At 39.8% G+C, this 66,073-nt stretch overlaps 1 protein-coding gene and 1 long non-coding RNA gene across 2 annotated transcripts; both read left to right on the forward strand.

Annotated features, from left to right (window-relative positions):
- Window positions 1-11,578: 11,578 nt before the first annotated feature.
- Window positions 11,579-57,195, forward strand: LOC121737598 (probable sodium/potassium/calcium exchanger CG1090). Its single transcript, XM_042129257.1, has 16 exons — window positions 11,579-11,809; window positions 24,761-24,923; window positions 27,483-27,610; window positions 29,910-30,020; window positions 31,138-31,279; window positions 31,431-31,541; window positions 31,803-31,980; window positions 32,530-32,676; window positions 34,776-34,870; window positions 42,078-42,190; window positions 43,575-43,661; window positions 53,591-53,678; window positions 53,945-54,109; window positions 55,036-55,138; window positions 56,273-56,403; window positions 56,826-57,195. The coding sequence occupies exons 1-16, from the start codon at window positions 11,795-11,797 to the stop codon at window positions 57,023-57,025; spliced, it is 1,977 nt and encodes a 658-aa protein (XP_041985191.1). The 5' UTR covers window positions 11,579-11,794; the 3' UTR covers window positions 57,026-57,195.
- LOC121737604 lies at window positions 47,135-50,550 on the forward strand. The gene is made up of 3 exons (XR_006037164.1): window positions 47,135-47,145; window positions 50,106-50,111; window positions 50,467-50,550. It is a non-coding gene; the product is annotated as an uncharacterized LOC121737604 (long non-coding RNA).
- Window positions 57,196-66,073: the final 8,878 nt, after the last annotated feature.

Below are 66,073 nucleotides of genomic sequence, written 5' to 3' on the forward strand. Positions count from 1 at the left end.
TGACAGGATGTCATTGACTGCTACCGCCATGTTTCGCCGAGTACAGTATAGTAGACTAGTCTACGCGTTGATGTGACATACGGATCCCGCGCCATAAACGAATTTTGACGCGTTTTAGTAAGTCTTATATGATAAAATTCTCGTGTCACAATGTTAGGCCGCGTACTCCTCCGAAACGGCTATACTGATTTTAACCAAATTTTATATGCATATTCAGTGGGTCCGAGAATCGGCTACTTTTTGTATTGATAAGTGCATTTGTTGAATAAATAATAGTAAATTATTACAACTCGAGACTGATGGCGACCATTGTTTGTGCGACGGGATAGCGATGGACGTTGCCATGGTGACATACCTATTTAGTTACTTCAATAAAATAATACGGGCGAAATACTTTATATGGCAAAGAAACGTTTGCCGGGACAGCTAGTAGTTATATAATATAAAGAAGATCTATGGACTATTATGAATACGATAGTGTACATCCTTAGTTATAGATGTGAAAGTGTGTCTGTCTGTCTGTTACCTCTTCACGCTTAAACCGCTAAACTAATTTTGAATGGTGTGCAGATACTTTGAGTCCCGGGAAAGAACATTTTTTTTTAATGAAATAAGGGAGCAAACGGGTCACCTGATGGAAAGCAACATGTTTCGCCGTCGCCCATGGATACTCGCAGCATCAGAAGAGCTGCTGGTGCGTTGCCGGCCTTTTAAGAGGGAATAGGGTAATAGGGGAGGGTAGGGATGGGAAGGGAAGGGAATAGGGGAGGGTAGGGAAGGGAATAGGGTAGGGAATTAGGCCTCCGGTAAACTCACTCACTCGGCGAAACACAGCGCAAGCGCTGTTTCACGCAGGTTTTCTGTGAGAACGTGGTATTTCTCCGGCCGAGCCGGCCCATTCGTGCCGAAGCATGGCTCTCCCACGTCTAAAATAGGATAGTTCCAATTCCATACATTTTTGATCGGCGATTCTATAATGAAGCGACAAAGAAAACGCGTTGGCTAAGCCCTCTGCTCACGCTTAAACCACTGATCAACCAATTGAGATGAATAAAGCGCATAGACGTAACATACAAGAGTAAAAATATTACACTCTTTCAACGCTGTTTGTTTTCACAGTGAACTGTATACCGTAATCCTTCGATCGTGGATTCTTGGAAATCTATTGTTGTTCTATTGTGTCTCGCTCACCGGTGAGCTTATGGGGCTTAATGGGTTTAAGTATTATCACTTTGTTTTGTTAAACCCAGTATAGATTATTCGTATGAAATATACAAGATTTTTTTTTCACCAGGGGCCCTATTATAAGCTCTTAAATCCATTCACTTTACGTCCTTATACAGTAAGTATAAGGATGTAAAGTGAATGGATTTAAGAGCTCATGATAGAGGCCCAGTACAAATAAATCAACATACGTAATAGTTGTCAAAAAAAAAATACTAGCGATTTTTGTAACTACCCCTTTGGAACGAAAAATCAAAAAGGCAACACCGCCGTTTTTACATACAAACGTTGTCCCCTGTTTCCTCCCTGGATAATGCCGGTAGAGTTATGATTTTTTAAATGTTTTCTTTTTTTTTCATAATTTTATTATTAAAAAAGATAAGAACGTCCAAAAAACCAAAAAATGGCCAGATTTTCCTCTGTGTTCAAACACCCCGAAAACAAAACTGGATAGAATATACAAAAAAAAACATAGGAACACAACTCAAGCCTTGCTTTAATTCTAAATGAAAAAAGTACTTAAATCGGTTAAGTTTTGGAGAAGGAATCGGCGGACAACGAATTGAAGATTTTGTTCTTTTATTAGAACTTTTGTCGTGTTGTCTCTATCGCGCTCTGCGGTGGGAGACTTGAGATTGGTTATACAGCAATACATTTCCAAATACCTATTTTCAATTTCTCTCGCTCTTGGTGTATCCTCTTAAGCCCCGGACCTATCCGCTAAACTACTAAAAATGTGGATGCATTACGCATTTGAGGCAACTCGTGCGCCGCCGCGCCCGCCCGCCCGATCGCTTACCTCACCCCGCCGCCCCCTACCTCATACCGCACCCGTTGTCGCCTTGTAGTTAGTGCGCCCAAGCGGTATTAGATTGGATAAAGGATAAATCTATATATATATAAAACTCAAAGGTGACTAACTGACTTGGTGATCTATCAACGCATAGCCTAAACCACTGGACCGATCGGGCTGAAATTTAGCATGCAGGTAGCTGTTATGACGTAGGCATCCGCTAAGATAGGATTTTGATCAATTCCATCCCCAAGGGGTTAAAATAGGGGATGAAAGTTTGTATATAATAATACTTCTTAACGCGAGCGTAGCCGCGGGCAATAGCTCGTTAATTGAAATAAAAATAAAAATATTTGTGAAATATCTCATACTCTTTTATCGATTTATTTATGATATCGATTACCAATGACGTGGTACAATTTATTGTACTGGTGAAAAAATAATCCTGTATTTGCTCATTCCAAGTATTTCAATTCACAATAAACGCTTGAAATGCGTAGAGAGTGCTCAATCCTGTCGTCGAACACTCGGATTGTCTCGTCTCAGGCCTTTGTCCACCACCGCCATCACCGGGACGTCACCGACATAATTTTGACGTGGGAGAGCAACGCTTCGGCACGAATGGGCTGGCTCGACCGGAGAAATACCACGTTCTCACAGAAAATCGGCGTGAAACAGCGCTTGCGCTGTGTTTCGCCGAGTGAGTGAGTTTACCGGAGGCCCAATCCTCTACCCTATTCCCTTCCCTTCCCATCCCTACCCTCCCCTATAACCCAATTCTCTCTTAAAAGGCCGGCAACGCACCTGCAGCTCTTCTGATGCTGCGAGTGTCCATAGGCAATGGAAGTTGCTTTCCATCAGGTGACCCGTTTGCTCGTTTGCCACCTTATTTTATTAAAAAAAAACCCTACTTGATATTATAAATGCGAAAGTGTGTCTGAAGAGGTAACCTTCACGCCCAAACCGCTGAACCGATTGTGCTAAAATTGGGTATGGAGATACTTTGAGTCCCAGGATAGGACATAAGCTACTTCTTATCCTGGAAAAATGTACGGTTCCCACGCGATAAACAAATTTTGGCGCAACAGAGTTGCGGGCGTCATCTTTTTTGAAATAAAATAATTCCACTATAAACTTTGCCATAGGTTTTATTTTCTACCGACATTGGTCTAGCGACATGCCACCACTGCTTTGTAGTGGGGTAGAGCGAAATGAAACCTATAGCCTAGGTCAGGGATGGCGAACCAATGGCCCGCGTGCCACCAGTGGCACGTGACAAAAAAGGAGCACGCTACTGGTCACAAAACTAGTGTCGAAATAATTATTTTACCAACAATGAAGGTTATAGATCTACCGCTGCATAGTTAGCACCAAGTTAGGCAAATATATGGCAATTTTATGACTCCTTAAAAAAATTATACAAAAAAGGGCACGTTGATAGTTGATACGAAAAGGTTCCTGGCATAGGTTATTTAAAGTGTTTTTTGACGTGTCTAACAACTCGATGGTACAGACTACGGGCTGCATCCACGAAAAAGATGACGTCATTGTCCCGTTACGCTCATTGTCGCATTCCGCAAGCGAGAGCTCGGCACGAACGAGAGAGAGGCATAATCGGCTCGAACGATCGGCTCAGTTCGTAGATGTCACGTCAAACTACCGTCCGTAAACCGACTTTACAGACAACCAATTGGAACGAAGTTCCTTATCGCGCGTTCGGCGTAAAGGCTAGATAGGCTAGACAGAAGTATATTTGACCTCGACACTTTTTTATTAGTGCCTGCATGGTAGGGGCAGAGGGCATTGATAGTATTCCTGTGCGTCAACTAGGTGGCATTTTTTGAGAATAAACTGACGCGTTGTTAGTATTCCTGACGTTTTTTATTAAATTTTTTGAGTGTATATGTATACAGGTTTTATGAACATAAGAAATATCTTCCTTCCATTCGGGTGTCCCTTGACACCTCTCAAGTTTTTTTTTAGTTTTCTGTCGGTGACGTCTCGGTGACGGTGGCAATGGAGAAACGGCCTAATACTACTCTGTCGTACTGAACAACTCGATTCGTCGAGTTAATTTATGTACATCTCTATCGCTTAGGAGAAAAATCTTTGGAAAATTCTTTATTCAAGATAAATAAAATAAAAAAATAAAATATAAATTGTTTTAGATCTGAGTACAATGCTTTCAGAATGTTGATACTACGGTGCCTACTATCCCGGTTCCCGGTCGTTTCGGTGAGAAGATTTCTTAGATTTGATGTTTTCTTTTTATTTATTTAAGGGGAGGTTCTTCCTAAATTAGCAGGTCGATGTCTGTCAGTGCGAATATCGACGTAAATGACATTAAAATAACATTCATATCAGCGCGCCCTGTACAGTGGCGGTTACGACGCTCGCCGCGTACATGGTAGGGCGATATAGGAGAAAAAACCTTTTTACTTAGATAAAAAATAGTATAACTAAACATGTATCCGTACATTTCCCTGTAAAATTTTAATAGTAATCGAACTATCCAAATTATTTTTTGATTGAGTCCCTGTAAGTCCTATAAAACTCAAAATGTTTTTAAAATCGAGGTTGTTTCGGATTTTTTTTATCGAGTAAAATTATCTGTATTGTGTTTCTAACCATAAAAGTCACTATTCAAAAGATGTATCTATACATGTATATATTTTTCAGTTTTTTTTAATGATGCTTTCTTTAAAAATTACTCATTCTAGAAACGTGAATTTGGAATAACCTAGCCTTAAGTTGATGTAAACCAACCGTTGTTATTATTTTGAAGCAGCCGTGTAATAAAACGGCTGGAGCTGCCACGATACAAAAATAGCCAATGTCCTTCCCTATAGGTCTTCACTACTCTCTCGGCTGTCCTAAAATCTGCTCCAAAACCTATTGAGAGCAAACAGATCAATCAGACCAAGGAAAATAAATCTATATATATAAAACTCAAAGGTGACTGACTGACTGATTGACATAGTGATCTATCAACGCACAGCCCAAACCACTGGACGGATCGGGCTGAAATTTGGCATGCAGGTAGTTGTTATGACGTAGGCATACGCTAAGAAAGGATTTTGATAAATTCCAACCCCAAGGGTTTCAAATAGGGGATGAAAGTTTGTATATAATAATACTTCTTTACGCGAGCGAAGCCGCGGGCAAAAGCTCGTTAAGTTTTTTTTTTTTATGAAATAAGGGGGCAAACGAGCAAACGGGTCACCTGATGGAAACCAACTTCCGTCGCCCATGGACACTCGCAGCATCAGAAGAGCTGCCGGTGCGTTGCCGGCCTTTTAAGAGGGAATAGGGTAATAGGGGAGGATAGGGATGGGAAGGGAAGGGAATAGGGGAGGGTAGGGAAGGGAATAGGTTAGGGGATTGGGCCTCCGGTAAACTCACTCAGTCGGCGAAACACAGCGCAAACGCCGGTTTTCTGCGAGAACGTGGTATTTCTCCGGTCGAGCCGGCCCATTCGTGCAGAAGCATGGCTCTCCCACTTATATACAAGGTGTAACAAAACTAAGTGATAATACTTTAGGCCTTAGGGTATGTGTTACTTATACAGAGTTCACTGTGAAAGTAGCAGCGCTGAAAGAACAAAAAGGCAAGCGGTCGCGCGGCATGAATTTTTTCAATACAAAGGTGAAAAAAGTTACTTTTTCAGAGCTGCTACTTTCACAGCGAACTCTATATACGGGATCCATAAACATCTTAAAAGAATATCACTTAGTTTTGTTACACCCTGTATCACTAGATGTTCCCCGCAACTCTGTTACTCATATGTTTTTTTCCCTGCATTTAAAGTGTATGCATACCAAATTTGATCAAAATCCGTTCAGCGGCTGAAGCGTGAAGAGGTTACAGACAGACAGACGGACAGGGCCGTAGCTAGGGGGGGGCATAGTGGGGCAATGCCCTACCTTAAAATCACAATGCCCTACCTTAAAAATACCAATAATCGGCCAAGTGGGAGTCGGACCCGCGCACGAAGGGTTATACCGCGCACGTACCGTTATAGAGCAAAAATGGTATGGGACCTACCTACCTACCTAACCCCTAATTTTTTTTGAACTTATATTATTATTTATTAAATTACATATATTATTAAGGCCTTTGTGAAAATTTCAAGTGCCTACCTGTTGTCATCATTGATAGTTAAGCAAAAAATGTTAGAAAAATCACGTTTGTTGTATGGGAGCCCCCCTTAAATATTTTATTTATTTTGTTTTTAGTATTTGTTGTTATAGCGGCAACAGAAATACATAATCTGTGAAAATTTCATTTCTCTAGCTATTACCGTTCTTGAATTACAGCCTGGAAACAGACGGACAGACGGACAGACATCGAAGTCTCAGTAATAGGGTCCCGTTTTTACCCTTTGGGTACGGAACCCTAAAAAGGAAGACCTAAAGGACTTGCATTAGGTACAGGTATTAGACAACAGAAATATACTATATTCTTATATAAACTATACATTATATACTTAGTTAAGATTTTTATTATACCTTTAAAAACTTTTTGTTCCGTTGGCAGGATTCGAACCCGCGTCCCCCGGATTAAGCTGCCAACCATTGAGCCACAGAGGTCGTCGATAATAATTCTTTGTTCTGTGTATAGATGGCATTTGAATCACGATTACATGAAGCGATGCGTCCATTTAATTATAATCTTAATGAAAAAAAAAGATGTAGTACTGCAGTGTGCGAGTCCACGTTTTCAACTTTAACTGCAATTAACAGGCCTCAAAGACTGTCAATGGGTCACGAAAGAATGGCTGGTATGGTATTTCTGGCCTTTGAAAAAAAAAGAACAAAAAAAGTTGATCTGAACGAAGTTCTTCGCACTTTTAATAATATGGCGAATCGTAGAATTCAGCTGTTTTAAATATTTTATGTTATTTTATTATTAATTATTGTTTTTATAAGTTTGCAGAAACAATAATAATCTAAATATATTTTTAGTCGTATCTATTGACTAGTATCACCCAACCCAACAATTAATTATTATTTCCTCACTCTCACTCACACGTGGATCGCTACATCCAGAAGTTTAATCATATTGTTCGCTTGTTCTTCGTAATTGAGGATTTAATAATATGTAGTTCTTAGATATAGTGCTCATGCTTTGTCACAGAATTTTTAAGTATCTAAGAATAACTATTGAATGAATTAAATACATCATTGACCTAGAGATAAATCAAAACAACAAATCCTAAAAACAAAATAAAATCAATATTTTAGGATTCGTGTTTTTTAGCATTTTTTGCTGCATATTGATATTAATGGCAACAGTAGGCACTGGACATTTTTGCGAAATCACTTAACTAATTAATAATATAATTAAAATAACATTTATATTTAAAGGGGGCTCAATTACAAAAAAAAACAATTTTGGCCTATTTTTTATCTATAACGGTACGAAACCCTTCGTGCACGAATCCGACTCGCACTTGACCGATTTTTTTTGCTTCCGCCCTACCTGTAACCGACGCTGCCCTACCTCAAATTTGACTCTAGCTACAGCCCTGCAGACGGATACAATTTCGCATTTATAACATTACTAAGGACATAAAAGTATGAAAAATAATGAGCCATATTTACTTATTCAAATATTTGTTTGTATATTATATTAACGCGTATTACGCCAACGCTGTATTTAGCTATCGACAATGCTAGTATTAGCACAGAATATATATTGTATTAGGGCCAACCACACGACAACCACAACCACACTACAACCACACCACGTGGTCGGGCGTATATTTCGTATTGTAAATGAACTGGACCATTCACACGTACCACATTTTGCACTCGTTGTCGACCACTTGTGTGATACCGACCACATCGCAACCACGGCCGACCACATCGCAACCACAACGGTGCGTCGATGCAACGACAGTGCGCGCACATCGCCCGCGCTCTTCCCCCCCTCCGTTTCATTGACTTTCGTGCGTAACCACATCGCAACCACTGGCGACAACGCAACCACGTCGGCATTTTGTCGGTACCACAACGCAACTACAAAAAGCTGCAGCGACACCATTCACACGTAACCACTGCTCGACGATATTTTGTCGTTGCGATATCGTGTGGTTGTGGTACCTGTGGGTTGGCCCTTAAGAGGATACACCAGGGGCGAGAGAAATTGAAAATAGGTATTTGAAAATGTATTGCTGTCTCACGAATCTCAAGTCTCCCACCGCAGAGCGCGATAGAGACAACACGACAAGAGTTCTAATAAAAGAACAGAAAATCTTCGATTCGTTGTCCGCTGATTCCTTCTCCAAAACTTAACCGATTTAAGTGCTTTTTTCATTAAGAATTAAAGCAAGGCTTGAGTTGTATTCCTATGTTTTACTTTTATTGTATATTTTATCCAGTTTTGTTTTCTGGGTGTTTAAACACAGAGGAAAATCTGGCCATTTTTTGGGTTTTTGGACGTTCTTATCTTATTTAATAACAAAATTATGAAAAAAAAAAGAAAACATAGGGACATGCTAATAGTGGCCATAGATACTCAGGAAAAAATCATAACTCTACCGGCGTTATCCAGGGAGGAAACAGGGGACAACGTTTGTATGGAAAATCAGCGGCGTGGACTCCTTTTTTGGGACAGAACGTGAAAATGAGGGATTTTAAATGTAAGTACGTGAGCGGCGTCCCGAACGGCGAACACAACGATTTGATGGATTTATTGTGAAGTATTGGCCTAATGCCGCAGCCGTGCGTAGCATTATCACGTAGCGACGATGTAGTAGTAGGGGAGCCCAAGAGGAGATTTCGCGATATTTACGAATGGGCCGGCTCGACCGGAGAAATACCACGTTCGCGTGAAACAGCGCTTGCGCTGTGTTTCGCCGAGTGAGTGAGTTTACCGGAGGCCCAATCCCCTAACCCCTACCCTATTCCCTTCCCTACCCTCCCCTATTCCCTTCCCTTCCTATCCCTATCCTCCCCTATTACCCTATTCCCTATTAAAAAGCTGGCAAAGTGGCAACGCACCTGCAGCTCTTCTGATGCTGCGAGTGTCCGTGGTCTAGTGCTATAGAGCGCGGCTCTTGACTCGGATGTCGTGGGTTCGATTCCCGCGTTGGAAACATATTATTTCCAAGTTTGGCTAGGACAATGCAGGCTGATCACATGTTTGTCTGACAAGTAAGATGATCCATGCGTCGGATGGGCGTGTAACAAGTCCGTCCTGCGCCTGATCTCTCGCCAGTCGTGTCGGTCTTCCATCCCACTGAGTTATGAGAGTAAAGGAATAGAGAGTGCTCTTGCGTACTGCGCACACACTTAAAATTACTCCTGCGTAGCTGGCCTGGTTCCAATGAAACCGGCCACCGTCACCGAAACCGGTTTAGGAGCTATTATTATTATTATTATTATATTTAACCAAATAAAATTCCTTTCTTTCTCTATGTTTTTCTTTCTTTCAAAAAGCGCTTAAACTACACGAATAGCAATCATGGCTCCCCTACTGCAGCGACGACATAGCTTCACTTCGCTTCGACGTAGCGACGATGTAGAACATGTAACGGAATTCGTAACGACCTCTACGAGGACTAACATTTTTATTTCATTACATTTTTGTTTGCTTAGGATTTGTTTTCGTGGTTATGATTCGTTCTTTGAATCAACATAATAATAATTGTAGATAGATTTTTTAGGTATTTCGTAGTGTTTCAATCTCTCTTTCAATTACATTTTTAAGTTTATAAATGTTTACTGTTTAAGGACGAAATCTTTAATTTGTTTTATATGAGTACTTTCTATACTTCCATACTAATATTACAATTTATAATAACGCCTCCGTGGTCTAGTGGTTAGAGCGTCGCTCTCGACTCCGGAGGTCGTGGGTTCGAATCCCGCGTTGGAAACATGTTATTTTGGTTAGGACAATGCAGGCTGATCACCTGATTGTCTGACAAGTAAGATGATCCATGCGTCGGATGGGCATGTAAAAAGTCGGTCCTGCGCCTGATCTCTCGCCGGTCGTGTCGGTCTTCCGTCCCACTGGGTTATGAGAGTAAAAGGAATAGAGAGTGCTCTTGTGTACTGCGCACACACTTGGGCACTATAAAATTACTCCTGCGTAGCTGACCTGGTTTCAATGAAACCGGCCACCGTCACCGAAACCGGTGTGGGGAGTATTATTATTATTATTACAATTTATAAATGCGAAATTGCGTCTATTTATCCGTCTGTCTGTCGGTCTGTCTGTTACTTCTCTGCTTAAGAGCAATATTTTGTATGTCAATTTATCACGGAATGTCGCAGGCAACATCTAGTTTATTATATTATGCACTATAGATGACGCTTACATTTCCGTTGCCCCAGAAATCGTTTATCGCGTGGGAACCGTAAATTTTTCAGGGGTTAAAACTATCCTCTGTCCTTTCCCGGGACACCAAGTATCTGCACACCAAACTTCAAAATTGGTTCAATGGTTTAAGCTTGAAGACATGATGGACAGACACACTTTCGCATTTATAATATTAGTATGTATGTAGGAAAAATATCGGAAATTATGTACCCTTTCTCTGAATAATTGGTTTTCGCCTTTAATTAATTTAACTTTGTTTTCTTTTTCATGGAAATTAGATCGCTGGGGAAACTACTAATTATACTGCAGGAAAACAAAAGTAAATTAATAAATATGCTTAAATATTTAAACAGCAGAAATAGTTACAATATGTTTTTAAATACTCTCTATTTCTAAATGTTTAGATAGATTGACAGAGATAGATATAGAAAAACAGATAATATTATTATTTAGCACGTAGCATCGAAAGCGAAAGTATGTCTGTCAGTTTGTTTGTCTATACTTAACTAAATATGTGTTATACCCGGGTAAAATTAAGGTTAAGCATTGAAAGTCGCTAAAAACTATTAGAAATATTATGGTTTTTTATGTTTGTTCTACCGTAACGCATTAAATATTGATCGTCACAACTGAATAGTCGGCTGATTTGCAGTACAGCCTGGGACATATAAGTTTTTTATCAAAGCAAACAGTGTTTTTATAATATCTTCAATTTCATGTTTCTCACACAACTTGTCAATCAAAAAACTTGACAATCAGTGAAATCTTTCACGCCATTTTTCTCCAAGAAAATACTTTTTTTTTTCAATCGCGTACTACACCATCTACTATATCGTAATCCGCTCATGACTTTTCAGTGACAATTCTTATTGAATCCAAAGTGAAAATCCCAATAAAGGACATGTCTAGTCACGGTATTTGTAGGTCAAAGGTGACGCGATAGTCACGTCAGTTAATATCACGTAAATATGCGAATTATAGCGTGACGCCGACGTGTCTGTATCTCGCTGATTCTGGGACACTGCTAAAATGTCACGCGCATTAGAAAAACACGCGAAAATCAACTCTAATTCGTCGTGATACAGGTGAATGGAGCTGCAATTATAAATTGCTACGCAAAATTCACCTGCAAGCTGAAATATGTCTTGTATTATTGTGTTAAGGTTGTATCTGTTTTGGGGGGTAGTTTTCAGGCTGTAGCCGCGCGCAGTCGCCCGTCAGTCGTATAGTGGGCGCCACTGTGTTCAGACGTGTTCCTCCGCTCCCCGCACCCCGTGATAGTCAATTCCATATTATCCATCCATTAAAATATAGCATTCTACCCGGCGAGTCCGTCAAAATGTGCCCATGAATGAGTCAGCGGCGCTCAACCTTTGGCGCGTGTTACGTAACAAAATCGATATCCCGGGCGTATAAATAGCGAGTTTGAGAACAGCTGGCTGTGGGCCAGCCATGATGCAACCTTCGGTGAGTACAATCGTATTACTGAAGACCTTTGAAGCCTTTTTTACGATAATTATTACGATTACAACATTTTGTCGCCGTGAAATTTCGTAAATAAATTATTTTATATATTTATTATATTTACCTATTACAATATTATAGTACGGTATGCTTCAGCTATATCGCACTGACTATTAACATATAGTTTAAAATATATTACATAAAACTTCTACTAAATAAATACCCATAAATAAAATCTACGTACCGCTTAGCAACGAAATAGTTTTATATTTTGTAACTTACGACAATGTGATTCGATTCCTATCTTTGCCTCTACAAAGTAACATTAGCGGGTCGGTAGTATAAGCCAATCAATACTAGACTATTAATGATATTGTAACCCATTTATTTAATTTAACCGACTTACATAAACAAGGGTATTCTATTTTCATGTATCTATATTTTTCTATATTTAAGATCTGAGATTGTCCACAAACCAAATTTTGATTTCACGCTCGATTATTAAAGTTGAGATGTCAGGCAGATAAATCATTATAAAATTGTAAAGAAAACCACTCTCTATCTTCCTTCTCATGTTCTAAGAAAAAGGAAGCGAATTACAAAATAACCCGTAACGCCACTACAATTCCGTAATAAAGGTATTACAATAATTAATTACCCGAAAAGGTTGAGTACCTCTTAATAAACGACGAAAATAGCCCGTTGTGAAAATTGCACGATGCTGTTAAAGGGGGATTAATGAGGGAGGGGGAGAGAATGATTAATTTGTTGATGAGAGAGTGAGAAAACAATATTTCACCTTGGCTTCAAAAAGAAAAATTGTAGCTAGGTATAATTTTGTTACGGGAATTTCAACGCACAAGGTTAAACACAAGTAAGTAGAAATCTCTATTCGATTCTATTTAATTATTAATTTCATGTACGATATTTGTACAAACATGCGACTGTTTAATCGCTTTTAAAATCAAATTTTATAAGGAAAACTAGCTGTCCCAGCAAACGTTGTTTTGCCATAAAATGGTTTTCCCTGTTTTTCTGCTTTTCTCTTGAAGTTTTTTTCTGAATTTTTTTTCTAGACCTCACAGAGCCCGAGACCAATTCCAACGAATGCAAAACGAGTGGAAATCGGTTCGTACGGTCTGAAGTTATAGCGTCAGGAAGGAAAACCCGACTTATTTTTATATATTAGATAATAATAACTTGTTAAATACAAATACAGTTAAATGTTAATTACTTAGAGTACACTCAGTTAAATTGTAATCATTAAAAAAGGCCAATAAAACATAATATTTTTCAATATTAGTCAAATCAAACTTTGATAATAAAGGCAAAAACATTATTATCAAAGTTTGATTTGACTAATATTGTCAACTTAAAAAAGAAGAAGGAGAATGACAGCGAGCGACTTATCGCATTTTTTCCTCGCAAAAAGGATTCCAAAAGAATTCTGAAGAGCGAAGCGAAGATATGAAAATGCTCTTAATCGACTAGCTGTCACTCGAATAACCGCACAATAACTCGAAGCGAGAGGAAAAATATGATTTATGAGGAATAAGTGCTTATTGGTTGGCTTTTAGCGGCGGTTTATGATGAGCGGCTTTTGGATTTTAAAGGTATTATAAAGTTGTAAATACCTGTAGCGTCTTAGGCCTTTTTCTTTTCTTTTACGAGTATTTTTGTCACTTCCACTAAATAGTTGAATCGTTGTCGAACACTGACCTCCATTAAACAGCACTTGTTTAATGGGGGTCAGTGTTGTCGAACTATTGTCACACATTTGACAGGTATTTAGGACATGTTCATTGTTCACACGTAAAAATAAAATAAGGCTTTCGCACAAGTCTGATCCGAAGGCAAGATTTACGGATGTCGAGAGAAGTGGATGACGGATGTTATCTGAAGCCAGACTTAGTGCGTAATCTACAGTCGCGGCCTTAGGGTGTGGCGAAGAGGGTAATCGCCCGGGGCCTTGCTCTTGCAAAAGTTTATAAGGTGTCGGCGGCGGTGGATAGACTACCAAAGGGCCTCGCAAAGACCTGCTGACCGGGGCCTCGCATAAAGCTGCCGCCTGGGGCCTCTCAAAGGGTAAAGCCGCCACTGGTAAGCTATTATAAAAATATTTGAACGTCTCTTTCGGAGTTTATTTTAACAGGTTCGGATAAGGTTCAGGATCGGATTTAGTACAAGGGGGTGTCCACAAATTACGTGAGCTATTTAAGGGGGAGGGGTTCCCACCGAACCTCACTGATATAAGGGGACAATATAAAATATATTATAATTATACATACTTATGATATTATCACAGCAGTGAGTGTACAATAATAAAACATTCATATTTATTACATTGTACAATAATTTATATTCTAACAACAGCAACGAAGTTATGATAGTTGAAATGTCAAAAATGGATGAATGAACGTATAGCCACGTATACTAAGTGTACACACCATGCCGGATGCCGGAATTCCGCGGCGGAAGTTCGGCATGATTACGTTAGCAATGTCAGATGCATACAATATAACGCGACGGAACTTCGGCATGGTGTGTCATCAGTAATTTAAAATACATTGCAGGCGAAATCACGCCGAACTTCCGCCGCGCGACTCTGGCATGGTGTGTTTAGACACTTATTCGATGTCTGCTTAGTGACAGTTTTTACATCCACACCTTCATGGCAACATAGAAAATATCCTTGGGTCTCTATAAATAACAACCGCTTAAGCCTTTTAGGTAATCTCACCTGCTTTGCCGTACTTAGGTAATGGTTGCTCCAAACTGACACATTAACTCACTGACGTCACAGCTTAGGCTGAGTGTACATAACCTACGATTTTATCTATACCTTATAAAGCTGAATAATTTGTTTGTTTGGACGCACTAATAAGCCGTTCTCGAAACAGCTCAACAGATACGCAAATGTTGTTAATGTCAAACTTATAAATGAAAAAATATGCTTTAAACAAAATAAAAGCGGCCTCAAACATTTAGCGCTTTTTTTTATGAAAGAAGGGGGCAAACGAGCAAACGGGTCACCTGATGGAAAGCAACTTCCGTCGCCCATGGACACTCGCAGCGTCAGAAGAGCTGCAGGTGCGATGCCGGCCTTTCAAGAGGGAATAGGGTAATAGGGGAGGGTAGGGATGGGAAGGGAAGGAAATAGGGGAGGATAGGGAAGGGAATTGGGCCTCCGGTAAACTCACTCACTCGGCGAAACGCAGCGCAAGCGCTGTTTCACGCCGGTTTCCTGTGAGAACTTGGTATTTCTCCGGTCAAGCCGGCCCATTCGTGCTGAAGCATGGCTCTCCCACGTGTAAATTTTTTAGAATTAAACTAGCTTGATTTAATGTTTCAAAATATGATTTATTATTTTTAGTGTCTCAAATCACAGACATCACTTTTGTATATTTTCTAGTTCGTTTGCGTAGTTTTAATGGTTTAAAGAAAAACATGTTCACCTGTTGATCAACACTTTAAAACTCTAAATTCTCAACACTACTATCGCGTCAACATGTATGATATCTGCGGAAATACAAGGTTTTGGGCAACATTTTGGTTATTTTTAACCGAGTTACAAAAAGGAGGATATATTTCTGTGATTTTGGAACGAAGTTCCTTATCGCGCGTTCGGCGTAAAGAAAGCTAGACAGAACGATATTTGACCTCGACACTTTTTTATTAGTACCTGAATGGTAGGGGCAGAGGACGTTAATAGTATTCCTGTGCGTCAACTAGATGGCGTTTTTTGAGAATAATTAGTGACGCGTTGTTAGTATTCCTGGGCGTCAATGGCGTTTTTTAAATATTTTTTGAGGGTACAAAATCATATATACAGGTTTTTTGAACATAAGAAATAACTTCGTTCCATTCGAGTATCCCTTGACACCTCTCAAGTTTTATTTTTAATTTTTGGTCAATGTAAACTCAGCTTTACCGTAAACGCGGCCACGGTCTGAAACATGAAGAGGCTCGGAATGATGGCTTATAAAGCCTACCTTCGTGGTAAAATGTTATGAGCGGTAAATGTTATTTAAGTATAGAGTTCCGTACAAAAATTGGGATTTTTCTCTCCGTTTGTCCATATAGAAAGTTGCCTATCCTAGACCATCACTTTTGTATTGACCAGAATTGAGCAATATTCATGAAAAAAACCCTTTCTATAATAGACTTAGTGAAAAATTGACAAAGAAATTGCCAGCCGTAGAAAGTCACCTTATGTACGCATATAGCCTTTATTAGCAGCGTAAATGTAACCTTTATTTATACTTAGCTTATCTCATTTTTTAAATCTAATAATAATAATAGCTCCCACACCGGTTTCGGTGACGGTGATCGGTTTCATTGAAACCGCTACGTAGGAGTAATTTTATAGTGCCCAAGTATGTGCGCAGTACACAAGAGCACTCTCTATTCCTTTACTCTCATAACCCAGTGGGATGGAAGACCGACACGACCGGCGAATGGACCGACTTTTTCATGCCCATCCGACGCATGGATCATCTTACTTGTCAGACAATCAGGTGATCAGCCTGCATTGTCCTATCCAAACTTGGAAATAACATGTATCCGACGCGGGAATCGAACCCATGACCTCCAAGTCAAGAGCCACGCAAATCTACAGATTAGTTGTTTAGAAGAAAGAACGCACATGCTTATTACTTACTGGCCCGGATCCACCTGCGTAAAAACGGTAACCCGCGCTAGTCAAGTATATTTTCATACAATAAAAAATAAATATGACCACTATGTCCTTTGCAGTCTATTCTATGTGTACGTGCTAATTTCAGTTATCAGCACTGCAGTTTCGAAGTCTATTCGATGCAAACAAATATACTCTCTTTCGAATTAATAAGTATGGATGACAAAAACCCTTCTATATCTGGCCGCGGTCGGTAAAAAACAAACACAATCATATCAAACAGAAAAACTATTCGGAAATATTTTTACAGAAAAAACTTTTTACACCGACCATGTTTCTGTAACGATATATTCGCTATTGTTCAAATATTATCGCTGTGGGATTGTTTTTCGTGGAAACAAATTGGTTTCTGATTGGTGTACGCTTTGTGAGCAGTTTTCAGACTTTTTACGGAATCGCTTATGACGTTTTTGTACGCTCAATTTACTCCGCGGAATGGAACGGAATGGAAGCGTCAATTTTGCCCCATGACGAGGGAATTGGCACCGGAGAATTCTCGAGAATCCCTCTGAAGACGCGCGTTAAAATTGGCTCATATTTAATTTGTGAGTTATACTGTTGGCATAAAGTTCATTGCGCTATGTACAGTTACGTTGCAAAAAGTCGCTTCCATTTCATTCCGCGGCGGTGTAAACTGAGCCTTCAAATTGTAAATTAAGTTTTTGAGTTTTCTGTGAACTTGGAGACTGCTCATCATTATTTTTAGCAAGGCAGCTATCAGGTTTTAAATATTACTTACTAAGTGTTCCCCGCGTCAAAATTCGCTTATGGCGCGGGAACCGTAAGTTTTCCGGCGTAAAGTATTAAATATCCTATATCCTTTTCGGGGACTCAAAGTCCGTTTAGGCGTGAAGAGGTAACAGACAGAGAGACACACTTTTGCATTTAAAATATTAGTATGGATTTATGGCCGGTTTATGAAATTTTTGCCGATGTTCATTCTATTTAGTATATTATATTTGGCTGATGTCAAAAAATAACATAATATTGACAGAAACGTTGTCAAACGTCGAACAAAAAGTGTAGTTTTTTGGTTATTTATTTTGTGTTGGTTATTTTTTGACGTGACGTGACGTGAAAGATGACGTGTGCAACATGTTTGGTTTTGGTCGGATTATTTACTGTGTGCTGCATGTACTGTAAACTAAGTACTTTAGGATGTGTATGTGTCCTTTTTACAGAGTTGACTGTGAAAGAAGTAGCGTTGAAAGAGCAACTTTTTTAAACTTTCGTGCATCGTCTAACGTAATTTCAGTTTGGCAGACTTCGGCAAAGTGTTTGTGTGTAGACTAGTTGTTAAATGCAATAGATTTATTGTGGCACTCCCTGAGTGCCATACTTATTTTTAACCGACGTCAAAAAAAGGAGGTTATCAATTCGACGCGTATGTATGTAATGTTTCCAGAACTGCCCAGTTTTTGTATATGTTAATCTATTGCAGCTTCTGAACAAATGTGCCAAATTTCAAAAGTGTATGTATGTATGTTTGTGCACGCATAGCTCCGGAACTGCAAGTCCGATTTAGGTTATTCTTTTTTTATTGTACCAGGTATTGTTCAACTTAGGGAATACTGCAACTGTTTCATCAAAATCGGTTCAGTAGTTTTTGAGATAGGGAATTTTAATTCTAAATTACATACAATTTTAAGTCGGTTTTATCTTATTATATTACTACTAGCTGTCCCAGTGAACTTCGTGTCACTTTAAAACCTTCCCTGGACTTCTACGAATATTTTAAGACTAAAATTAGCCCAACCCGTTCAGCCGTTTTCGAGTTTTAGCGTTACTAACATAATTAAAAATCATTTTTATATATTTGACTTTTAAGTATTATCACAAATCTTTTGTATGGGAGTATAGAAAAGTGTTATTTTTAGACTTTTTCAGGAAATAAAAAATTTTTTTAGAATTTTTCTCTCCGTAAGAACCATCCTCGTACTTCAAGGAATATTTAAAAAAATGAATTAGCGAAATCGGTCCAACCGTTCTCGAGTTTTGCGCTTAGCAACACATTCAGCGACTCATTTTTATATTATAGATTATTAGTGCTCAATTCAAAGATGTCTCGGTTTGCTAAGAAAGATTAAATCACGACAGCACATTGCTATGGACTATCATCCATAACGACTGAGCAATCGCGAAATTCATCTGATAACCTCCTTGACATCGTATTCTCAACCTAACGACATTAGCATTGAGTTTACTTTCCTTTAACAAGTGCACGATGACCCTTAACACCAACAAAGTATTTTCAACCTTATCGCCATAGTTGCTGAACTCAAAATCCCAAAGCAGTGATATGATAACCCTTGACGGACGTAGCATTTTCAGCTTTAGAGCTATTGAAATTAGATTTATAATCGCGTGACGGTGATATGACGCCGGCTCGATCGATACGATGCCGTGTCAGCGCATTTACTATAGAGTTCCGCGTTTTTACAAACAAACAGAACAAACAGGGACCATTAATGGCTACGTATCTGTAGCAATATGAATGGTGTTGTTCTGATGAGTCTAAATTCTTTGCATTTTTTTCGTGGGGTTAAGCAGGAATTTTTAACACCTGCGTAGTCGTAACATCTCAAATATTAATTGTATGGATGCTGTGCTACTGCTTGTATGTTATAATGCTACCAAATTACATATCGCAGGAGGTTATGGTGAGTCTACGACGTGCTACGTCTTTTTGTAGCACAGTCTACATCTCTTCGTAGCACGGTCTAAGGCCCGCATAAATAGTCAGTACTCAAGATGCATCTCGGTCTCAAGACATGGTTCAGGCTCTGTGATTGGTTGGCTGTCAAAATTTGGACCAATCACAGAGCCGAACCGCGTCTTAAGACCGGGTCGCATCTTAAGTACTGACTATTTATACGGGCCTAAGTCTTCGTAGCTACGTCTCCTCGTAGCACAGTCTACGTCTCTTCGTAGCACAGTCTACGTCTCTTCGTAGCACAGCCTACGTCTCTTCGGAACACAGCCTACGTCTCTTCGTAGCACGGTCTACGTCTCTTCGTAGCACGGTCTACGTCTCTTCGTAGCACGGTCTACGTCTCTTCGTAGCACGGCCTACGTCTCTTCGTAGCACGGTCTACGTTTCTTCGTAGCACGGTCTACGTCTCTTCGTAGCACAGTCTACGTCTCTTCGTAGCACAGTCTACGTCTCTTCGTAGCACAGCCTACGTCTCTTCGTAGCACAGCCTACGTCTCTTCGTAGCATGGTCTACGTCTCTTCGTAGCACGGTCTACGTCTCTTTGTAGCACGGTCTACGTCTCTTCGTAGCACAGTCTACGTCTCTTCGTAGCATGGTCTACGTCTCTTCGTAGCACGGTCTACGTCTCTTTGTAGCACGGTCTACGTCTCTTCGTAGCACAGTCTACGTAGCCGTAGCCGTAGGGGATTTTGCCTCCGGTAAACTCACTCACTCGGCGGAACACAGCGCGAGCGCTGTTTTACGCCGGTTTTCTGTGAGCCCATGGTATTTCTCCTGTCGAGCCGGCCCATTCGTGCCGAAGCATGGCTCTCCCACGGTATATATATATATATATATATATATATATATATATATATATCTTAAAATTTTATTGGTGTGTTGTATTTTAATGGTGTCAACATTAAATATAAAATAAGATTCAGCAGTTTTTAAAGAAAAATAAATCATTAAAACATCAAACGATTTCAAACTGTTTTTGAAGTTTGCGAAAACATAATATCCCTAAGCATACATAACATGAAAGACAAAATATATAAGATTAAATCCCTGTCGAATGCAAAGATCTTAAAACTCAGGATATGGCACGACGTATATTTATTTTACAGACTTACAGCTGGGTATCTCGAATTCCGAGGTTCCTACCTAATTTAAGCCCAATTTGACTGGACCATACCTACCACATTAGTTTCAGTGACGGTGGTCGGTTTCAGTGAAGCTAGGCCAGTAATAAAAGAAGTTATTTTATAGTCCCTAAATGTGTGCGCAATACAATAGAGCAATCTCTCTTTAAACCAGTTTTAAATATACCTAGCGGAATAGAGAAACAAAGGCCTGAGCAAGAGAGATGTCACTATCAGTAACACTGCGTTGTAAAAAGAGACGTGTGATACATGACAGCAGCACTCTTTTACTGTCGTCCAGTCGGCACGTGCCGCACGTTGACAATTTAATCTCATAGAATTCATGTTCAATCATGCTTGTGTAAGTATATTACGTAGGTACACATATTTTTCACACAGATGAAAACCAATTTTGGTTTTGTTTGACAGCTCGAGATTGTTTCTCTATTCCGCTAGGTATATACCTTTTAAAATAACATTTTACAATATGGTGGCGTAGGTTTTAAGCATAAAGTTAATATTAACTTTATGCTTAAAACCTACGCCGTCATATTGTAAAATGTTATTTTAAAAGGCAGCGGTTTTACATTCATTGTCTATGTCATGTACGTATCATCTTTAATACGGCCGAATTATTATGGGTGTACCACACAGAAGGTCTACCACAACAGGATCTGATGGCAAATTTTGATGGCAGATTTTCAAAAAAATATCCTTGATCATTGGATAAATTTTTATATTTGCATGTTTCACACACATAATCAGCCTCTGTAAGAAAAAAAAAATCAAAATGTTTTATTCCAATCACCCCGGTATTGCTAGAGTCAATTTCTTTTCTCACTTTTTGCCATCAGATCCTTGTAGACCTATATATTAAAAAAAAAAAAAAAAAAAAAAAAAAAAGACCTATATATTGCTTGATATTGGCTGCTATCTATCACGCCTCCGTGGTCTAGTGGTATAGAGCGCGGCTCTTGACTCGGGGATCGTGAGTTTGATTCCCACGTTGGAAACATGTTATTTCCAGGTTTGGTTAGGACAATGCCGGGTGAACACCTGATTGTCTGACAAGTAAGATGATCCATGCGTTGGATGGGCATGTAAAAAGTCGGTCCTGCGCCTGATCTCTCACCGGTCGTGTCGGTCTTCCGTCCCACTGGGTTATGAGAGTAAAGGAATAGAGAGTGCTCTTGTGTACTGCGCACACACTTGGTCACTATAAAATTACTCCTGCGTAGCTGGCCTGGTTTCAATTAAGCCGGCCACCGTCACCGAAACCGGTGTGGGAGCTATTATTATTATTATCTATCATTTCGAGTACCAGCTGTTTTAGCATTCGTGACATTTTCAAGTACGGGTCATCCGGTATCCCGAAATAATATTATAAGTATTACAAAAAAATTAGTGAATAATGTACTCATATATCATATAATATTTTGTATCGTATTTTGAATGTTTCCCTGCAAATTTGGACAGTGCATGCACATGGTAAAACTTGTATATAAGCTTATATATTTCGCCGAATAACATTGTTACATTTCTATTTTTTATTGATTAAATAAAGGATTAAAAAAATCAAAGTGAGGCTTATTTTATTAAAGGCACGGTCGTCCGCGTTAATAATGTCAAAATGGCCAAAAAATGCCAAAATGTCCCCCAAAAAATACTTAAATGACCCAAGTTATGCCGTAATAGCCTAAAATAATGCCAAAATGTCCCCAAATAACTTAAATGGCCCCTCTCAATCCAGAATGTGGCCTTTGCCATGTCTCTACATCTATACTCTATGGTCGTACGCAAATGTTGGTCCAGGGAGGTTCTCCCTTGAAGACTCAATCCGATTATAGAACGCGTTTATTGGAATTTTTAAATCCCGAACAAAATGTTATTGTTTGGAGAGAACAATTAATGGCTTAAGGCCTTTGATGATAGCTTATTGGTTGTTTTAATTGAATTGTTGTTTAGGTATTTATTATATATTATACACAACTTCATGTAGGAATTCGTTGCATCCAATATTTTGAGTAAGTTGTCAACTGTTTATTGTTAATACAAAAATTATGATTACTAACAATAATTATTTATTATTTCCGTATAAATAAACTTTCCGGAATTCGTCGGCCTTCTAATGAGTAATGCCATAGTAGTGAATAGCTACACAAAATCTGCCTGACACATTCGCTACATGAATACAAAATAGTTACCATGATTAAATATTCATGTTTCTTTCTTGTTAAATTAAAACATGCAGTAAAAAATAAAATAAGAAGATGAAAAAGTTGAAAGTAGAAAAATGTTTGTCAACAACCATTACGTAGGGACAATTTTCAGCTAAAAGGTTTTAAATCCATTTCACATAACATTTAGTTTAAACAGAGAGTTACACTCAACTCAAGCACAGATTAGTAGAGATGGACAGATAAATACATAGAAGCTTTTCATTTGTTTTATTGTTACAAGTATACAGGATGTCAGGGCTCGGAAACCTGGTTAATCTTCGCGATCCTGTTCGTTAAAACCGCCGTACATTTCTAAAAAAGCGTTTTCATCTCGATTCCGCTCCGAACGGACAGAAATTATTACTGGTTTTGATCAAAGAGCAAAATAAAACTGCTCCTGTTCAAAATACCGGTTCAATTATAATGTTTAAAAAGTTACTATTTTCATTGTTATTTAGAGGACCCAATCAGACCCTAAATTGATATCACTTACTTTTGTTATAGTGTTTATAAATAAATAATAACGCCTAATAGTAAATACAATAATTATTTCATTACAAACTATGTTAGTACTCAGGAATTATATAATTAGTTAAAATATGTACGTGGCCTACCAGCAGCACTGGGCACGTAAACATTAATGTGCACCCAATGACGCATGATTGGACACTCAACTTTATCACTTATCACCCTAAGAATGGTGTTGGTGCTTGCGCGAACTCTGCTCATCAAAGCAGCTACTCGCTTTCTTATGACGGCTTGAAAGCCATCAGTGTGAGTTTGAGCAAACATATTTGATGCGCTGCAGAATCGCGGAAGCCCCAACATAACTCTTAGTGCATTATTATATTGGACTCGGAGAGCGTTGTAAGCCCGCTGCGTGTAGTCAACCCACAGATTGCACGTATAAATAGATTGACAAAAAGCTCTGAAGAGAGTTAATTTAACTTCTTTACTACATCGTGCAAATCTGCGGGCCAACATGTTACATCAGACTGCCATTTTCCCTTTCAATGTCACAGTCGTCTTTCAAGTCCTCAGTCACCATATGGCCAAGATACTTGAAAGACGACTATATAATATTAATCAGCGTTTTGTCTGTCTGGTGACTTTCCGATATAGCAGACAAAGACAAGACCTTGTGTAATAATTATTCAGTATGTATATATTTTTAAGGGTAAGGGAGTTAATATGGATTCTCATATTTTAATTAAAATATAGGGAATTTATTTTCTTACAGGAAAGTTGTATATTTAATATCATGAAACCTGTGCAACGATAAAACTTTACGATCAAAAGTTCCTTAAGTTTGAGAAGCAGCGGTTGTAATATCAGATATTTATTGTTCGAAAGTTTGAAACACACTTTGATATTAGCCATTATATAGATAAGATATAAAATAATGGTTTGACATACGAACATACTGTATTTGCGTGAGTTCTGAAATTCAACCCAGTATACTGCTCACGACATCTTAAATCCTTTGCTATATTGTACTGGTGTGCCACTGGTGAGATAGAGCCCGACAAGGCTTTAAATGAACGTGGGCGGGAGCGCTGGAGGTAAAGGAGAACTGTCAAAAATGACGTTTTTGTATGATGACAGCGTTAGTTTTTCGCCACGTTCATTTAAAGCCTTGTCGAGCTATAAGTATGACGCTTTATATCTTACAAAATGACACCCACAACTCTGTTGTGCCAAAATTCGTTTATCGCACGGGAATTGTACATTTTTCCAGGATGAAAATTTTCTATGTTCTTTCCCGGGACTCAAAATATCTTCATACCAAACAGCAAAATTGCTTCAGCGGCTTCACAGATAGACACACTTTCGCATATTTTTAATTTTATAATATTAGTATGGACCACTAATGGAAATTAGAATGTAGTGAAATCTCAAGAATTTCCATTGAATGGCAAATGGGATTTTTTGAACAAGTCATAAGTATGGTGTCGATTTTAGACGTCAAAAGCACTGGCTAATACACCAGATACTGTTTTTCTTTAAAATCAGGCGTTCTATCACTTTTAAAACAGGCAGTTTTTAAAACAACCTTAACAAATTATTACGTTCCCGTGCTTTGTCCAATGACCGGCACAGTCCAATCACTAGTCATTTAGCCTTTTTTTTTTGTTTTGTGTATTTTGTTTTTATTTGTTACGATTTATAAATTATGAATAAGTATATTTTTCTCTTTCCCGCAGAGAATGCGTCGCCCCCGGCGGCACCGTTGGCTGACGGTATCCGTCTTCTTCATCGCGTACACCGTCTTCCACGCGGTGCTGGGCAAGGCTTCCGAACCTGCTGATCCTATAGTTGAGGTGACAGCGGGACCGGCGGTCAAGAGCACGGGGGCTGATGTTAAAGGTATGCTTTATCTTAGGTTCACTTGCACAAATATGAGATGAGACGACAATAAGGGCCGCGCCACACCGGAATGGCAGCGGCGTGGCGAACACTTTTAGTGTCATATGATCTTAAACTTTATCTTCATTATTGTAAGTACCTGGATGACCGAGCTTTGCTCGATATAGCAAACACTCATCGACTTCGTGTTACTTAATAACGCCATCTGCTGGAATAGCTTTAGCTGTTGTTGTGTCGTTAAAGCAATTAACTCACAAAATAGTATTATTATTCGCCAGTCCGTCAGGAAGAGTCATATTTTTCAGTTTATCGATTATCGATAAAGCACGAATAAAAAGACTTTTTCTAAAAATGATTCCTAGCTAGATCGATTTATCGCCCCCGAAACCCCCTATATACTAAATTTCATGAAAATCGTTGGAGCCGATTCCGAGATTCCAATTATATATATAAAGATATAAGATACATAGTATCGCTTGAGAAATCGCGGCCGCTGGCGCCCACGAGCGGCCACGAGCGGCCACGGGCGACCGTAGACTTCTCAAGCAATACTATACATTACAATAATAAAGATAAAGTTTAAAATCATATGAACCTGAAAGTGCTCGCCGCGCCGCTGCCATTCCGGCATGGCGCGGCTCTAAGCGACCCTACGCTACAGTGGAGCGACACTTCATGTTCCATATCACGTTTTGTGTCGCGATTCGCGTAGCATCGCTGCCGCGTAGTGCGGTTAGACCCTAATATTATTTCATACAAAAAATGTGGTTCACGTAACGCGTCGCTTTTGTCTTCTCTTGTAGTGTAGTTTACGTAGTAACTATTATAGTTATGTCCACACTGTGCACTTTCATCTTCAATTTTCGTCATCAACTTTCATATTGGCGCTTTCAATAATTGAATGCGTCAAGGAACACAACGCCAATATTGTCATTTTTTTAATTTTGGACATGGTCAGAGGGCATGCGTCGGGGGCATGCCTCACGTTCGCTGTTGACTGCGCTATAACGCATGCCCTTGACGAACAGAAAAAATGCACAGTGTGGACAAAGCTAAATTCAGTAATCTGTAGTGTAGTTAGGCCTAGTGCCTACGAGTGAATGTCTTGGTTAAAGTTAAGACTGTGTTATGAAAATATATTTAGAAATAGAAGTCACAAGTGGGCCTGAGGATTTTGCTTTAAATTTTATTCCTAAACGACTAAATAATATGCAGTCATTTACCCAAAAATTATAAAGTTTTTCGTGCTAAACACGATTTCTTGTAAATTAATGGTTGGAAACAGACAGTGAAGACACTCAAGGACCCTTAAGGTACATCCTAAACTACCTCAGGTTTGACAGTTCATTCCTGGCTTCGAATAAGGAAATCCCTCAAGTCAAGGAAGTTTTATTGAACTAATGATACAATTTTTTGGATTGAGGTTAAGTCGAATGGAGAAAATAGTAAGGAAACGATTAAGAATATGGGTGTAAGTTTTGGATTATGTCCATGAAAATTCACATAATTTTCCTTAGCGCAGATATTTGCGTGACGCTCAAAACTCATTAGGGCGGTATAGTGATGAGGACTTCAAGAAACAATTTAGGTTTAGGAACTTTACAAAACAAGCATTAATATGCAACACGTTAAACTAAAGTTGAAAAAACAACACGAGTTTGCAAACAATTAAATCGCAACAACAGCTGATCACATAAACACATATTCTTCTTCTTCTTCTTTTTTTTCTTAATATGGCGCTCGGCTTTTTAACCATGGCCAGTGTCGAGTAAAATATGGCGAGAAAAATTTAAAGTGGTTTTTCCAGATTATCGTCAAGTCGAAAGTCTAGTAAAAGACTAAAAAAGTAGTCAGTAAAGTCAACGAGTCAAGTCAGTTGTTTTAGTAAAGTGGTATGGGTACCTGGGTACCCATGGGCGTACCCAGGTTCTGGGCCAGGGGGGGGCAAAATACCCAGGTTCTGGGACAGGGGGGGGCAAATTACCCAGGTTCTGGGCCAGGGGGGGTTAATCAGATTTTTTTATAAGCTAGGTGTTTATAAAGAATAAAAATGTATAATTAGTTGTAAAAATATTGTATTTCAAACAAATGACAAAAATTCGTTTTCTTAATTTTAGATTTTTATAGAGTAAAGTACTAGATAATATACTTAGTAGGGACGTCAACATGATCCAGTGGGGGGTCCAGATCTGTCAAATTGGGGTCGATTTCCGTCGGTGTTGATAGTAAAAAAATAGCTTCTGTGACGTCATACCTCCACCTCCAGCTCCACTCAATCTTACTCAAGGAGTAATTCGTTGAGGTAGAAGTTACGTTTAAGAATACCGAATTTGAGGAGTTTTTTAAGGTCACCTTCGTTGAGATTGAGTCAAGGCGGGCTTGACGAAACAATTAAGAATACGGGTGTAAAATCTAAATTGATTTTTATCACAAATCATAATATATTTAATATTTTTCATTCTCTATTTTTCCAAACTTACTAAAATTAAAAAAGCGCTTAAAAGCTATTAAACAAAAGTTTCCACTAAGATTTTTCTATAAAAATAACTTTGTTAACAGAAGCAGAATTACCTGAAGAAGAAAAAGAAGTAGCGAACGGCGGAGAGAGAAAGAAAGCGCTAAAAGGTTTCGATGAAGAAGAAGATGAAGGGGAAAAGAAGAAACAGAAGGACGCTGGCTATGAAGACGTAAGTAAAATACACGTGTGGCACTCGGGAACTGCCGCGGTTCCCGAGTGCCACACGGAACTAAAGCATATCATAACATTTTTTATCAACTAACACCGTGCCGAAGTCTGGCAACGCCGCGACGCTGTGCCGCTCGGAGTGGATATGTTAGGTTTTGTTCGTTACTGAATTTCTTGATTCGGTAATAGCATAAAAATTAGTTTCTAGTACATTAACCTAAAAAAATGTAGAGCACAATCGCTTTATAAAATAAGTTAACTTTTAAGACTTAAGTTTTTCGTATCAATGTATTTTCCCGAGACACCCATCCAAATCAGTTTAGCGATTTACAACATTAAGGGTTGCACCAGAGGCGTGGTTAAAGTTAAAGTTATGGTCGAAGTTATGGTTATAGTTAAGGCTAACTTTAACCTTAACTTTGACAGATGACAGCTGGTCCGACAAGGCTTGAAATGAAAGTGGGCGGGGCGCTGCTGGTAAAGGAGAACCACGAAGCTAAAACTCTGTATTAGCTTTATGAGGAGAACTGTCAAAAATTGCGTTTTTTTTATGATGACAGCGTTGTTCATTTTTTCGATAAAGCCTTGTCGAGCTCTATGGTTATGGTTAAATATGGCGTCTTGATGGCGGCCATTTTTAACTTTAACCAAAGATTTGTCATTTTGCATTGTAGTTATAGTTATAGTTAAAGTAAGTTGGTGCAACCCACCCTTATTGCTTAATGTTGCCGACTTACGTTTTTCGTATCAGTGTATTTTCCCGAGACACCAAATTTCATCCAAATCAGTTCAGCGATTTACAACATTAAGAAGTAACAGACAGACAGGTCTGCATACCTTAGCATTTAAATATTATGGATCAAAATGACCGACAGACATACTGCAGACAGACAACGAACCATTATATTTAGAATATGAATAACGAAGCTATTATACTATGTATAATGGAACAGTGACAATTTGACTGAAAATTAATTCGTCCTCGACCGTAACATGCCAGTAATTGAATACAATCATATTAATAATTAACCATTTCCTAAATGCTTTCAAACTTCAAGGTCATTACGTCAGAACTACCGCATTAATAATAAAACCGGCCAAGTGCGTGTCGGGCCACACGCAATATAGGGTTCCGTAGTACCGCTTTTTGAATGGTCAATGAATGTACATTTATAACAAGTAACAACATCATCTCAGTTATGTTAAAAAAAATTGAAAAAAAAATCCCCGCTTGATGTGTAGAGGAGGTGCCATAAAAAAATATTTTTTTAAGATTTTACGTACCATTTTGTAATATCATTAATATCTGCATTCGTGCCGAATTACAGCTTTGTAGTTCTTATAGTTTCTGAGTAAAACCGCGGACAGACAGACGGACGGACAGACCGAATGCACTATATATGTTTTAAATTGTAATTTTCCATCTTTTTACTAAAAGATGGCCCCGTGCGAGTTTCTTACGCCGGTTCTTCTCGCCGGGTTAGTTCCCGAACCGGTGGTAGGCACCTTAGTTACGACGTACGGAAATGTTTTTGTAAAAAAAATACTCTGAATAAAAAATATTTTCATTATGATTTTGAAACTATAAGAGTTCCTTAATGTTGACTACGGAACCCTAAAAAGGAAATCAAGGAAATGACACATCTAATTTACTAAAAATATAGGCCGCGCATAACTTTATGATAAGCTCAGCAAAAATGAATAGGGGAGACACAATGTTCGGTTTTAGCATAAACAATTGTATGTTATTATAATAGGTTAGTTTTAAGGTTTCCAGGCTAGAATGCTTTGAAATCAACACAGACAAAAGCTTATCCTATATGAACTTTGTAAGTGGGACATACTAGTCGGGGTTCCCTAGAACAATTTTTTTTGTTACTATCAAGCTAATTTTTCATGAGTAGCTTCATTTTGATAAGACACACAACAATTTTCTATGCGAAAATTCTCGAAAGTGGTAGCTAACAGAGATAGAAAGGATTTTTAATGTTTCGATTTGATGGTCCTGAAATATGGATTGTTATTTGTTCTATTTGTAGGACAATGTTACTCTTAAATTATATAACTATTAACTTGTCAATATACAAAAATCTGCTCGTTAGGGTTCCATTTTAGGGTTCTGTAAGCAACAAAACTTGGTTGGCTATGGAACTCCAAAATGCAACCCTCATCAGCTGATGTTTTCTATATTGATAGGTTAGTAGCTATATAATTTAAGAGTAACATTGCCCTACAAATAGAACAATCCATATAGGGACCATCAAATCGAAATCAATTCAATATTCTTTAAATGTTTCCAGAGTAAAGAAACGGTGGAAATACGTAATGAAGAAGAAAGGGAAGAAGAGGAAGAAGACGCCATACCCACTGTCCACCCGCTGAGGAACTGCACACCACCAGCTATTGAACAGGTGAGATATAAAATGAGAATAGAATTTTCGGCATACATAAGACGAAGACCACCGCGTAACCATCCACAGTCTGACGGAATGGTTGAAAGATTTAACCAGACTCTTGAGAGGCATTTGGCGAAATTGGTAGATGACAAACAAAAGGATTGGGACAAGTATATACCGCTCTTCCTTCTGTCGTGCCTTACCGCCGAGCATGAGAGCATAAAGGCTACAGAAATGTTGTTTGCAGACACGTAGATAGGCACACTCAAAATTTAAAAAATCGACAAAATTCTACAAGTTGCTTTGAATTTCAGAATTCTTTATAGATTTTTGTCAAAGCAAAGATTTCGTTTAAATAATACTTAGACGACTCAAGAGGTTTAACAAACATTTTACAATAAAGTTTGATGTTCTAGTACTTAAACTAGGCCTAGCCTGTATTTTAAGTACTATAGTTACTTCCAGTGTAACAACAACAACAACTATAATGCATCGACACCTCAGTCTAAAAATTAATTATTGTCAAACATCATTTGAAACATTTCAATTATTTCACATAACTAAGGACCACTGTGTGTCAAACTGTCTATTTCAATCTTAAGGTACATTATACGTGGGAGAGCCATGCTTCGGCACGGTTGGGCCGGCTCGACCGGAGAAATACCACGTTCTCACAGAAAACCGACGTGAAACAGCGCTTGCGCTGTGTTTCGCCGAGTGAGTGAGTTTACCGGAGGCCCAATCCGCTACCCTATTCCCTTCCCTTCCCTACCTTCCCCTATTCCCTTCCCTTCCCTACCCTATTACCCTATTCCCTCTTAAAAGGTCGGCAACGCACTTGCATCTCTTCTGATGCTGCGAGTGTCCATGGGCGACGGATGTTGCTTTCCATCAAGTGACCCGTTTGCTCGTTTGCCCCCTATATAAAACAAGTTGGAAGCCGGCTACATAAAGCGGCAGCAGACGACGTGTCGTCGCGACACTACTGGTTTCTATGTATTTCTATGAAATACCCTCCGCAGCTAGCGACACGAAGCTAGCGACAGTTTTCATACGTCTGCGTCGTCTGCCACCGATTCATGTCGCCCGCTGCCAACCAGCACCTTCAGACCATCATATTTTTTCTGTCCAGTTCCCTCGCCCCCTGATGGGTCAGACTGCTCGGAAGCACGGTGGGCTGATCATCCACGTGTTAGTTGCTGTATTCACCTTCATCGGCCTCGCCATCGTCTGTGATGAGTACTTCGTCTCCAGCCTCGACAGGATCTGCGAAGGTAGGATCATCAATCGACAATCACCTTCATTTTATTACGATTTTTGTCATTTTCATCAGCGACGATTTTTTCGACAGTAAGTTTGATACGATCTCCAAAAAATTACATGTTATAGCAACCGCAAAATTGAGTATACTTTGTTTAATTTCAGAACTTCAGCTGGCTCCAGACGTAGCTGGTGCAACTTTCATGGCCGCCGGCAGTTCCGCACCGGAGTTGGCTACCGTTGTTATTGGAGTGTTCTGTGCTCAGGATGATATTGGTAAGTTATCTATAAGAAATCTTATATCAATCAAAAGAATTTTGAGATGCTTAAGATAAACTTCATCAAAAAAGATGTTTTGCAAAGTATGTGATGTGATCATTTTACGTTTCGTCTCTGAGATTCATTTTATCAGTGCTCTTGATTGGCTAACGTCAAAACATTAGACAACTAAAATGTTGGAACGTAAACTCCTGTCAAAAACAGTCAGGAGTCAGGACTAATTTTTCTTTCCTCTACGTACTTAATTTCATCTTTCAGGTGTATCCGGCGTCATTGGCTCAGCCGTCTTCAACATCATGTTCGTGATCTCCGTCTGCGCGCTCTGCGCCGGCACCGTTTCGCATCTCAACTGGTGGCCTCTCTGCCGCGACTGCTTCTTCTACGCCATATCCATTCTGGTCATGCTGTGTACCATCGCCAATGGCTATGTGTCCTGGTAAGTCCTTGGTAATCAAAAGAGGGTTTATAGGGACTTTATCATCAATTATGTGGAAGAAAGGAAATTAATTTATTTGGTGTAACATTTTACAAACGAAATTACAATAAGTTATTTGTGATCCATCCATCTGGCTCTACCAAAAATGTGGTGGTTTTATCTCTCACCTCAACTGGTATCTAGTTTGTAAATACTTCTTCTCCGCCATTCCCATTTTTGTGCTGTTAACCGTTGCCAAAAGATATAATATTATAAAGTGGCAAGCATCAAATATAAAACATTATGTGCCTTAGTGTTGAAACTTTACCAACAGCTATAGGCTCTTTTATGACATTTGCTATTTAGACTTACTGTTCTCTTTTTATTTATTGTCTTTTTTTCATTTTGTCCCTCCCTATTTCCCAGATATTATAATTCTTGTTTATCAGTCATTTCGGTAGCTTCGTACTTTTCCTTTTAATCTTTTTTTCTCTCTATTAAGTTGTAGGTTCTCTCTTATATTTATAATCTTTGCTTTTTCTGCCTCTATTCTCTCCCTCTCTTTTGCAGGCCGGAAGCCCTGTTCATGCTTATCATGTACGGGGTATACTGCGTGGCTCTGCGGTTCAACGTGGCGTTGGAGCGCTGGGCTCTGACGCTGCCGCTGCCTTTCAAGTTGCCTACGCGAGAGGAGCAGGCCGCATTGGTCACTTACAAGTGAGTTTGTCCTTGACCTGAATACTAGTTCTAGGCTCGATGTATACCGGCGCGGAATGGGATGGAAACGAATTTTTGCAACGAAACTGTACTATCAGAGAAGTTGATTCATAGGCAGTTGACGGACCTACGTCGTTTGGTCGGCTTATTTAACGTTGACTGTGATCGGTCCGATGGGTTTGACTTAACGCGACCAAATTACTTGCAAATTAATTAGCACTATGAACTTTATGTCAACAGTATAACACACAAATTGAATACGTGCCAAAAAATTGAAGAATTCTCCGGTGTCTATTTCTTCGCATGAAACGAAATTAACGCTTCCATTCCATTCCATTAAGCGACGGTGTAAGCTAAGCCTTACTGTATGGTCGTATTAAGCCTAATATTCTCAGACGTTTATAATCAAAACAAGATGACGCTACCAAAAGTTGCTAATGAATTCATATACCGCACGGGAACTGTACATTTTATCGCAACAAAAACTATTCTAGTGCACGTTACGAGTACGTTTATCGTCTCTCAAAGAATCTCCATACCAAACGCCTCCGTGGTCTAGTGGTATAGAGCGCGGCTCTTGACTCGGAGGTCGTGGGTTCGATTCCCGCGTTGGAAACATGTTATTTCCAAGTTTGGTTAGGACAATGCAGGCTGATCGGTCCTGCGCCTGATCTCTCGCCGGTCGTGTCGGTCTTCCGTCACACTGGGTTATGAGAGTAAAGGAGTAGAGAGTGCTCTTGTGTACTGCGCACACACTTGGGCACTATAAAATTACTCCTGCGTACCTGGCATGGTCTTCAATGAAACCGGCCACCGTCACCGAAACCGCTGTGGGAGCTATTATACCAAACAGCGAAATCGGTTCAGTGGTTTAGGCGTGAAGAGTTAACAGGCAGATCATACACTCGCATTTGTACTAGTATGGAAGTATGGATGGATGGATGTTAAACCGTTAACAGGTTTCGTTTTTTCACGTTTGATATAAAACAGCTCCGTTTTCACTAAGTGGGTCAAACGCAGGTCAGAGTGTACCGCTTAAGCGGATTAACTTGACCTCCTGCCTGTATGTCATTCTTTACACCTACATGTTTAAATACAATAGACTCGGCAGAGTATGTTTTGCCATATACAATAGTGTATAAACACTAAGCGATAATACTTTAGGGTATATGACCCCCCCCCCCAAAATAAGGTCAAATTAAAAAATCTCAAAATCCTGCCACATAATAAAAGATAATTTCTAATTATCCTACAGCGATAAAATTTTAGTGTAGTGACTAGTGAGTGACCCCCTCCAAAACTTCAGGCTGCGACCGCGCTTGTGTATGTGTCCCTTGTATAGAGTTTATTGTGAAAGTAGCAAAGCTGAAAGGGTAACCTTTTTTTTTATTTTTGTATGGGAAACTCATGACGCTAGGGCGCTTCACTGCGCTTGCCCATAAAAAAAATCTCTTTCAGTGGTGATACTTTTACAGTGAATTCTCTACATAAAACACGTGCACACCCTAAAGTATAATCACTTTCTTTTGTTGCACCCTGTATATCTGCCATTTGTACCATCGAGCAAATTGATTCCTAGGCAGTTGACAGACCAACGTCATTTGGTCGGCGTATGTCAATTCAATGCTAAGGCTGCGTTTCCACTGAAGCGGAGCGGAGCTTAGCGGTGCCGAATTGACCAATCACCATGCTCGAAATCTTCGCTGTCATTCCGCTGGAATAGCACGATTGGTCAATTCGGGCACCGCTAAGCTCCGCGCCGTTTCAGTGGAAACGCAGCCTAATTGTGAACTGTCGGCTGGGTTTGACACAACGCGACCAAAGTACGTAGGTCCCCCATCTGCATGTGAATCAACCTCTCTGATAGTACATTTATTTTAGCAAATAAAGTTTTTTTATTTCTTCCTAATTAGAAATAATAAATATTCCTCTATAAATTGCCTATTAGATACTTCTTGTATTTTAAAGATGTAAATGAATAATTTATAAGAGAATATGTCTATAAATTGGCCATTTTCAATGTACTACTTTTTCAGGGGAGATAAAAGAACATCTCTATAATATAAATTGGCCATTTACTCAACGTGGTATGTTTTCAGGGGCGGAGTGCCCGCGCCGGTGGTGCCCAACCCGCCCACCGCCGAGACCGAGTACTCCCAGATGGACGGCAGCACCGACCAGCCGCAGCAGACACGTGAGTTGGGATTATTTTGGAGTAAAATTTCTTTACGCACGCTTGACTTGGGGAGTAAGCTGGCAAATGCGTGGCAAACGCTGTGTTACGAACAGTGTTATCGGGTGAGGCGACCGGACAGTGCGTGCGCACATTTTCTTTTTTTTTCTCTCATAGCCTAGCCATAGTAGACAAGTGGCAAGCGATTATCGTAAACGCTAACAAAATGTATGCGATTTGACATAAGTCATCGCTTCGCTAGCGAATACTAATGTCAAATCCAATACATTTTGTGGCGTTAGCGTTGGCGTTTACAATAATCGCTTGCCGCTTGTCTAGGCCCTCGGCATGCTCAAGAAGTTTTACTTCAGTTGTATGGTTGACGGTTTGTAAATACGGTGCGGGGTGACTGGAATTAAAGTACGGTGGAGTGCATGAGACGTTTATTGCAATCAATTGTTAGTACGTGACTGACTAGCCAACCGCACAAAATATAACATTTAAAATATAACATAGTATAATAATATATAGACAATATAAGGTAACATACAGTAGGACAATGTCGATAGACAGTGTCGCTACAATATTCCCCCCTTTAAAAAAAATGACAATTTAAAATTAACCCCATAAAATTACAACATAACAACTACATCGTGCGGTAGGTCTCAATGCGACCACCGGGTAAGCTACTTACAACTAATACAACTCATATCATAGATAACAATATTATAATGTTTACACTCAGATGCATTACACATTACAATGCAATGAACACGGTATGCAATTACATGTAAGCCGTTTGCGAGGGTTGCTGACAAGATTTATCAGCTGGAACAACGGACACAACCGACAACATCTCTTTCCTAGCCCACTTTTTAACACTTTTATTGCACTTATTCATCACAAAATATGCACCAATCAACAACAGGATAACCACAACACTAGTAATGACGATGCCGTAAACTTCCATTTTCCTTTCCATGGAAGATGTACTGGCGCCGTTAGCACCATTTTGGGCTATTACAATTTCCTCCTGTTTACTATAGCTTTTGCCCATCTTGTCGAACTCAAAAGTATATAGTTAAATTTGCGAAAGTATATTCAAAAATGTAAAATTTAATTTCAAACGTCGATATTTAATACTTAAAATTGTAAACTTGCAACCTACTTTACAACTTCCTAAAACTGGTTACATATTCAAAGCTATGTCAAGCGTTACTATAACTCGCTGCTAGCTTAATAAGTTACAATACCACAAGCATACAATTAATATGTCGCCATATACATTAATCTATCGCCTCGCAAACGCTTCGCTAACTGTATGTTACTACTTAATAAAATCTTACAGGGCGTTTAATCGAACGTCCGTAACTCGACGTACGCGCCGTAAGCATTTTTGCGGGTTCGACGACCGGCTCATTCTTAGGCTCTGCATACACTTTATCGCGCGACTCCGACTGTTGCTCTGTACAAGAGTCAGAAGTCGCTTCACGTAAAACATATGCAGGCTTAAGACGATCTATGGAAATCGTTGCTTTTCTCCCAGGCAACTGTACGACGTAAACCTTTGGACGCCTTTGAATAACACGATACGGACCATCGTAAGGCGTCTTCAAAGGTTTACGTACCGTATCATCACGAACAAAAACATAATCTACCTTATCTAAATCTGGGTGCACAAAAAGTGTGCGTGCGTCCTTATGTGTCGCTGGCTTGGGCTTCAAATTACTTATTATACTACGTAATCTCTCTACATATTGACTATAATCTGAAATTTTAAAACTATTTTCGGCATAAAAATCTCCGGGTAAGCGCAACGTAGTGCCGTACGTCATCTGCGCTGCGCTTACGCCGGTATCCGACCTAGTAGCCGTACGTAAACCTAACATCACAATTGGCAATTCCTCTACCCAAGAATTAGAGCTCAACCTAGCCATAAGGGCTGCTTTCAGGGAACGGTGAAATCGCTCTACCATACCGTTAGCCTGAGCATGATAAGGCGTAGTGCGAATTTTGTCTATACCTAAAAGTCGCATAAGTTCTTTAAAAAGGGAACTCTCGAATTGTCTGCCCTGGTCACTCGTAAGCTTAGCAGGACAACCAAAACGTGATATCCACCCCTCGACAAAAACTCTAGCCACCGTTTCTGCACTAATATCTTTAACTGGATACGCCTCCGGCCAGCCAGTTTGCCTATCTACGATGGTGACTAGATACCTATAGTCATTAGAGGTAATGTTAAGAGGACCGACTATGTCCAAATGTACATGAGTGAAACGTTCAGCAAACGGGAAATTACCTAATTCTGACTTATTATGCCTTCCGACTTTTGCACGCTGACAATTCACACATTCCTTTGCCCATTTACCAATATCCGAATTCATACCTTCCCAAAAAAATCTATCCTTAATTAACTTTTTGGAAGTTCTAATTCCCGGATGACTCAAATTATGTACCGAATCAAAAGCTTGTTTTCTAAATGGCCCTGGAATGTACGGTCTAATTTTATCTGTAGACGTTTCACACACTACAGGTACATCGCTTCCAGTTAACATTATCTCCTTAAATATCAAATTACATTCATTATTACGAATAGAACGTTCGCGAAACCGCGCTAACTGCTCATCGTCACGTTGCGCTTTCGCAATCGCAACGTAATCTAAAACCATGAGACCTGTAATTGTATCAACGTGAACGCGCGATAATGCATCGGCAACAATATTCATGTCGCCCTCGATGTGGCGTATTTCTGTGGAATATTCACTAATGTAAAGTAATTGTCTAATTCTACGGGGTAATTCATTGCTACTATTAACTTTTTTAAAAGCAAATGTCAACGGCTTATGATCGGTATAAATAATAAGGTGACGACCTTCAATTAAATTTCTGAAATATTTAATAGCCAAATAAATGCCTAACAGTTCTCTATCGTACGTACTATATTTAGTCTGAGCCGATGACATTTTCTTTGAAAAATACGCTAGCGGAACCCATTTCTTATCAATGCACTGCTGCAACACTGCTCCCACACACGTGCTCGACGCGTCGGTCATAAGCGCTAAAGGAGTATCGTGTTTCGGGTACGTTAGGGTTGCCGCGTTCTGCAAACTAGATTTACATCGTAAAAATGCCTCACTCGATTTTTCTGTCCAGACTATTTTAGTTTTATCGCGCTTTCTAGAGTTCTTTAAATACTGATTTAAATGTTCCTGATATTCAACGGCCTTAGGCAGATGCAACCTATAAAAATTAATCATTCCCAAAAAACGTCGGAGTTGCTCAACCGTTTCAGGTTTGGGATAACTATTTATTGCTTCCACTTTCTCCGGTAGAGGCCGAATACCTTCTACAGAAACTTCAAAACCTAAAAAGTCAATTTTCGATTTTCCGAAAATGCATTTGTCTAAATTTATAGTTATTCCAAACTCGTTTAAACGTTTGAACACCTCCCTTAAATGTTGTTTATGCTGCATATCATCATCACTAAATATCAAAATATCATCAATATAGCAATAAATAAAATCTAACCCTGCCAACACTGAGTGATTCATAAACCTTTGGAATGTTTGAGCTGCGTTTCTTAACCCAAAAGTCATGCGCGGGAACTCAAACAATCCAAACGGCGTTATGATCGCGGTCTTCTCTACATCGCTAGGGTTGACACTAATGAAATGGTATGCTCGGCAAATATCGAGGCGAGTGAACACTTTCTTATCGGCTAACAAATAAGTGAAATCGTGCAAACGGGGTATAGGGTATCGGTCTGCTTTTGTTATGGCATTAAGAGCCCTATAATCCCCACATAATCGCATGTTGCCATTTTTCTTTAAAACTACATGGAGCGGGCTCGCCCACGCGCTCTTGGACGGCCTACAAATACCTAACTCTTGCATACACATAAGTTCATCTCTTACCTTAGTGTAGCGATGCGGAGGTAGAGGCCTGGCTCGAGCGTGGACCGGCGGGCCGCTGGTCTCGATGTGATGGAATACGCTATGTTTGGGCGGTTCCTTAAATGAAACCGGCTTCGTAATATCTGAGAACTCACTTAAAATGCTAGCATACGGACAATTTATATCTACGGTCTTAATAGATAAATCCTTACTACTAATTACATTCGCCGACACTTTTAAACTAGTAATTTCATCGATTAAACGACGAGCACTTAAATCAACTAGTAACTTAAAGTTCGATAAAAAATCAGCGCCTAAAATAGGCTGTCGCACATTTGCGATAACGAATGTCCACCTGAAAGCACGACGTAATCCTAAGTCTAATATTAAACTTTTTGTACCGAAAGTTTTAATTTTAGTCCCGTTAGCCGCATACAAAGTATAGTCAGTACACTCAGCATTACTAAAGTTTTTAATCACCTTGTCGGCGGGAAGCACCGAAATATTTGCTCCAGTGTCCACAAGAAAACGTAAACCACTGGTACGATCTGTCACACATAATCGATGGCACGGGCTAATACTTAACTCACAGACTTCGGATGTCGATGCAGTGCTCTCCAGTCAATTGTTGTCTGCTCGAGGTTTCCACGCACATGGCTCGACGCACTTGTGAGCCCTCGAACGGAAACGATGATGGTAGAAGCACAACCAGTCGGGGCTCTCTGGATTCCGGCGAGATGTCGACGGTGTCGGGTCACGAGTCCTCTTCCTCGACGCAGAGCGCGACCGATTGCCGCCAAAACGCTGCTGACGCCGATACCTCTGCTGAGATCCTGCCATGCCTGCCAGCGTCATGCTTATTTTGGCTATCTCGGCCATCAGCAGATCGGTATCCCTCGAACTAGTTGACAACGGCTGCGAAGCGACTTCACTTACGTGCACTGCTCTCGTCGTCTCGAAGACCTTGTCCGCCACAGCTGCCAGGTTATCCAGATCCTTGGTGTCGGAAACGGCCAGCACAGCACGCACCTGCGGCGGCAGATGGCCCTGCCAGAGGATCTTCAGGGTGTCATCCGGAACCTTTCCTTTAGCCAGCTCCCTCATACGTCGTAGGAGCTGCGACGGCTTCTGGTCCCCTAGGTCCATTTCGCTGATGAGCTTCTGCAGCTGCCTGCTCTCGGACTCTTCATAGATAGCCAGGAGACGCTGCTTCAACGAGTCAAACTTCTTCGTGGCGGGCGGATTAGTCAACAAATCCGAGACCTGCTGTATGGCGTCTTTAGAAAGCTTGGAGACCACGATATCGAACCTATAGTCGTCTGCTAATTTTTGTGGTGCCAACATCGCCTCCACTCTAATAAACCAGACGCGAGGAGCATCTGTCCAGAATTCAGGGATCTTGCTTGTCAATGTGATTGCTGCTAAATCACCGGACGGCGCCTGCACGGTAGATGCGGCGTTCGGCGGAGGAGGTACGGCACCCGGTAACCCTGCGCCTTGCTGAGCCATCTTTGCGGTTCCACAAAAGTCCACGAAAACCGTTAGTCACTCCCGAGTTCTACGCGCGTATACCAAAAACGACACGCGGCACTCCACCACCACGTTTTTTGTCGGGATAACGAATGTCGGGGTCACCACTGTAAATACGGTGCGGGGTGACTGGAATTAAAGTACGGTGGAGTGCATGAGACGTTTATTGCAATCAATTGTTAGTACGTGACTGACTAGCCAACCGCACAAAATATAACATTTAAAATATAACATAGTATAATAATATATAGACAATATAAGGTAACATACAGTAGGACAATGTCGATAGACAGTGTCGCTACAGGTTGTATGGTCTAAAACACACTCGTTTAAACAATTTTCTACTTTTTGCTAAAAAAATACGTGTATCACTAGGGGACTGCCGCGGTAAAGCTATCGCATAGCATTTTTTATCAACTTATACAATTATGATTCGCATACGTCTAGTCGCACGCACACAAACACCGTGCCGCTGGCAACACCGCACTGCTGTGCCAGTCGGAGGTGTTAGGGTTTTTCGTTACGGAATTTCTTGATTCGGTCACCGCGATTAAAACCCGCGATAAAAGCTAACCATATAGCTAACCCTTGGCCCCGTGCTAGATTCTCACGCCGGTTCTTCTCGCTGGGCTATTTTCGGGGCTAGTAGTAGGAATCGTAGACTTTCTAGAAAGAGTTAATTACAATGTAACCTATTCGTAAATAAAACAATATTTCATATTTTACTAGCTGTCCCGGCAAACGTTGTTTAGCACATTTGCCATATAAAGTTTTTTGCCCATATTATTTTATTGAAGTGACTAAATAACTATATCACCATGGCAACGTCCATCGCTATCCCATCGCACAAACAATGGTCGCCGTCAGTCTCGAGTTGTAATAATATATTTGTTGTACAACAAATGAACTTATCAATATAAAAAGTAGCCAGTAGCCGATTGTCAGACCCACTGAATATGCATATAAAATTTGGTGACAATCACTAAAGCCGTTTCGGAGGAGTACGGTAACTAACATTGTGACACGAGAATTTTATATAATTATTAGAAGATTACATTTATCACTTATAAAATTGAAGACGCAAGTGGATGAAGCAGGTAATAAACAAATTGAGGCTTTTGAGCCTTTTGTAGTAAGACCGATATAGATAATGTAACAAAGCTGAGTGATCATACTTTAGGGTGTGTAATGTGTAGCTTTTGACGTGGGAGAGCCATGCTTCGGCACGAATGTTCCGGCTCGACCGGAGAAATACCACGTCCTCACAGAAAACCGGCGTGAAACAGCGCTTCCGCTGTGTTTCGCCGAGTAAGTGAGTTTACCGGAGGCACAATCCCCTACCCTTTTCCTTTCCCTACCCTCCGATATTTCCTTCCGTACCCTCCCCTATTCTCTTCCGTACCCTCCCCTATTCCCTTCCCTACCCTCACCTATTACCCCTTAGAAGGCCGGCTACGCACCTGCAGCTCTTCTGATGCTGCGAGTGTCCATGGGCGACGGAAGTTGCTTTCCATCAGGTGACCTGTTTGCTCGTTTGCCCCCTTATTTCATAAAAAAAAAAAGGTATGGGTCTCTTACATAGAGTTCACTGTGAAAGTAGCAGCGCTGAAAGACTACAACATTTTTTGTAATTTGTATAGGCAAACGCACTAGCGCGATGTATTTTCCCATACAAAAGTTTAAAAAAGTTGGTCTTTCAGCACTGCTACTTTCACAATAGACACATACACACTCTAAATTATTATTATAATAAGTTTTGTTACACCTTATAATATATTATCTAAATTACATGGTTTTTGTATTAGCCTACAATCCGACTGGCGCGTACGACAACGTGGGCTACAACGCGGATCCGCTCAACGCGTGGGACCCCAACACCACGTGGGACCCCACTCGCGCCTGGGACGACACCTCCATGGTATGTCCCACCAGCCTGTGAAGTGTGAATTATGTGAACATAGACTACGGTATGTTACCCGCGAACTCTGTGAAACTATAATAATAATAATAGCTCCCACACCGGTTTCGGTGACGGTGGCCGGTTTCACTGAAACCAGGCCAGCTGCGCAGGAGTAATTTTATAGTGCCCAAGTATGTGCGCAGTACACAAGAGCACTCTCTATTCCTTTACTCTCATAACCCAGTGGGACGGAAGACCGACACGACCGGCGAGAGATCAGGCGCAGGACCGACTTTTCACATACCCATCCGACGCATGGATGATCTTACTTGTCAGATAATCAGGTGATCAGCCTGCATTGTCCTAACCAAACTTGGAAATAACATGTTTCCAACGTGGGAATCGAACCCACGACCTCCGAGTCAAGAGCCGCGCTCTATACCACTAGACCACGGAAATGGATCAAGTTGGCGCAGCTAGGTCATTGACCTTACTAAGACTAGTAAGGTTAATGACAGTAATGCTATCTTGATCCATTCTGATTTCTGATTATACTTTCACAGAGTTCCAGGGCCCCCGCTACCATATGTGCAATGTGTGCAATGCACACGGGTGCCATCCTCTAGGGGCGCCAAATTGCCATCTTTAGGGGCCCCAAAACCAAGGTCCCAAAAAATTTGCCTAAAGGGGTGCCAAAATCCTTTTTTTGCACACAGGCGCCAGTTTACGGGGGCCCTGCAGAGTTCATTCCAGATAGGAGCGATGTGAAGAAAGCTTAAACTGTATTCTGTTAACTTAAAAATTGAACTCTTATAAGTGTGTTTTGTGTGAACTCTTAATTCTTATAAGACACAGACTATTATAGATTCATCAGAAAACCGTAAAATATCGATTTACTGCACACTCAGTTTTAACCGAGTATGCGGAATGCGGTATCGACCTAGACTAGAAACATATATCACTTCATTGCCAATCGCAGTTTGTATAAAAAACGATGAAATATCGTAAGATGTTTGCCCGAGGGTCAATGACCGCTACTGCCAGTTATTGCACATGTATAATGTATCGGTGGTAGGCCCCAGTAGCATCTACGTTCGGAAAGTGTTTGAAAAAAACCTATTCTGAATAAAAAAAAATTGACTTTGACTTTGACTTTTGTATATAAAGTAGCCAGTACACAATGGCCCATAATTGCCCACTGCAAGTCAGGACACATGGGCATTGTGCGCCACGCCTGAAAAACGTCCGCCATCATACACCATTTAATCCCGGGTCTACACAGTGGTGATGGCTTGTAGTGGGCTTATTTTGTAGTGGGCTAGCATGATCAATTGTGAAGAGGCACCTTCAGAATACAACATTTTTCACATCTGCTAGTAAAATTTATTTTCCTCCTACACAGCAACAGCCGCCCCCGCAGCCCCCGCAACAACAACAGCAGCCGGAACAGCAGATCTCCCCGCAACAGCAGGCACAGGCGCCACCGCAGGTGAGTCTAGTAAACTTTATATTTTAATTTTAAAAAGTTGAAACGTCAAAATTGTGTTTTATAAAGTTGAAATGTCAACTTAAACACCATATTTTGAAAAAAAAAAGCGCGGGAACTTGAAAAAGGCGGTCGCGGTATTTTTTCTTAAAATTTTAAAATTATTTTTTATATGTAAATAGTTTATTTTTAGTCATATTTTCTCTCATTAGTAGTGTAGTTACGTTTTATTTAGGTAAGTCTTCTTTTATTTTGTAGTTTATAAGAATACCATGGAGAAGCCTGACCCGGGGGGACCTGGTCCCCCCCGTTGGTCATTATGTGACCATTTCGAATGAATCGAGTATGGATACAGATGCTTCATACTCAACAAACCCACGTAAACGTCCAGCTATATCTAAAAAGCGCTGTAGGAAATGTATGAAAAAAATTAAAAGTGACCCAAGAAAAGCTAAAAAAGATGTTAATTGCATGTGTTCTAGCGATTCTGAAAACAACGCAGCTTGTAAAGACAATAATATAATAGCTGAGACACAAACAATTGACAATACCGCGAAAACCAAAGCTTAGTTGATTCTAGGGTAAGTAGGTTAACCTATAAAGACACTGACTCGACTCCATATGTAGTTCACATACAGAAAATAACAAAATCTCCCAATGAAAATGTTAATTTTCATCCCATTGTTTTTGGCCATTATTTAAAGAAAAATAATATACAAAATATAATTGATGGTAGCATAAAAAAGATCGCTAGAAATAGATTCATTTTCTCTGTATTCGGATGCTAACAACTTTATAAATAGCCAACAATTAAGTGCAGATCAATATAAAGCCTTTATACCTTCTTTTCAAGTTAGCAGAATAGGCCTAGTCAGAGGGATTCCCGCTGATTGGTCTGATGAGGATGTTATTAATAATATAACAGTTCCCTTTGGTTGTGGGGAGATTTTAAAAATAAGAAGGCTAAAGAAAAAAACTGTTGTCAATGGAACAACTCAATTTAATAATACGGAGTCGGTCGTAATAACTTTTGATGGACAAGTATTACCCAAGAGGGTGTTTATGTGCTACAATGCTCTGCCTGTAGATCTGTATATTTTCCCTACCATACAATGTTATAACTGCTGCAGGTATGGTCATGTAAAAAGTCAATGTCGATCCACACCTAGGTGTTACAGGTGTGGTCAAGGTCATGCTGGAGAAGACTTCTCAGTGGAGGAGGATTCTATGTACTGCTGTATTTGCCATGGTTCACATATTGCTACAGACAAAAAGTGTCCTGAGTATCAACGACAAAAGTCCATAAAAGAGTCAATGGCTCATTTTTTTTTTTTTTTTTTTTTTTAAAGAAGGCAGGTCACTGTAGCCCTGACGTCACTGCGACCCATGAGGATCTATTGTGACTCCTTCGCACTAGAGTATCATCCCCAACCCTATACTGCTCATAAATTGAACGATATGGTTGGGGTTGGTGCCACGAATTTCCTCTGTGGACGAGTATTCGTGGCGACCAAGGTGCCTGTTCCTGCTCTGTAGTAGAGCAGGGCAGTCGAGGAGAAGGTGAATAGGTGTTTCATCCTCCTCCTCACAGAATCTGCAAGTCATTATGCTACAAATACCCATTCTGTTTAGGTGTTTGTTGAGCTTGCAGTGCCCAGTTAGGCTTCTGGTAAGGATTTTTAATTGGTTCCTACCCAAGGTGAGCACTAATTCTGATTGTTTCTTGTTGAAGTCAGGAATTAGTGCCTTGGAGTGTTCAAGGCCAGGGGTCTCAGCCCATTGCTTCCTGCATAGTCTGTGACCCCATTCCTTGAGCACTTGCTTTGTGGTACTGGGAGTTATACCACAGAATGGTTCTGGACCATATATGAGACTCTCGGCCCCAAGCCTAGCCAGCTCGTCAGCGGTTTCATTGCCGGGGACGTTGCTGTGGCCCGGGACCCATACTAGGCGGATGTTGTTGTTCCTTCCAAGCATGTTTAACGTCTCAATGCATTGCAGAACTAATTTGGACGAGACTTCTGCGGCAGTCAGTGCTTTAAGTGCAGCTTGACTATCGGAGAAGATAAAAACGTTTTTATTAACTAGGGCCATCTCCAGGCTTTCTAGTGAACAACCGAGGATAGCGAAGACTTCAGCCTGAAACACGGTCGCAAACTCCCCCAAACAGGCGTATTTGCCTTTTGGTGGCCTGCCTCCGTAGATTCCGGCTCCCGCACGGTTGTCTTTCCTTGATCCATCTGTGAACCAAACTATGTCGCTAGGGCGGACATCGATTGGATTTTTCCTTTCCCAGTCCTCCCTGGAAGGTATAAAAACCTGGTACTGCTTCGAAAAGCTATACACCTTGATCATGGCATCTGATGGCATGGCCATGATAGGTGATTCACTGAGAGACTGTTCCAGCTGTCGAAATGGGGTGGAGACCCAATTCGTCCCACCCGCCGTCCTGGCCCTGAGAGCCACCTTTTTGGCCTCCATCTGAACAAGCAGAGGAAGCGGAGTTAAGTTGATCAGGGCCTCGAGGGAAGCGGTGGGTGTTGACGAGAGTGCACCCGTGATTATTAGACATGCCAGTCTCTGTACGCTGTTTAGTCTTTTGTGACAGTTTACTTGTTCAGCCTTTTTATGCCACACTGCGCAGCCATATGTGGTAATCGGTCTCACTACGGCTGTATATAGCCATAGCATTGCCTTCGGCCGAATACCCCATTTAGAGCTGACAAGCTTCCAACAGGAACCCAGAGCACATCTAGCCTTTTTCGTAATATACTCGATGTGCTTATTCCAAGTGAGTCATTTGTCTAGGATTACTCCTAGATATTTGACATCACCCGCAAACTTAATAGTTTTCCCAAAGAGTGTTGGGGGTCTTAGTCCCTCCAACTTCCTCTTTTTGGTGAAAGGTATCAAGACCGTCTTATCAGCATTTACTGTTAGCTTGACCCTTTGGCACCAATTCTCGACGACTCTTAGTGCTGACTGCATCAACCCAGCGACCACCGATGCACATTTTCCCACCACCATAATCGCCAGGTCGTCAGCGTACCCTTGAGCGTAGTAACCTATGAGGTTCAGTTCCCTTAGTAGCTCATCCACTACCAGGGACCATTCCAGGGGTGACAAGACACCTCCTTGTGGGCAACCTTGTGTCAGCCTGATTTTGAGTGTCAGGTCCATAATAGTCGATGAGGCTACCCTATTGTCGAGCGTGGCTTTGATCCATTTCCTAGTTGTTGGATCTATATTCTTTGAAGCCAGGCCATTTGTGATAGAGCCGGTTGAAGTGTTGTCGAATGCGCCTTCAATATCGAGAAAGACACATAACGCAATCTCTTTATCTTCAATTGCTCTATCAATCCGATCTACCAAGTCCATTAGGGCCGTCTCGGTAGATTTGCCTTTTTGGTAGGCATGTTGTCTTTCATGCAGCGGCATTTTAGTGAGATAGGTGTCCCTTATGTGTAGGTTGACCACCTTCTCCATTGTTTTAAGCATGAAAGAAGTGAGGCTAATTGGTCTGTATGACTTTGGTAGAGCTTTGTCTCTGTCCCCACTTTTGGGTATGTAGGACACCCTTACCTTTGTCCATGCCAATGGGATGTAGCCCCACGCAAAACTTGCTCTGAATATTTTCAGTAGCATAGGAAGGATAATGTCCTTGCCCTGCTGTAGGAGGGCCGGAAATATATTATCCTCGCCGCCGGTCTTGTAAGGCTTGAAACTGTCAATTGCCCAAGTGACTCGGTCAGGCTTAAAGATCACGGAAGCTCTTCTCCAATCGTCAACTGATGGTCTCGTTTTAATAATCGTATGAGAGAAGGCTTCGTGATTTTCGAGATGGATACTGTTGGGGAAGTGAACGTCGGCTAGTAATCTTAGCGTTTCTTCCGCCGTTTTAGTGTAAGTACCATCTGGCCTTTTCAGAGTGCTGGGATGAGAGCTAGGGGCCTTAGATATGACTTTATATAGTCTGGAGGTTTGCGAGGTGTTATTCACTTCCTCACAGAACCTTGCCCAAGAGCGTCTTTTGGCCTTCCTTAGCTCCCTATTAAACGTCGTCAGGGCGGTTCTGTATGCGTCCCAGTTCCCGTCTCTTTTGGCTCTGTTAAACAGAGCTCGAGTCTCTTTTCTGAGTTGCGCCAGAGTACCATTCCACCAAGGTACATTACGTTTATTTGACGTTTTCTTAACAGGACAGCTTCTGAGGTAAGCATCATTCAAGCTATGCTCCAGCTCTCCCACCGTTAGTTCCAGTTGTTCTACGGTCTTGACAGCTTTGTTGACTGCTGCGAGGTTTAACTGCAATTCCTCTCTGAATACACTCCAGTTTGTGGCCTTAGGATTCCTATAAGTTACCTCTTTCCCAGGCATACTGTCATGTATATCAAACCTAATGTAACAGTGATCGGACAGTGAGTTATCGTCCGATACATGCCAGTTACAGGCGCGATGTCGTATAGGGCCTGTGCATACTGTTATGTCAAGGACCTCCTGTCTCAGTGGGTTGATAAACGTTGGTTTAGTACCCTGATTCAAAGTGTGGAGGTTATTAGTAAGTAAGAAGTCAAATAGTTTCTCACCTCTGAAGTTTACGTCGGTGCTGCCCCAACTTGTATGATGTGAGTTGCAATCACTTCCCAGGATAAGTTGGATGCGCTGATTCTCGACGTAGTCTATTATCGGTGATAGCTGCGTAGTGGGGTCTTGAGTGTCTCCAGGTAGATAGGCGGAGCAAACCATCAGTTTGCCTGCAGTCCCTCCGGGCTCCTCAATATACGCAGCTACAGTGTCATCTGTACACAGGCAAGAGACACACAAAAATTTCATCCTCTTGCTGAAGAGGATGCAGGATCTGGGCCTCTGGCCATGCTGAAAATAAAGTACGTTACCTGCCAGTCCAAGGCCCATCACCGTGTTCCCGTTGACCCACGGTTCTTGGATTAAAGCAATGTCGAGCGCCTCCCGGATGAACTTCTGACAGAGTACATCTGTGGCAGCCTTCGCGTGTCGTAAGTTGACTTGTATTACTTTAATCATTTTTTTTTTTTTTTTTTTTTTTTTTTTTTTTTTTTTTTTTTGTGTAGTGTTACTGTGAAGTGTAGCTGTAGAGTGTTAAAGTGAGTATATGTGGATGGATGTGTGTGTGTGTTTAGTCTGTGTGGTGCAGGTTAGGTAGTCGGAGCAGGGGGTTTCGCGCCACTTTGCGACTTGAGTGCTCCTGCGCTAATGAGGGCAGCTGTGCTGGCTTCCTCACAGCGCAGGCGCCCCCAGAGCCACCACGTCCGCGTCCGCGTCCACCACGGGACTGTCCAGGCCTACCCCTACTCACAGTTGCCACTTTCAAGGGAACTTGAGGTCTGGGATTGGTCTGAGCAGCCGGGCGTCCGCCTCCCCTGCTGGTGTGCACGTGCAAGTTTTGTGCTTGCACGTGTAGGGTGTTGGGCTGAGCAGTAACAGTGGCAGATGATGTGCCGCTGCTGCTAGCTTGGGGCGGCGCCGTGCCTCTATAGCCTGTAGGCTTAATAAGAGGTGCTGGCCGCCATCCTTTATGTGAGGTGTGGGGCTGGGAAGTTGAGCCCAGCAGAGGTGTTGCCGTCACTTCGTCAGACCCTACAGGGTTTGACAGGAGTGCCGGTTTTGGTCCCTTCAAGCGAAGCTGAACCCGGTTAAACCCGAAGTAGAGCTGAAAATCCCGCTCGGAAAGTAGCTTGACCGCAGATTCGTCGAAGGAAAAGGTAAAAGTTTGACCCTTTCCATCGGCTTTCCTGCTGACCACTTTCCAAAGCCGGATTCCCATACCTCCATTCTGCGAGGTCAGTCGCTTGATGATTCCTACCTCGTCCACCTCTAGGTCAGGAACCCACGCCGTAGCGTAACGGGGCTTAGGCAGCTCCGCCTCGTCAACGACGCGGAGGGCTGCTCCATCCCAGGGATGGATCATGTCTATCAGCCGCGCCAGCCACTGCTTGGAGGCAGCGTCGACGCAGGTGAAGACAAGTCCACCCGATCTGTGGACGCATCCTATTAGCTTAGGTCCCTCTCCCTCCGGTTGATCGTCGATGACTCGAAGAATGCATTTCTTCAACCCCTCGGCGTTCTCCTGTGAGAGAGGTCCCCCAGCATCGAGGATGCCCACACGAATGGCACTCGCCGCCTCACTGAAACTCGGCTTGGGCGCCTGAGCACTAGTGTGCTTGGCTGCCTTCGTCGGTCTTTCCTGTGAGTTGGCGGTGTCAGAGAGCTGCCGTTTGGAGCTCGAACGCTTCTCCAACTCCTCGGCATACTCAGGAAACTCACTGAGTGGTTTCTGACAAAGGGTCTTCGCCTCTTCGAGGCTCTTACCCCTCGCCATCCACCACTCAATGCGTCTCTTGGCTGCCCCACTGAGTTGTCTTCTTCTTCTCTTAGGGGCGTTAGCGGTAGCGCCAGCCCCAACTTCAGAAGAAGAAGGTGCAGAAGCGCTAGATGGCAATGGCTCATAATTGCTTGTCGTATTCTGAAGCCTCCAAACTCCATCCAACTGTATCAAAATTATATTCTGATGTACTTATATCCTCCAATACTTTGTCAGCACATGTAAATATACAAAAATCAAGCTTTGTAAATAACAACATTAGAAATTTTGTTATTTACAAAGCTTGATTTGTAAATAACAAAATTATTTGTAAATAATAACAAAATATTTGTAAATAACAAAGTATTACTATTGGTTTGGGTAATGAACTGATTAGATTATTAATGTCAGAAAAAATGTTATATGAAGGGTGGGGTATATACAATGAAACGAAACATATGTTATTTACAGATGCAGCAATGATTGAGAAATCTGAGTGATGTGGAGGGAGAAAAATATGATGAAATGATTGATGATGTTTGATGAGCAAGGCTGTACCACTATGCCCATCAGATCTATCTTCCCTAAGACAGGAATATCCGGAAATCTTAAAAAGAGATTCCGGTTTTAGCCATGTCTCTTGTAAGGCAAGAATAGATGGTTTATATTTATTAATTAGATATAAGATTTCATGTTTTTTGCTAATTGCGCTTCGACAATTCCACTGTATTATGTGGTCCATTATTGGATGTATTGTTACTATTTATTTCTGTATTCAATGAAGCTACGTTGGACGGTGATAAAGTAGATAGCAATGTTATTAATTTGTTAAAGGCTAGAACGGTTTCTTGGATGGAGTTAAAGTCAAAATTAGGTGCAGGATAGGCTGAACCATTATTTCATAATGGAGGATTATAATCCTTTACTAAAGTATTATGAGCTTGTCTATCATACCCATACTCCTGTCTGTGAGGAGATTTAGGTTGTTTAAAAACTGTTTTTTTGTAAGATTTTTGACTTAAATTCAAAGTCAAAAACCTTTCCAACAGTAGATTTATGATCTACTGTTAGATCATAAATCTACTGTTGTAAAGAATTATAATTTTAAATTTAGATGACTGTACACAAACGAGAGTTGTCCGTAAAGGTATTCCGCAAGGATTTGTTTTAAGTCCTTTATTGTACGACTTATACACTGCTGACTTAGAAAAATGCTTAGACTTAAATAATATAATAAAACTGTTATAATACGCAGATGATAAGGCAATTTACATAATTACTAATTCTATACGTGATGCTTGTAGGGATCTGACAAATGTCTTAAAGAAATTAAAAATTTGGATGGACAAGAATGGCTTACAGTTATCGGTTGATAAAAGCTCGGTGGTTTTATTTTCACGGATGCGTATGCCTCCGCCTGTAACAGTTTTTTATGATGGAATTCTAATTCCTGTAAAAGAAAATGTAAATTTTTTAGGATTATATTTAGATTCAAAATTTAATGGTAACGCACATTTTAAATACATCTATTCAAAATGTGAACGAAACCTAAACATGTTAAAAAGTCTTTCCGGTGTTTGGTGGGGATCCCATCCCTTTACAATGAAATTAATCTATAATGCAATGATAAGAAGCATATTAGATTATGGGACTTTTCTTTTAGAGCCATGTAATTTAAGTGCATTACAAAAAATTGATAAAATACAAGCTAAAGTTTTACGCATAATCTGTGGTGCTATGAAATCATCTCCGATAAACGCTCTTCAGTTGGAGTGTTGTGAACCTCCTCTTCAACTCCGACGACAATATCTGGCAGATAAATTTTTCCTTCGCTGCTACCAATTTCTTAATCATCCTTTAATTCCTAAATTTAATACTCTATCTCAACTTTGTTACGATAAGTTATTATTACTCTAATATTTTCGGATTCCTTCAGCGCTTTGCAAACCCTAAATAAATTCCCTTTCAAATTAAAAAACTGTTTTCCTATTATTATTCAGATTCGTAATCTTTTATATAAATGTAAATTGTGCCATTGTGGCATTATAGGCAATGAGTTAGCTGATAAAATGGCAAAAGACGCTATATTTTGTGGGGATGTATTTCCTTTTCATAACTGCACTCATGATTTGGTTGCTCTTGCCAGGAACTCTCTCGTAGAAGCGTGGGATGAGTCATGGAGACTGAGCAGTCAAACAAAAGCAGTTCGTTATCAAAAAATTCAACCCGTGATCCCAGCTAAGCCTTGGTTTGCTAAAATTCACCTCTCAAAAAACGTAACATCATCGATTATTCGAATGAGACTGGGTCATTTGTGCATTCCTACACACCTTAAGAGAATTGGCGTTCGACGTGATGATTTATGCGAGTGTGGCGAAATTGGCGATTTAAACCATATTATTTTATCCTGTCCTCTCATGTCATCATCATTCCAATTTATATCATAGCTTATCATTGATTCCTATCCCATTTCCTACTTCTGTAAATAGTCTACTTCATTATAATAATAAACATGTATATATTTGTTTAGGTAATTACCTATCTTTAAATAACATTAATATTTAATTTTGTATTTTATTGTAATTTATTTACATGTAAAGTTATAAACTATATTAATGAACGTATTCCAAATTCCGTTCCTGTTATTCCTTCCGCTAGTTCCTTACCTTTTACTCGTCTGTGGCACAACATACGTAAAATTGTGTCAAGTTGCCAAGAAAAATAAAACACCATATTTTTTAATGTTCTTAATAAAATAAGGCAGAAAGCAAACCGCACGCAACAATATGTAGTATGTACTATCAGAGAAGTTGATTCCCATGCAAATCGGGGACCTAAGTAGTTCGGCTGCGTTACGTCAAACCCAGCTGACAGATCACAATTAACATTGAATTGACATATTCGACCAAATACCGTTGGTCTGTCAATTGCATAGGAATCAACTTCCTCGATGGTACAACCAGCTTCGCTTAATGAAAATCTAGTTATTACAGTATATCACAAAACACACTTACAGATATAAAGTAGCCCGTGTGCTATTCCGAGCTCTAGATTACGACCACCGCTAAACATTTCATATTTTGATACTCGTACATAGGATCAGAGTAGACAGAACTAAGGAATACCTCGACTTCAAACAAATGGGCGAATCTACGTTGGACACGACTGTCACTTTCAACATGTTTCGCAATGCTAAGTAACGTATAATATTAATAGAGCTCGACAAGGCTTTAAATACACGTGGCGAAAAAAGGAACTAACGCTGTCATCATACAAAAACGCCATTTTTGACAGTTCTCCTTTATCAGCAGCGCCCTCGCCCACGTTCATTTAAAGCCTTGTCGGACCATACGGTGCGCGCTAGCCGAACAAAGGAGTAGGCCGACTCAGAGGAGATCCCGAAAATACGTTTGACGTAGTATGTCATCTACGTCAAACGTATTTTCGGGATCTCCTCTGAGTCGGCCTACTCCTTTGTTCTGTTTACCCTGATAGGATCAATTCTCTCCTATTCATAGGATCAAAATCGTTTTAGTAGTTTTTGCGAAGAAGTAACCAACACACAAAGCCTCTCAATATTGGTGTGTTTCAACAGCAGGCCCCAGCCGCGCCGGCGTACTACAAGGCCAGGGAGTACAACCCCGAGACCGCCGTCAACCCCCTCGTCAAACCCGTCAACGCCAGTGAGTACAACATGTTTTGACGGTTTTCGATATTTCATTTGCTAAACCATTGCCATTAAATATTAATCAAGCTTAACCTGTGACCGAACTTACCATGTGATCGAATTTAGCCTGTGTCTTGACTTACCCTGTTTTCGACATTACCCTGTGACCGAACTTACCCTGTTTCTGACTTTACCCTGTGTGATGTGTCTGAACTTACCCTGTTTCCGACATGACCTTGTATTCGGACTTACCCTAATTATATCTATTGCTATTTGCCACAGACCACCTGCAACTCGCGTGCTGGTACGTGGCGTACCCGGTCCACTGGACGTGCCTCCACACGATGCCCGACTGCCGCGGCCGCTGGTACCCCGTCACATTCGTTATCTCCATGCTCTGGATCTCTTTCTACTCCTACTTCATGGTGTGGATGATCACTATTATTGGTGAGTTTTTTAGTTATATGAAATAATCATACCTGGAAGAAACCGCTTAAATTAGTAAGACCGCCATTTTGTACAATTTTTTAATATATTTTTTGTCGTTATTTCTTTTGTTTTTGTCTTTTTTATTTTTATGGTTTTTTTTTCTTTTGTGTATGTGCAAATAAATAATTTATTACTATTATTTTCATTATAACCTCAAATGCGATTTTTAAGCGACTTCTTGACGCTCGACCACTACAAGTCATTACGAAAAATTTGCCAATGCTAGACATCGATTGACATATTTTCTCTAGACTATTTTTCGTTGCTTCTCTATCATGGTTATGCCAAAGACTTCTATCAGTTTAAATAGAAGTCTTTGGGCAACGCATGGTGATCGGTGACCTAATAGTTCTATTATTATTAATATCAAATGCAATCGTTGCTTCTCTATCATGGTTATGCATAGTGATTGCTGACCTAATTTTGGCACACAACTTTTAATTGCAATTTAGATCAAAATGAATTGAAATAGAGTATAGCTGCCATGATTTTCTGTTTCTTTGAGACAGCTGTTTAAATTTTAGGCATAAAGACACGGCTTATCTTGACAAAAACTTAAACTATTACGTGGGAGAGCCATGCTTCGGTACGTCCTCACAGAAAACCGGCGTGAAACAGCGCTTGCGCTGTGTTTCGCCGAGTGAGTGAGTTTACCGGAGGCCCAATCCCCTACCCTATTCCCTTCCATACCCTCCCCTATTCCCTTCCCTTCCCTACCCTCTCCTATTACCCTATTCCCTATTAAAAGGCCGGCAACGCACCTGCAGCTCTCTGATGCTGCGAGTGTCCATGGGCGACGGAATTTGCTTTCCATCAGGTGACCCGTTTGCTCGTTTGCCCCCTTATATCATTAAAAAAAAACTTAAGTTTCGTGTATATTTCAGGCTACACCCTGGGCATCCCGGATACGGTGATGGGTCTGACTTTCGTGGCGGCCGGCGTCTCCGTTCCCGACGCGCTCTCCTCTCTCGCTGTCATTAAAGAAGGGTAAGCGTTGATCACCACGCAATAATCTTATATATATAAAATTCTCGTGTCACAATGTTAGGCCGCGTACTCCTCCGAAACGGCTTTACTGATTTTAGCCAAATTTTATATGCATATTCAGTGGGTCTGAGAATCGACTACTGGGTACTTATTATATTGATAAGTGCATTTGTTGAATAAATAATAGTAAATTATTATAACTCGAGACTTACGGCGACCATCGTATGTGCGACGGGATAGCGATGGACATTGCCATGGTGGCATACTTATTTAGTCACTGCAATAAAATAATACGGGCGAAATACTTTAAATGGCAAAGAAACGCTTGCCGGGACAGCTAGTAATAACATAAAAATATGCTTACTAATAATACGGATTAAAACATAAGAATATTGAAGAAGACAGCTTAATCGTAAGCAAATATTTGTTTCACAAAACAAATAAGGTAACTAAAAGTCATAATTCCAATCACTCCTATGTAGTAAAATCAGACATTTGAGTATAATATGACAACTATATTACCCTCTCTATGCAGTTCACCCCGGACAGACTTCTCCTATAATAATCCTTATTCCTTACCAAGTATAAACTAGGCCTTTACATCCGTTGTGGATGATTAATACAGTATTTTTCAGAGCGAAGTAACCACTCCTCAAATACTATAGTGCCTGGGACAAGATTTTTAAATGTCCGTATGGTTGCCCAAGCACATACGGCATTATCGCATCATAGTCGGCCTAGTCTAGAGGAAGGAACTAGTCAATACGTCTGGGACCAACTATGTGCGGGTTTCCTCACGATGTTTTCCTTCACCGTACGAGCGACCGTATTATGTACTTGAGATCTGAAAATGTCTCATAGGTACACGCCTCCACCCGGGTTCGAACCTACACCCTCTAGGAGTGCGAACCGAAGGTCTGCCCATTTATAGGCCACGGACGCTCTCTACCAGTATCAGTAAACTTATACTCTTCCAAGTATAAGTTTACTGATAACATTTTACAAAATTATAAATATGCATCTGGCCTTTCTTTCATCTAGACAAGCGGTAGCGTGTCAAGCCAAGTTCAACATTTTTACTCTCACATTTTTAGACAGTTTTTTTGGGCTAACCGTACCTTTTCCTTTCTTCAGATACGGTGACATGGCGGTGTCGAACGCCGTGGGTTCCAACGTGTTCGATATCCTGGTGTGTCTCGGGCTGCCGTGGTTCATACAGACCGCCATCATTCACCCTGGTAGCCACGTCAACGTCATCAGTAAAGGTACACTTTGTGAAGGTTTTTTCACTAATATTATAATTGAGCAATTTATTTATTTATTTCATTTAAATAGACGAAATATGTTTCATAATAATGAGTCTTTCTGTCTGAAGTTACGAACATCATTTGGAATTTTAAAAATTACTCACGAAGCTTTGATTAAAGTAAGCCTAAAATAGTATATTATATGTATCCTTTATCGTGTGAACACCTGTTATAAAACAATATTTTTGATTACAAAAATTAATTATTTTTGCAAAAATAAAATAATTTTCTGGGATTACCTACTAATCAAGGTAAGCCCAGATACAGGGAAATCCAACGAACGAAATTCTTGCAAAAATATCAACTTGTATCCGGACTTACCCTATATCCGAATTTACCTTGTTCAGTTCTAACAAAAATAACATCACTGAATCTTTCAGGGCTAATCTACTCCACTCTCTCCCTGTTCTCCACCGTGATATTCCTGGTGGTGGCGACTCACGCTAACGGCTGGAAGCTGGACCGCAAGTTCGGTGCTGTGCTGATGGTGTGGTATCTGCTCTTCATCACGCTGGCCAGCCTGTACGAGCTGAACATCTTTGGGGACTACCACCCGCCGGACTGTGACTCGGCCTATTAAATACTCGTTATCACGAGAAACTATAACAGCTCCATGTAACAGAACTTCCAACTGTTGTTTGTTACATCATTGCAGTTATAAACCATTTGCTTTAAAAATATGTTGACAGCTATATTTTGACAGTTGATTATTTAAAAAATCTTAACTAATTCTTAATCTGTGTTAATAACATGTCCGAAATTAAATTATTTAGTTTATGTATTTTTTATTTATTTATTTATTTATTTAACTCAGGCATCTTGGCCCATATTATAAATACCAGACTAACATACATACAATTATACTAAAAACTAACACTAACACTAAACACATTTTAATATTTTAATACATAAACTAATTACGTAGTAACTAATTCTTAATCTGTGTTAAAAATATGTCCGAAATTAAATAGTAGGCAGTATTTAGTTTATGTATTTTAATGGCTAATCAAGGTAAGTACGGATACAGCTTAATTACGATGTCACCGAGTATTTTGTTCGTGTGGTGGTGTGCGGTGTCTAAAAATGGCGTTTCGTACCGACATGCAACACCCGGCAACAAAATACTCGTTTTACTTTAAATTTTGCATTATCCGGAATTACCCTGTATCCGAACTTACCCTGATAAGTTCTAATATAAGTTTTCTCACGATAACTTACAATTTATTTAAAACAAAAGTTATATTAATCCATAATAATAAGACTAGTCACAGAAATTACCAAAGATATGAGAAGTGTATGTGTTTATATTAAACTTAGAAAATAAACCTTCCTATCATTATTTATTCTGTTAACAAAAGAACCAAAGTAAATACTAACCACTTTAGGCCAGAATCTTATGAGCATAAAACATCGATTTTTCTAATTGTAATAGTCTTTCAATAGTTTAGATGAAACATTGATCTCAGGTTTATAATACTCAAGCATTTACAATTTACATTAAGTATATTATGAGCTGATATTTGAGGAGGCAGTGCAGCCGCTAAGTTAATTTTTATGATACTTAAATTATTTTTAGCTCTGTTATGACTTATGACAGTTAAACTTAAAGCATATGGGCTCTAAACATTTACAGGTCAACAAGGCTTTAAATGAACGTGGCGAAAAAAGGAACTAACGCTGTCATCATACAAAAACGTCATTTTTGACAGTTATCCTTACCAGCAACGCTCCCCCCGCCCACATTCATTTAAAGCCTTGTCACACTTTATAAGTATTTAATATTTATGTATTATGTTAAAATATATTAAGTACCTACTTTAATGCACTACGTAGGGCTATGGAATATGCACAGGCCTCTTAAAGTAATTAACGTATTAGATATTTTTCTATTTTTGTCCGCGTTAGAAATTTCTTAATTTTTTTATTAGACTGTACATTTTTATTTCGTTCATCCCTGTAATGTTTTTATTTTACTTGTGATGATGCCTAAGTAAATTAACGATACGTTACTCCAAGCCTTTTAAACAAATAATTAAAAAAAATATATCTCATTAAATACTAAATTTAGGCACATTTATGTTGAATAAACTCTTTCGAATCATTTTAAAAAAGTATTAACGCACAAATAACTTTGAGTTTCAAGAAAGTTGTTTTTATTTTGAAGCATATGAGAGATTCTTACTTAATAATTTAGTAAATGTATGCCCCTAGGAGACTTGAATGTCAAAACTACGATTAATTAAATAACCACATAACTATCCAAATTGTTTTATCAACTTCTTCCAGTTAAAATATAAGTTAATCCCTTCCATAAATCAAACTTTTGATCCGATAATAAATATCTACGCTAGACAACGAATGAGATGGCGAATTTAGTAGCTTTAGATTTTTTTGTGGCGAGATCAGGGTAACCAGCAAAGCCACTTTAATCCCCTGACAATATTCATATCCCATTTCGATTTTCATTTTAGTTCTGTGTGTGCTATCAACTTGAACCGTATTAGCCGCAATACGAAGGTGTTATAATTTGTTCAAGTTAAATTATTGTATTAATTAATTATGAATTGAAACGACATAATAACATTGTACTTGTTAGCTAGTCGTAATCGTGCTACCACATTTGTAACAGACAACGGTGCGAACTTTATTCGATACCCCACCGATATTATGCTAACCAAGAAGGACTAAGGATAAGTGGGATGAAGTTCGATTGTGATTTGTGTATGCTACACCGCCGGACATTATTATTAATATCGGTACGTAATAAAAATTATGTCTGGCAAACCGTGTCACACACGATCGAACTTGGTACGGAGTGCACCAAGTTCGTTGTGCGGGCCTGAACCAAGTTCTATAGTTTGTTTGTAGTTTTAAGGAGTGAGCACACTGAGACGGGCCGTGCCGGGGCTCATCGCAAAAATCCGCCTCCATACAATTTGTATGAAAGCGGAAATCCGCTGCGCCCCGACACAGTGTGCGATACGCGCATCCGCTTCCATACAAATTGTATGGAGGCGGATTTTAGCGATGAGCCCCGGCACGCTGAGCCCCTGCACGGCCCGTCTCAGTGTGCTGACTCCTTTAAAATGATCGATGAAACACTGTATGAGCGAAACGTTTTTCCTCGAAAGTACATTGCGTCATGTTTTCCACACCTTATTTAAATTCTACCTCATTTACAACTTCCATGTAATAGAATATTCTCATATTTTTCTGATATACGTTACAAATAAGTTATGTTGGACGGTACCAATTCATTCAAATGATAAAAATTTATATATTTTTATTAGACTAAGAAATTTGTCTCTGATTGTGGTCTGTACTTTAATTACTAGATACATATATAATAAGCTTTATTTAGGTAGTACTAGAATTATTTTAAAAGTATTATCAGTAGTGACAATAATTATGATAATTTTTAATATTTCGATAAACGAGCCAACCAACAAAAATTGCTGTTTTTTTTGTCACGAATATACTATACATTTGTTAATGACGTACTTTTTGTGTGCGGTCTTTCTCTTAATTGATACTTCAATGAGTATTAAATTGTATCGCCTACTAATTTATGATTACATCCCGTTGTTTAAAGTTGGTACACTATTAATCAAAATAACGAGGCACAAAATTTTATGCAAATTTTAACATTTTATATGAAGTTTTGTGCCTTGATTCACCGTCTTTAATTTAGTAAATTAGTAAATTAATATATTTGAAACACCGAGCATATAACCATAAAAGTAACGGCCAATCACATTTATACGTGGGAGAGCCGTGCTTCGGCATGAATGGGCCGGCTCGACCGGAGAAATACCACGTTCTCACAGAAAAGCGGCGTGAAACAGCGCTTGCGCTGTGTTTCGCCGAGTGAGTGAGTTTACCGGAGGCCCAATCCCCTACCCTATTCCCTTCCCTACTATCCCCTATTCCCTTTCCTACCCTCCCCTATTACCCTATTCCCTCTTAAAAGGCCGGCAACGCACTTGTAGCTCTACTGATGCTGCGAGTGTCCATGGGCGACGGAAGTTGCTTTCCATCAGGTGACCCGTTTGCTCGTTTGCCCCCTTATTTCATAAAAAAAAATCAGAGCGCAATTAGCTTTGTAAATTTTTGGCAGTAAGTATCTTTTTTCAAAACACATAACGTACCGCTCTTATGGGTATGTGCTCGCTCGCAAATAATGTAGTGCAAAAATATTATATAATTAGAGAAATGTATATTTATCAAATAATATAGTACCTATTATAGTCATTATTCTAATTTAAAAATGCTTCAAAGAGTTGTATGCATTTAGTGTGTAAGCTATTATTTATTCCTAGATTAAATTCATCACAATCTCATTCTATTACTTTGCAAAATATCGACAAACATCTTTTTTTATTTGAAGGGTCTTTTAAAAACTCTATACGTCAAGCAATTTATAAATCTACATGTAGTCCTAACCTTACCAGCAGGTTAGTAGGGTGATTTTAGACAATGTCGATGAGTCTATGATTATATTTAATTTTAATCAACACTTTATTTTAGAGATTGGAATACGTAAATAGAAACACGTCTACGAAAAAACCTCTTATACATTATCTAGATAAAAGTAATGCATTATTATTATTTACTTGCTTTTTTATAACATAATGCCATTGAATATACAATTTTCATTACTATTCTCTGACCACTTAAAGCGTGACATACATTTAGTATGCTACGAAGGTCGCGCTTATACTGGTCGTACCATAGCAATCAAAATACTCATTTATATTTTAAAAAAGCTTATAAATGTGACTTTAAACACTGTATCAGCTTAAAAAAGCGTTATCTTGATGTATCGTATCAGAAGTCACGGGTATTTTATATATTTTACAATTAAATATGTCAATTTACGGTTAATAATATTAACCAAAAAAATGTGATAGTTTTCTTGGCTTTTTCCTCAATAAACAAGTAAAATTACTAGTTTTAGGAACTGTTTCTATATCTACTCGTTGTACCAATATCCTGAATAGTAGCTTCTTCCCAAATCGACGTCCCGTTTTTAATGCGTCCTCCTTTTAATATTGTAAAATAAAAAAAATGTTTATTTATGTCTAAGTTTATTCTTTATCGCGTACTTACATTGAATCTGCTAATTTTTTTATTAAAATAGAAACATTTTATTTAAATGTATATTGTGAGTGTTTGTGTTTAAAATATTTTACATTGTTGAAAGAGCATACTGTACATACTTGGATTGCTTAAACCTATAATTAAGATATCTTAAAACAAACTATCTATACCCTTATGCCTTTATAAACCGTAGGTTTTAGACGTCAATACAAAAATATAAATTATCCCTAAAAAATAATAATTTTAAATATGTGGGTTAAAATGCAATATGTAAATTAATTTTTATAAAAACAATTCTTAAATCGCAAATAGTCCTTTCAAGACACATTGAACTTTGTTATAAGAAAACTAGAAATATGTAGTGTTTGCACAATACATTCTAAGCTCTTTACAATGATGAGCCTTTTTTAATAAACGAACTTGGCTTGACGTGCTACTGTGTGTCCAGATTACTTAAATCATTTTTATTTCCGCAAAAACCTCATATTCCTAATAAATAATAAGTACCTATCTCCTGTCCTACCAAAACCATACCTATATTGTAAAATGTTTAGTGAGTTTTTGTAGTATAGATTTTTTAGTTATAATACTTACTCGTAGTAAATAAGGTTCGTTTTTTATTAAAAAAAAACCATTATCAACTACTCCACAAAGTCGTATAAATCGGTCCCTATCGAATAACTAGAAATATTAGGGTTAATCAGGGTAACTTCAGATGCAGGGTAATTCCGGATAGTGTGAAATTAGGATTTTACCCTGTAATCCGAACACACCCTGTTTAGCAACAAACTTAACGCCTTTTCTATGACTTTACTTCGACTCGCGTAAGTACTTAGTAATCCTCTTACAACCCCATAGCGTTTCCAAACAATAATTATTAATTATAATCTATACTAATATTATTATAAAGCGGAAGAGTTTGTTTGTTTGAATGCTCTAATCTCAGGAACTAGTGGTCCGATTTGAAAAATTCTTTCAGTGTTAGATAGCCCATTTATAGAGGAAGGCAGGAAGAATTTATTATAGGCTATATTTTATCACGCTAAGACTAATAGGAGCGAAAAAATAGAGGAAAACGAGGAAAAAACGGGGGAAATTATTTGAAAGGGCTTATCTCACGAACTACTGGAGCAATTTTTCTGTTATTTGGCACAGATAAGAAGTAGACCACGTGAAGGATCATAGGCTATTTTTTGTGGACTAATAATTTGTCTGTGAAATATCTAATTTACACGGGCGAAGCCGCGCGGAACGTCTATATTATAATTCAAGTGCTAGCTTTTAGAGGCAGTCGAGCACAAACTTGCTAGTTTCTTTAATTTGTCGCTAGATGGCGCTATTCACAAGATGTTTTTCGGAAATAGTTTATCTAAGTTATAATATAATTATTATCTTATCTCTGAATTTTATGATAATGAATAATGATCCTTGTGTTCTTGTCATAAGGGATATTTTATCAGAGGTAAAATAAGTATGTAGCAGTAGACAGTGGCGTAACTATAACATCCGGGGCCCGTGGCAAATTAATGGGGCCATACCAGTAAAAATCGTCACGTTTATAATTAAACAGCTGTTCTTATAAAAAAATTCTGACCTCACGGCCTCTTGGGCTGGGGCCCTTTTGGGTCGGGGGCTCGTGGCATTTTGCCAGCCCTGCCACCCTATAGTTACGCCACTGGCAGTAGATCGCATTTTGCAACCAAAAACTGGCACTAATTAAACCAATATTTATGTTACGTATTTTGTACCTAAGTCAGGTTTTCCAAAAAAGTAATGCAATCTTTACTTGAATGTTTTAAGTCCAAAAACCTAGTAGAGGGAGCCGCGTAGTTTTTGTCAAAGTTTGTTCAGCCCAAGACCCAAGTTCTTCAAAGTATTTGTAGTTAACTAGTTTACTTATTTACATCTGAAACCATATCAATAGCTGTTGGTAAGCCTGACACTTTCGACCATTTCAGGTTTCTGTTAATTTTTCAGCTCACATGTTGAAATAATTGTTAATCGGTGTAAGTTATATGATGATGTTAAATAAATAGCTAAAAATATATTCTGTTGTTTTTTTTAATTTTTAAATTACTTAGCTACTGACAGTAGGGCCTGGATAGTCCGAACCCCAGCTAATCCGAATACCTCTATAATCCGAACGACCTCCCTTCCGGAACCGGTTGCAAAGAAGCATAGCCCGGGCGCGCACTAGCGGCCAGGTCGCTGCGGCCATCGAGATTGATACCTTCGTATGAAACCGCCATAGAAAACGCGCACCTGGCCCCAACGCGACCAGCGGCCACACCATACTTTTGATGGCCGCCGCGGCCTGGCCGCTAGTGCGCGCCCGGGCTTTGGGCCGCGCTACACCGGAATGGCAGCGGCGAGGCGAGCACTTTCAGTGTCATATGATTTTAAACTTTATCTACATAGTATCGCTTGAAAAATCTACGGCCGCCCGTGGCCGCGATGTCTCAAGCGATACTATGTATTACAATGATGAAGATAAAGTTTAAAGTATTATGACACTGAAAGTGCTCGCTTCGCCGCTGCCATTCCGGTGTGCCGCAGCCCTTACACAAGCTGTGTCTGCCTTAAATACTGGCTTGAAATGAGCAGAAGTCGATATTTCTCTTTCAGAAAAAAATATTTTGCCTAAAATAAGGGATAAAGCGTTTTTAATGTCACTATATACTGGTCGTCAAAGTACTATACCGAAATTCTTTAAGTTTAAATACATAAAGTTAATATATTTAAATAAGAAATACTTTTAGTTTTGTATAAGAGTTTTGCATGATTAAAAATATATAGTTTAGCTTTGTTTTAGTGCAAAAAAGGCCTTTAAAAATCGACCGATGAATTTCATCGGTCGATATACAGCTTGCGTTAACCAGTTGATAAAAATACAAGCTTGCATTTTTTATCAACTGGTTGGCACAAAATGAGGGTTACTGACATTCCATTTGCCAACTGTGGGCTGGTGCCGCTGTGTAGCGTTAGGGTCTATCGTGGCCAACCGCACAATAATTATGTAGCTGTCATAATATTACGTCTATTTGATACGATCTAAAGTTAATATACCTAGCGGAATGGAGAAACAAAGGCCTGAGCAAGAGAGATGTCACTATCAGTAACACTGCGTGGTAAAAAGAGACGTGTGATACATGACAGCAGCACTCTTTTTTTTGACGTCTAGTCGGCACGTGCCGCACGTTGACAATTTAATCTCATGGAATTCATGTTCAATCATGCTTGTGTAAGTGTATACGTACACATATTTTTCACACAGGTAAAAACCAATTTCGGTTTCGTTTGACAGCTCGAGATTATTGCTCTATTCCGCTAGGTATATTAACTTTATGGATACAATGTGGATACGATAGACCCTTAGGCTGCATTTCCACTGAAGCGGAGAGGAACTTAGCGGTGCGGAATTGACCAATCACCATGCTCGAAATCTTCGCTGTCATCCGCTGGAATAGCACGATTGGTCAATTCGGGCACCGCTAAGCTCCGCTCCGCTTCAGTGGAAACGCAGCCTAAGGCTACGCAGCGGCACCTGGTGGCAAATAGAATATCAAAAACCCTCAATATTATGGTCATGGGTAGTAAGAAAAAAAGCCAGTAATGTTTATTATCATTTATTAATTTACATTAAGTGAACAGTGAATTACAATTCTGGCGGGGGACGTCGGGTTCACGAGAAACGAAAAGGCGAATTTAGGAATACTGAGATCCACATTATCACTAGAAACCGGTTAATATGGCCATACTCCAGTCACACGTCCGCCCCCGAGACCGCTAACAACGCGGGTGCCGCTAACTTACTGCATTGGTTATATCGCACTATGTTTAACACATAAGGGCCTTCCACACGACGTTCTGATGCGCTCGTCTTCTGCGCGTTTTCATCGCATTTTAGCAGATATAAAGTTTAAAACGTGTCGGCTTCCTTCCGTTTGCTGAGCGTTCAACTTGCGTTTGTATCGATACAAACGAGCGTAAAAAAAAGTCGTGTTGTAGGGCTCTAACATTTTAGGAGAATCTCCATCCCTTTCCTACCGTTAATAAAATCCTCTCCCCTTCGCTCCGTTCTGTCTGCGCTAACCCTTACATAATACTTGAATTCTCCTTAATTCCCACACAATATTAAAATTTTTCAAACCCCTCCCCCTATGTCGCGCTTTTTAATACCTTTAACATAATATATTGTCACATTTGGTATGATAGGTTCAAGCCTTAAATAATTTTATTGATACAATAATTTCCATATTATTACAGCATTCCCGAAAACACAATTTTTTTACTTTACAATATTGACATAACGTTATATAAAATCAGTTACATATGTTTGGAGCTTATTAAAAACAAAATTTTGAAAAACATTTTACATTGCGCTCCTTAAGGCACCGTTAAAATCAATGAAGTCAGCAGTTAAAAGTTTTTGACCTCAACGCCTTAGGGAGCGCAATCTATGTTTATCTTAATACATTTTCGATTATTTATCTAAACGTAAAACCTAAGGGTCTACACAGACGGACCG

The sequence above is a fragment of the Aricia agestis genome, chromosome 21 (genome assembly GCF_905147365.1).
Source record: "Aricia agestis chromosome 21, ilAriAges1.1, whole genome shotgun sequence".
Classification (NCBI taxonomy): domain Eukaryota; kingdom Metazoa; phylum Arthropoda; class Insecta; order Lepidoptera; family Lycaenidae; genus Aricia; species Aricia agestis.

Coding starts and splice junctions, on each gene's coding strand:
- LOC121737598 (XM_042129257.1), top strand. Junction 31,981..32,529: donor GCCAATGGCTATGTGTCCTG/GTAAGTCCTTGG, acceptor TCTCTTTTGCAG/GCCGGAAGCCCTGTTCATGC. Junction 56,404..56,825: donor CGTCAACGTCATCAGTAAAG/GTACACTTTGTG, acceptor TGAATCTTTCAG/GGCTAATCTACTCCACTCTC.